Raw genomic sequence first — 72089 nt, forward strand, 5'->3', positions numbered from 1 at the left:
TACAACCCCCTTTTTCCTTCCTGAAAGTCAGAGGGTGGGGCTGAGAGTTCTGACCCTCTGATCACACATTGGCCTTTCTGGTAATCTGAAGGCATCTGCCCCCCCCACCCCCATCACCGGTCATCTCATTAGTATATAAAAGACACTTTTATCACTGGAGATTAAGGACTGATGAATAAATAAACAAATAAAATAAATATTTATTTTGTATTATACTACATAATTTAAAGAAGAAGGAGGACTCTGTCACAGCTAACCCCAAACACGGATTGTGTTGCCATCAGGCAATGGAGCAAGCGTGGGGGGCCACAGTTATCAATGAGAAGAGACTCCGGCTCAAGGGAGATGCCTTCCAATGTTGTGCATACTTTCTCTTTCCCTCAGAAAGTCAGTCCTCCAAAACAACTAAATAAACCAACAGTAAGAGCAAAAGTCTGAGTTTTACCCTGCTATCCTCTCCTGACTCTGAAAGACTCATGCAGGGAGTTCCACAGTCTCTGAGAAAATCCCCTATAAAACAGACAAGGGAGAAACAAAATTTTAGAAAATATCTAATTAATTTTCTTACTAGAAATCGTGAGGACATTTGATTTCTAGCAAGGCATGAGGTCAGGAATCTTGTCCTAGAGGTGAGGGAAGCAGTAATGGCTGATTTAAATGGCAGATATAAAAGCCAGTGAATTGCAAGACAACTCAGGAATTCCCCCATTACTGAAAGAAGATCAAAGAAATAAATATGAAGAGAGAAGAGGTAATAGACTTGGAAGGGAGATTTGAGTGGTTCAGGATATGCACGAGGACTTTCAAGAGTTGATGACAGAACCCACAGACCTCAGTCAATAAAGAATTGATTTCTGTAACAAAAGGGCTTAAAAAATACCAGGCACATTAATTAGCAAACTCCACATACAGTCCTAAACATAGAACTTCTGAATTTCAAAGACAAAGGAAATTCTTTAAGCGTGTAGTTAAAGCGTGTAGTATCTGATGTCAAGATGCAGAGGCAGAAATTGTATCTCCATGGGAAGGACCCTAATGCCGGAGGGGAGTAGGTGGTGGAGGAGAAACAGTCTGAGATGTATAAAGCTGAAGTGAGTCTGTGACTCTCACATGTGCCACCCCATATGAAAGAAACTAGACAGTGGTTTTCGCAGATATGACAAGGAGTGAAAAGAATTATGTCACATTACCAATAACAAGTTGTGAAATTAAAAGTAATTTTTGAAGCTATCAGTAGTAAGAAACAAATTTATTTTTTAATTGATTTATTATTTTAAAGGATTTATTTCTCTCTTACCCAAATTCCTTCGAGGGTTGAACTTTTCCTTTTTTAAAGATTTTAATTACTTATTTGCCAGAGAGAGAGAGATAGCGAGCGAGCGCACAAGCAGGGAAAGCAGCAGGCAGGGGGAGAAGCAGGCTCCCCACTAATAAGCACTAATAATGAGCCCGTTGCAGGACTCAACCCCAGGACTCTGAGATCATGACCTGAGCGCAGGCAGACGCTTAACCGACTGAGCTACCAGGCATCCCAAGAAACAAATTTAGATCGACTATGCTATAGGGATTCTCTTATGCTTCTCTGTATAGAAAATATTATTATAAAGTTGTCATGAAGAGAAGATGTAATAAAATGGAGAAAAATGGGTACATTTAGATGTATACCGGGCAATTAATTAATATAAACGCTGTGTTATTTTCTGGATTTTGTGACATTTGTAGTATTTGTTCATATTTTAAGATTTTGCAATTTGTTATTTCTCATCCTGAATAAAAATTTGTTTTTATGCCTAATTTTTATGATATCACATACCGTAAAATGTGTATTCTTTTTCACAATAATGTATTCTTTTTAAAAATATATTTTATTTATTTATTTGACAGAGAGAGAGAAAGCAAGAGCACAAGCAGGGGAGGGGCAGGCAGAAGGAGAGGAGGCTGCCTGCTGAGCAAGGAGCCTGAGCAGGGACTCAGTCTCAGGACCCTGGGATCATGACCTAAGCCGAAGGCAGATGCTTAATCACTGAACCATCCAGGTGTCCCCACAATTGTGTATTCTTTTTCTTGAATACAACTCCTAAAATTATATGTTTCATTCCCCCCCCACCCTGATCTTGATGCCTCCCTTGTATATTTCTCAGGTAACCTGCCTGTATTTCTCTATCCAGTCAAGGAATGAATCACTGTGAAGAAATAAAACAGTACTTTAAAAGAGGAGAAGATTAAGAATTAAAAACATTTCAGGTACTATCAAGACCAGAAAACATATTTATTATCTAAATAATTGTTAATATACTTATCAAACCTAGTATAAATGTTCAAAAAATGATGCTTGAAAGAAAAAATAATGTATAAAAAAGTTATCATAATCATAAATATCGGATCATTTCCACAAAATGTGGTACAGAGTGGGAGGAGAGATGAAAGGAGGGCAAGCTACATTTTTTAATCTTCCATAAGCTTTGTATTTATGTATTTATGTACATATGTATTTATGATGGCATGTGGTTTTGTTTGCTATGACATAGGCATAATATTCTAAGTATGAAGTAACTGGTGTATTATGAGAATTTACCAATCAGATTAGACACAAGTTTTAACAACTCATACGCTTACCTGGTGCATACGTAAGTAATAGTATCTTGGCTATAAATGGTCATCAGCCTTAGAACAGGTAGGAATTTGCCATTTCTAAATCATGAGATTTTTTACAAAAGTGAATTTCTTTGCCTTCAGTGAATATCCAGTCATTCTTCAGTGAGAACATTGGCTTTGGGGAAGTAGTCAGTAGTCAGTGGATTAAAAAGTTCCTATCTTTGATTTGCTATCTTTAGGCCAAGCAAACGTACAGATAGGGACTCATTATCAGCTCTGCTAGATTGTTAGATACTAGAGCTCAAAACAGAGTAAATACAAAGCTTCTGGTACCTTCAGCACTGGCTTCAAAGAGCGGGGTTGCTGTAAATTTCTGTGAACAGTTGAAGGGCTGATTTCACTGTATAGTCACTTTCTTTTCTTCTAGGAATGAAAGCAAAGCTTTTTTGAAAAAAAAATCATACATCTATCACAGGCTTGACTTTGTTCTTTTTATTACAAGTTCATTGGTTAAATAAAAAAGTTATTTGCTAAAATCGACAAAACCCAGTAAGCAAAATTCCCAAAACCTCAAACAACACTATTTCCTGGTTACTCTGAACTAATTTGTGCATTTTTTATAGAAAATGTTGGAATTGTAATTGGAAAAGTAGTGAACCTCAGACATGGAGCTTGGAAACAGTGATTCTTTCCTATGCAAGGTATAAATTTTAATATTTAGGACCTCGAAGTTCTGTATTATATTTCTTTGTTTGTTACTGGTTATAGAAAACAGAACGCTAGAAATACGTCCTGCCTTCCACTTGGAATCTCATTTCAGTGCTTTATCACTTGGACGTTGTTGGCATAGAACTGACATCCCAAGAATTCATTTTTTCTGAGCTTGACAACGGTATATTTTCCCCTTCTTTTTCACTTAATTATGAACTGGGTAGCTACTGGATACCAATTAGCTTGCTGGATATAAGGGTGTATATATGTGCTTGTGTACCTAATATCTGTCTCTGTGTACAAAATCTTCAAGTAACTTAAGAGTGTGATAACCAAGACAAATGTTTCCAGCTTCCAAAATAATTTTTTCATGGGCCTGTCATTTTTTTTTGGCTTTCACTTAGAATAGTTTAGTTCAGTTGCTTGGGTACAGTTGATTGAATACAGTTGCAACAACTAATAAAAATCTGTTATAAGTTAGGGGCATTTTATATTTGTACTCCATTGTCTCCAATATGATGCATTGTTTTCAACACAGAATTTAGTGTCTGTAAAAATCTTCTCTCTGCCTGAAGCCTTGACTAAAGATGGAGAAGATGAGGAAAGCATTAACTCAATTTGAACTGAAGAGTAATTTATTAAAAATATAATAGCTTATAAAAAGTTGACAAAAACAGATTCTTTCTCTTGCCATGTTGAAAAGAGGTTAGGCTCCTTTGCTCTAAAGGGAACTTTCATGGGACTTTCTGTTAATGGTGGGATCTGATCAATGGAGGGCCCAGCAGGAAGCTGGGTGTGAGGAGGAGTGTGAGGTCAGGGCATTTATGTCTCCTGTCTGCCACATTGCTGAGGAGTAGCTTTGTTCCTCTACCAAAGGCCACAGCTCCTGTGAGGAAACCTCTCCATCCAGTTCTGTGTCTGGGCTCTAATACCCTCCCCTCTCTTTGTGTTTTCAGATCTAGGACAGGTAGCCATTCTCTTCTTTTGCTGATCTCCAGGTACTATACCCATGTCTTCTAACTTCTCTGAAACCCTGCACACGTCTTTGTGAAAAGTGGTATTAATTAAACTATCTGCCATTTTTCCAGTGTAAGTGTACCGTTGGTTTTCGCCAGGTCCTTGGGTAAGGCAGTAATTAAAAAAAAAAAAAGAAAGAAAGAAAGAGTCCCTCTGACCAATATGAAGAATGAGCAAGAGGGAATAGAGAGAATAGAGGAGCCATGGAATACTAATTGAAGTTTCCACACAGCTTCTTCCTATCTCCCATCTCCATTTGCTCCTTTTGAGCTTCTCTCTTCACCCAGTTTCCGGTTCCTCATGACTGACTTCCATGACTGACTTTCCATTCTGTAGAAATTCTCTCTACACTGAATTAAGTCCAGTACTCTAAAGCTGGTACTTTCCTGTTTCCTGAGCTCCTCAACAATTTTCATTTCCTATGCCTTATTTTCTCAGCACACCAATGTCGATTGATTTTGATTAAATAAGGAAACAATTTGATACACTAATTTATGCTAAGATACAATGTCTAATGATGCCTTAGTCATGTATAGCACTCCATGGAGTTCTGACTCACAACAAAGTCTTCTAAAGATAAAAAGTCTTATCTCAGATTATATAACATAAACAAATGAGTGAGTCTCTAACAGTGAGTATATAACCCACAAAGGCAGAGTGTTCTTTTGGAGAACTATTAAGAGGCAACCAATGCAACTCTTGGGTCACATAAAAGGAGTTGTCAGCTCTACTTTCACGTAAGGTTTGCCCTGAGGAGCTGAGCAGTAGGTTTAATGAAAAGACTACGCCAAAATGAGACCATTTCTCTTCCTCATGAAATGGAAAAAAAGGAAAGTGAAATGGATATTAGCAACTGGTATAAAAAATGAGCAGATACTATAATAATTCTTTCTGTACATAAGAAATCTCCATTTAGATATGGTTTGGGCATGATTTAATGTATTAAAACTTAGGCAGAAATCGAAGGAGTATGGAATTTGATGTGCTTTGGATGAAGTCAAGTTCTTACTTCTGGGTGATTTGGACCATTTTCAGAGCCATATTTCTTTTTATTCCCCCGATATGAAAAGTTTGGGATGTCATTGATATCTGTAGCCCAATTTCTGCGGTTCACGCTATTATATATTTGATGTCATTATTCATCACCCAGAGGGCTTTGTATACCATTTCTTTTTTCCTTGAAGTATTGTTGACCCACGATGTTACAAATGTTTCAGGTATACAAGTCTGCATGTTATGCTCTGCTCCCCACAAGTGTAGCTCCCATCTGTCACCAGACAACACTATTACAATAACATTGACTATATTCCCTATGCTACACATTTCATCTCTGTGACTCACTCATTCCATGAGTCTGAACCTCCCATGCCCCTTCACCCATTTTTCCTTCTCCCCACTCCTCTCCCCTCTGGCAACCATCAATTTGGTCTCTGTATTTATGGGTCTGTTTCTGCTTTTTTTTGTTTTACATACCATTTGTTAAGAGCTTCTGCTGATCATGGCTTTCAATTCATACTCAGAGATTAATGGATAGATCTTACTTGGTTTTACTTTAATCCGGTTAGATTAAGGCATGGGTGCAAACTGTATTTCAGAAAGATTTTGTTGAGATAGTGCACATCAATTCCCTTGCATGGTGGAGGTTCGGGAAGACCATTCCAGTGTCAATATCTGATCTCCTGTACCCCAAGTCCTAAATCTCTCAGCTGGCCTAGGAACAGGGTGTAGAGAATAAATATCCAGGTCTTAACATGGGAGTGTGAAATCTGGTGGATAGATCTGAGTGTAAGTTGGAGCTTGCCAGGAGAGAAGCTTAAAGAAAGCCCCATCCTTTGACAACCTTCCCTAAGGGCTTCAAAGACTTGCCATTGATCTTTCAGTACAATATTTTGCAGTGTTTCTTTTAACATTTCCTATTCATTTATTCAGCAGATGTATGTATTTTTTGAATTTCCCACCAAGTACCAGGAATTATTCTCTGTGCTAAGGATGCAGTAGTGAGGGAAAACAGAGACAATAGTTCTGACTCCTGGAGGGCAGAACATGGAGAGAAACCACAAACAATATACAAAATCATTAAGTAAGCTATACAGTAAGCTAGATGACAATGAATGTTAACTGAAAATGAAGAGAACTGGGGAAGGAGGCTGGGAATTTGGGGAGTTAATAATTTACACTGAGGAATTGTTGGGTAAGTGACATTTGAACCAAGACTTGGAGAAGGTGAGGGAAGGGGCCAAGAGGTCATCCCTTTAACACAGACCTAACAACTATAATGTCCACATGCTAAAGCAGCTCTGTCCATTTGAAACATAATGCAAACCACATAGGAGATTTTAGATTTTGTACTATTCACATTTTATATTTTATTTTTTAAAAAGATTTTATTTATTTATTTGTCAGAGAGATAGAGAGTACAGGCAGGCAGAGTGGCAGACAGAGGCAGAGGAGCCTGCGGAGCAAGGAGCCTGATGTGGGACTCAATCCCAGGACGCTGGGATTGTGACGCGAGCCAAAGGCAGCCGCTTAACCAACTGAGCCACCCAGGCATCCCTGCTATTCATATTTTAAAAAGTAAAAGGAAATAGATGAAATTAATAAAAACAAAGCAGTTTGTCTAACTAAATATATCCCAAATATCATTAAAGCATGTAGCTGAGGGCTAGAAACAACATTAGTTATTTTGCATTTCTTTCTTTTCTTTCTTTTTTTTTTATAGTAAGTGTTTAACATGGGGTGTGTATTTTATAATTAGAGCACATCTTGATTCGGACTGCACACATTCAAGTGCTCCGTAGCCATGCTTGGTTAGCAGTCATTGTATCAGACAGTGGAGCCTTAAAGAGTACGAAAAATTGCCACTCTCAAAGAAAACACTTGAGTGAGTGGTCTCTGCTTTCCTGTCTCTTCAGGTCAGGCCCATGGGCAATGGGGAAGATGCAAGGTTAATTTGGGGCAGGGGAGAAATTTATTGCAAACAAAAAACTGGGCAGTTTTATTACTATTTTAGAACAATAAGGATAACCCATTCCGTCCCCTTTGGGTTGGCAACTTAACATAAAAGGTCCCATTTATCCTGCAAATGTATACAGTTGTATATATCTTCTGCCAAAAACCTTTCTTTTTAGAAACTGTCTCCCCGAGAGACTGGTTTTGCTGGATTATCTATTCAAGGTCAAGCCTTTGTGGTCTTTTGTGTTTGTTGGTTAGGTGGATGATCACCTTACACTAGACGTTAAGGGTATAAATAGGAATTTTAAGAATGCCAGTGTATTCTGAATGCCTGAGTTCTACATATAAGGCATCCAGTTCAGCAAGAGCAAGGAAGAAATAACCCATATATTAATGCCATTTTTGTAGTTACTAGTAAGATGAAGAACAGCTGTGACTAGTTTCCGCCTCTGCCATCAGATTGTAGGTCCCAAGGGATTAGGAGCCGGTCTTCACGATTTTCTCTTTTCTTTTGTGTTCTCTGTAGAGGGTGGTGCTGAGCACATAGATGATATTTCATAAATATTTATAGTTACTCCAGGGGTTAGCGAACTTTTGCTCTAAGGGCCAGATCATAAATATTTTAGTCTTTGAGGGCCATCCAGTCTCTCTACAGCTACTCTACTCTGTTGTAGCAAAAAGCACCCCTAAATAATGTGTAACAAGGGGACATAGGTGTGTTTCAGTAAAATTTTGTTTATGGACACAGTTTTTATATAAGTGATACATTTTATTTATGGACATACAACTTTATATGTCACAGAATATCATTCTTCTTTTTATTTTTTCTAACCAGTTAAAAGTGTAAAAACCCTTCTTTACTGGGGTTGTGCACCAACAGACAAAGGGCTGGATATAGTCGATGAACCATACTGGGCCAGCACCCGGCTTACAGAGTCCTCATTTTTGGCTTCTGCCTTTTTCCTTGCTTTTATTTCCTTTCTTCCTTATTTCCTAATTCATTCTCTTTTCTCTTGCTTTGCCTTTCCTTCATCTCACTGTTGGTTCTCCTATATCCACCCTTCTTCCTGATCTTTCTTTTCTCCCTTTCTTCAAACATCACAGCCACTTTCATCTCTTAGTTTACCTAAGCACTGTCATCTGAGGGAGAAGGATTTCCTGAAACACTAATTCAGTAATGGGGGGGAAAAAGATGGATGAGATTGAAATAATATTTAAAACATAGAGCTCTGAAATTATATTATGACCTCCCCTTCTCCTTCTCCTCATTTTTATGCTTCTCCATACACTGAGTACAAGTGTGAAGAAGGAATAAAAGTGACTTATATGTAGGTATTGACAGAAGTGTCATTACTAATATGTGCAGGTATGTGGGTGGGTAATGGTTATTCCAGTTGTGCTATTTACTTTGCATTAACCTGTAATAATTGGGCCTCTCAGCTATTTATTCTTTCACCCCTTCCTGCAAATTCAGACACCTATTTGAGAAAATTATCTTGACTCACTAACAATTTTGCCATTGCCGAGAGGAAGGGATTTTTTTTTCTTTTTTATTTCCAACCACTCCAATTCATAGCTTCTAATTTTAAAGATGCTCTTATTCAAGTTTTTTTTTTAATTTTTTTACAACACTTACATAAACAATTTGTCTCAAATCTACCAGGTTTGAGCAATAGCCTTAAAATTCAGTTACCAGGGCAATTTTAGAAAGTACAGACACTACAAAGACAAAAACAAACAAAATAACCTCCACAAAAAACCTTCCTTTGCTTCTTGTCCACAAATGTTCAGAGCATTTGTAAACAACACTGTTGAAAACAACACCATTTCAGCACTTTTCTCCTAAAACAAAAGCAGCAGATTTTCCTTTCTTGCCTTTTCTCTCTCTCTCTCTCTCTCTCTCTTTTTTTTAAACAAAATTACCAACTTAACAGATATGATCGAATTTTACTCTTCTCAGCTGTTAGGCAGAATTTTGCCCATAAATCTAAGATGCTTTTGCCTTTCTTCACTTTTTCCAGCTGCCCCAATTAGGTGTTAAAATCAACAACCCTCCTTCTTTGATAGAATTCTTTTCTTCCACTAAGGAATATCCTCTGAATCAAGGATAGGGCAATCAGTGTCTTCAGCTGTATTTACCATTGTGTTAGTCACAGAAATCAAACTTTTTAAGATATTCCATGATTTTTCTCCCTTAATTCAGAATATTTAATAGAATGTGATATACCACTATTAGCAAAATCTAGACCAGAGCAAAATATTTATAGGTGGTATGAAAGTTTCATCAGCATCTGATCCTTAAATGTACACACAGAATGTTTGAAATATTATTATAGCTCTTATCCTCTTTGGAAGATATTGTCAATTCACTAAATCTCACCAAACCATCTCATCACGTGGATTGCCAATAAATGTTGGCTATGATCAAATCTGATTGATTGAAATTCAAATTCAAAGATAGAATGATTAGCCTTTGGTTGCATAGCTTTATTATTATTACTTTTTGGCATTACAAACAAATCATACTCATTAACTTGATAATATTTATAATATCCCAAAGGTATGAGGAAAATACTAACATCAGTATTTTCAAATAAGAAAGCATAGGCATCCAGTAATAGCGTTATGTAATATAATTTACACAGTAACTAAAAAGCTAGTCATAATTGTTAACATTTGGTCCATATACTTTTTATATTTCTCCCTTAGTTCATTATAAAAATATTCCTAAAAACTATGTATATACAAAAAGATACTGTTTCTAATACACATAACTTTGCCAGTCATGGGTCCTGCAATTTTCCACATACTTTGTATGGTATGGCCAATGTTAGAGCAAAGAGAAAAAGACTTAATCTTCCCTTTGAATCCAGAAAGGAGAAAGACAAGTACTTTGATGGGCATCCTCCAAAAAACAAAGGCCAGAAGGCAAGCTCTGTCTGGGCAAATTAAAAACAATTTTCAAAGAAACTAGTAGACCTTTGTGGCAGATTGTGTGGGAGATTGTGTTTTCTAAAGATTGCTGCACCAGGATGTATGCCATTTCACAAGTTCTTCCCGCAAAGTCACACTGACCTTGCCTCCATTCAGAGGGGAGTTCTTGGATATGTCTTGAACTTGGATATGTCTTTCTAAATGTTTCAACCAATAGAATGTGATAGGTATGACACTGCACGATTTCCAAGTCTGGACATAGAAGGAAATCCAACTTCTGCCTGGTTCTCTCTTCCTTTCTCAGGGGACCTGCCTTTCGGAATCAGCCATCATGTCTTAAGGAAGTCCAGGTCATATGAAGAGGCCACATGCAGGCATTCTGGCTTAAAGTCCTAGCTAATAACTTGGCTGACAGTCAGCCTCATCCACAATTTATATAAATAAATGAGTGTTCAGATAATTCCAGCCCCCAGCCTTTGAGCTACGTTGACTGATAGTGAGTGGAATAGAGATGAACTATCCTTCAAGCTATCCTAAATTTCAGATTTATGACCAAAATATGTGTTGTCTTTTTTTTTTTCAAAGATTTTATTTATTTATTTATTTGACAGAGAGAGACCACGAGTAGGCAGAGAGGCAGGCAGAGAGAGAGAGGAGGAAGCAGGCTCCCTGCTGAGCAGAGAGCCTGATGCGGGACTCGATCCCAGGACCCTGAGATCCTGACCTGAGCAGAAGGCAGCGGCCTAACCCACTGAGCCACCCAGGTGTGCCGGTGTTGTCATTGTTTTAAGCCTCAAAATTTTGGAGTAATTTGAAGATTTTATTTCTTTATTTTAGAGAAATAGAAAGCAGGGTGGGGTGACAGAAAGAGAGAGGGAGAATCTCTGGCAGACTCCCCACTAAGAGTGGAGTCAATGTGGGGCTCAATCCTATGACCCTAAGAGCATGATCTGAGCTGAAACCAAGAGTCAAACACCTAAACGAGCCACCCAGGCTCCCTGGACTAATTTAATATGTAGCTATAGAAAACTGTAATACCTTCAACAAGGTAGTTCTCTGATGTAAAAATTATATCGCTTGTGTAATTTGAATTCCATTCCATCGCAGAACTAATGCTGAACCACACCAACCCCTGGAATACTTCCTATATCTCCCCTTTGAAGGGATATAGAATTCCCTTTTGGTGATTTCTTTGGAAACAGAAACAAGTGAGACCACTTCAGAACAGGAAGTGGCCAGAGAATTATTGCTTCTGGTTTTTGTGAGTCTTCAGAACAACCAAAAACATTTAACTGGTTTTCAGTAAAATGCTTCCATTAGTTCAGCTCTTGGAGGAAAACCTTCACAGCTAGCAACGTTGCGACACCATCCTCATGTACCTATCAGTAAGCAAGAGCAATTCAATTATACTTGATCTATCTCTGTAAATCTCACAAAAATAATTTTGGGGGTGCAGATAAGTAAGCAATGTGAAGAGAGAACAGTAACTGTTATATTCTTATATATTGTGCAAGTCCTCAGGTAGGCTGGAAGCATATGGCAGTAGCAAGTTTAAAGTCATTTCCCCATTTGTAACTCAGTGGGGTGGCTCCTGTGGTTAACCTTAGAGTCACAGAATGAGCTAGAGAAATCTGTCAAGATATGTTGGCCAGCTCCTCAGATAAACACTTCAGTAAACTTAGAGGTCAACATCACCATTTCAGTCCGACTCTCCAATTTTGGCAGCTTGGATACGAGTCTTGTCCACATCTTTTAAACTTGATTGAGGTAGATTGTTTACAGCACTCTACAACAACTAGATGGTATGGCTGAAGAGTTATTTCTAGGTGTTCTAATGATTCTGTGGTTAATAACATAGTTCTTCCTATGACAGGGTCCTGAAAATTCTGTGAACTACAGAGCAGACTTACTATTCATAGAATAAAATGTGATCTACCATTGTAACATCTAATTCAATTTCAGTTCACTAGGCAAAGCTTCAAGCCGAAGCTTTCACCCAAGGTACTCTCTGGAAGTGCCACAGAATGAAAGATGGCCAAGACGATGTGATAACCATCTAGAAGGAAAAGGCAGGGAACAGAGTATTTAATACTATGGACACTGGAGCCCATCTGTCTGGGTTCACGATCTGTCTCTGACCCTGATTTTGTGATTCTAGGGCAAGTTCTTATTTTCTAGCATTAGAAAATTACTTTCTTTGCCTCTGTTCCTTCATTTCCAAAATGAAAATAACATTGTAATGTTTAAAGGATTAGTCGATGTGCAATGCATAAAACAATGCTCGGTATACAGTAAATCCTAAGTAAATGCTAACTATTTACTATTATGTCATGAGTGAACAACTGAATGTCTTGAATTATTCAGGAGTCACTCTTTCAACATTATAAAGGATTTTAGGGTTCTGGGCAGTTAATCATATAATTTGTTCAGATGGAAGATATGTTTCAAGCACATTTTTAAAAAATCAACACTTTTTCTGGAAGTGTCACAATCTCTTCAGGAATTTCTGTGACAGTCAGCTCTGGACGTCAAGATTATGTACAATTCTCTCCATTACACTCTAGGCAAGCAGAAAACACACGGTTGACCACCGAGTTTGTGGCTTTGTGCTGTGTAGATCGTGATCATGATAATTAAGGTAAAAGCCTGCAGTTAGAGTTTCCAATAATGTTTGTATTATGTTGGTGAAAATTGAGGAGTCGGAGATTTTTGACTTCCAAAAGAACTCATAATGTAGATAAACATTCTTTGAAGCCCTTCTTGGAGGCAGCCACCGTTAGTGTTTGGACTAAGTGGAAGAATCATTGGTGGGGAATTCTGGCTTATTCTCCACATAAGAAACTGATTCTGACTGGGAAATGAATGATGATATAACATCCCAGAAGGTAACATTTTGCTGAGGTTGGCTCCACGGAGTGATATTTCCAATAAGTAGTGAAGTGGCCCGGCAATGGCAGACTTGAGAAGCAAACATAATAGAAAGTGCAGAGCCCTAGGAAACTTCAGTCTTGCTTAGCTTAAAATTACATCTGATACTGTGTGTAGTTGTCTCAGTTGGCTAAATGCTGAGAGCAGGGATAGAGTAATCCAAGAAGGTGTCTGTGGAAGTTCTTGTTCCAAAATTTCCCTCATTATGTGGATGCCCACTATGTCCTCCTTTTATGAGATTATCTGCACTTTTTCCATCCTTGAAAAACATTCATATTTTACCATTATCAGTACTTATGGGAAACTTTTTGTGAAGCCAAGATTATTCTTCTCAATATATTTCTAGGTTTTTCTGTGGAATTCATCTTCTTATTGTGCTCATGATTAACATATTATTTATTTATTTTTTATTTTTATTAACCTGTAATTATTATTTGCCCCAGGGGTACAGGTCTGTGAATCTTTAGGCTTACACATTTAACATATTATTTAAGTATTAGCACCTTTGTTAACCATGTGTCCATTTTGCTCTTAGATACAGTCCTTGTATGTTGAGGGAGCACCATTTCCCAGGTTCCCTTGCACTCTGGCATTTGGGTAGGTTTGGCCAATAGGAGACACAGGTGAGAAACTGGGGATCAGGAGGAAGGGAGAAAATAAGATATTTCTCCTCTCTCTTTCCTCTGAGCAGTATCTCTAACAAGGTGTGTCTCCTCTGTGGCTCCAACTCCCATTGAGTTGTCTTCCATGATTCGACTTGGCATTTGGCCTTTGCTTCAGAACTTTAGTAACATTGACTTCTCCCTTCCTCCTACTTCTACTTTTGCTGATCTCAGGTTTTCTCACCATCTTCTGCTTGATTTCTCAGATATTTCATTGTTGGTGTAACAAACTTCCTGTATTAAATTCCTCTTTTGGAAACATCTAGAGTAATTTCTGTTTTCTGATTGGACCCTTACTTATACACACACATAGAACTTTGTAAGAAGTCTGAACGACACTCTAGAATGCTAGAAAATTCAAGGATTGGAAGAGTAACAGAAAGTCTAAATGATATAACTGAAACTATTTCTGAATCATTGATTGCTTAGGCATCTATAGTCATGCCATTAATGATCAGCTATTGATAGCCATAGACAACACTGTAATATAGGTTTGCAAAGTAATGTAGGCCAATGTATACCTTATATTTAGGGTCTTCTTAAGGTCTTTCTTCAAAGTCTTTGTAGAATCTCTATAGAGTTTAACATAAAGCATTAATAACAATATAATTAGATTAGTCCATAGTATACACAATGTATTCAATGGTACATTAGCTGACTAGAACCTCAAATATCTCCTCTATACTTTTCCTTAGAACAGAAAGATCATTTCTGACTTGGAGTAAATTATTACAGAGGCTGAATGTAGATAGAATGGCATACTTTCTAGCACAATTTTTCAGAGATGTCATGAGAAATCTGTTACCATCTTGTTGAAGCTGGGGTGTTGGGTTCTTTGGAAATTAATTTATAGTATTATGAGAGAGTTTCTTCCCTCCAGTATATTTTATTGACAAATGGAAAGATGTCTATAACTATAACACAGTTTCTGGCAATATCCATTGTTGGATTTTTATAACCTTGAAGAATTATGATGAGTAGCCATAACAGTGATGTGGAAGAGCTTAGAGAAAATATTACAAAATGGTTTAACCATACCTTTAAACCATTCTCATAACATCATCTCTCATTTACTCTGCAAGCCACCACAATCTAGCTCCAACCCCTTAACCCCCACCTTATTTTCCACCTCTCTAGTGGAAGTGTCTTCAGAAAACCATCAATGACCTGCTGCGTTAAATCTAGTCCCCTTGTCTTAAAAATGTCTTTCCTTTAGTGTAGACTTTTTGAACCCCATTTTATTCTAGAGATAACTAAGGATATCATTTTCTCTTCTCTGAATAATACAATGGCCTTCTAATGTGTCTCCTTCCTTTTCTTTCCAATTTATCCCCCACATTGTCGCAGCACAGAAGGCAACATAACGCAATGAGGAGATCACAGGCTTGAAGCCAGAAAGACCTATGTTCAAATCTCAGCTCTTCTATTGTAAATGGCTTGATGCTGACCTCAATTTTGACATATCCTGTAAATATGATACTGAGCTTACCTTGTGGATTTGTTTTCATAAGCCCCCCCCCAAAAGAATAATAATGTCTATCAAGTGGCTTGGACATAATATGAAATCAGTTATTCACATATCTCTCTTCTCCTAGTCATAGAACAAATCTCAGTCTGACGTGCATAGCCTTTCATGGGCTACAGCCTCTTTTCAGTCCCAGCTTCTGTGCCATCATCCCACATGCTGAAAATACAGATGGGCTTGCTCTTTTCTGCACTCGGCCTCTCATTTATGGCTCCACATATTTGCATATTTAGTTCTCCATCTGTAATGTCCTTTGCCCTCCTGTCTGAATGGCAGGCTCCTAATTTATCCCTCAGAGCTCTATTCAAATATTATCTCTCAGTCCTTTGCCCTCATTCTAATAGATTTTGAACACTTTATGCTGTTAAAGGGGTCTCCTATTTTGAAGATTCTGTGCTTCCAATGTTGGAATTTGCAAACGCAGTGAGTCAGTGGCTTTGTTAACTTAAGAAGTGGATAATCCATAAAACCCAGCAGGTATTGTGAAACTTACTTTCCACATAGTCTGTTAACCCTGTTGTCAAGGCTATGCTATTTCCATACATTATAATAATTCTTGGTGCTGGTGAAGTTATGATGGCTATTTGCATAGCACCTATGATTGGGATTGCAAATTTTAGGGAAAACATTTTGTCAATATATATCTAAACTGATACTTAAAATATTCAACCAGTGATTTTATTTCTAAAAATCTACTTAAGGAAAATAAAAAGATGTGTATGTAAATTTATGCACAAATGTCTTCTTCATATAGTTATAGTGAAAAACTAGATAGATCTCAATCACCCAAAAATAGTTTTTAGTTTTATAAATTATAATACACATATACAATAAAATACTATGTAGTCATTGAAAGTTAGACTTAAGAAGTATTTATTTAAAAATTTTTTTAAAAAAGATTTTATTTATTTATTTATTTATTTTCAAATATTTAATTTATTTATTTAACAGAGATCACAAGTAGGCAGAGAGGCAGGCAGAGAGAGAGAGAGAGGAGGAAATAGGCTTCCCACTGAGCAGAGAGCCCTACGCGGGGCCTGATCCCAGGATCCTGGGATCATGACCTGAGCCAAAGGCAGAAGCTTTAACCCACTGAGCCACCCAGGTGCCCCAAGAAGTATTTATAATAAAACAAAAAATCCAATGACATAATGTTAAATTTTTAAAAAGTCAGAATACAAAAGCATACTTTCATATGATTGACATTGTATTGAATATATACATATAAAAGGGACTTGAGAAAAATGCTGTTAGTAATTACGTGTATTAATCATAGTGGGCTAACTGCTATAATAAACAATCCCCCCAAGTCTCTGTGGGTTAATAATAAAAATTTATTTCTTTTTACATCATATTACAACGTATGGTACAATGCAGACCAACTCTTCTCCATGCAATTATATAAAGGTCCAAGCTCTACCTATCTTCTAGAGAAAATGCATTCATTATGCAGGTCAAGGAAAGCGGTATTAGAGGCTGAAATTGAAGCCCATTTCTTTGTCCACACATTATTGGTCAAACTCAGTCATGTGACCCCATATATATACCTAAAGTTTTGGGAACTGTATTCCAAAGAGTAAGAAAAAGAAATTTTATCTAATATTGCCTTCCTCATCTTTGAGAGTAAATCTAACAAATAATTTCTGTTTCTTTACATTTTCCTATATTTTCCAATTTTTCTCTAGCAACTGTGTTACAAGAGAAAAATACATAATTAGAAGGTCTCAGAGTTTTAAAAGAAGTTACTCTTTTAATTTCTATGACATGAATTAATACTATCTAAAGTACTTTCTTTGACACTCAAAGGGTTGAATTTGATTCACACAAGAGTTGCCATTGCAAAATTTCAGTAGGTACATCATGATAAGAAATTCATGCAATATGAATAGTTCTTTGAACTGATGAAATTTAAATATCTAAATAGCATTGAGAACTACATTGACTATATCACAAATTCATCAAATATTGTTTAAGAAAAAAATGTAGTGTTAAAAAATATAACTTTATTTTATTTTTTAATTTTATCTTTTGTACAGAGGGAGTGGTGTGGGGCAGAGAGAAAGAGAGAATCTTTAGTGAGTTCCATGCCCAGTGCAGAGCCCAATGCAGGGCTCAGTCTCACAACCCTGAGATCATGGTCTGAGCTGAAATCAAGAGTCAGATGTTTAACTTACTGAGCCACCAAGGTGCCCCAAGAAACCTAAATTTAAATCAAGTTTTTGGTAGAAGGAGGTGGAGAGGTAGAAATATCTGAGACCCGGGTGGTTGGGTTATGGACATTGGGGAGGGTGTGTGCTATGGTGAATGCTGTGAAGTGTGTACGCCTGACGATTCACAGACCTGTACCCCTGGGGCAAATAATACACTATATGTTAATAAAAAAATTTTAAAAAAAAGGCAATAAGGACCAGGACACCTTGTATTTTTAACTCTGTCTTCATACAAATCCTACTCAACTGGAAAATGGGGCTGCTTGTGACTCTTCTTCAAGATCTTGGCAGCTCCATGCAGGTAGAAGGGGGACCTCCCCAGTTCATAATCCCTGCACCAGCTCTTGCCCTGATAGGTGGTAGGCACTCAACACATAATGTTGAATGAATGGGAAAGTTTACCTAGTGCCCCACATCCTATTTCCTGTTTTCAGAATCCAATTTAACTTCTTTGCTGCGTTATTAAACCATTGTCAAACATCTGGAGAAAAAAGAGAAATATCTGAGACCCAAATCCTTGAACCTCAAGCCCTCTGTTGCCTGTGCTCTTCCAATAGTTCTATTGTTTCTAAATTGTCCTAACCCATCCACATCAGTCCTCTTCTTGTTTGGGAGCAGAAAAGAAGTAGAGAGGATGTTGGATAAGTGCAAGTGCCCCTTCCTTTAACTTCATCCATTGATGTCCAGAGGCCAGCATATATTCTGGTTAGTACTGAAAATGTTGACTCCCTAACTGTTGAGGTGATGGCAATTTTTGTTTCTTTCTTTCCTTCTTTTCTTCTCTCTCTCTCTCTCCCTCCCTCCCTTTCTCTCATCTATCCATCCATCCATCCATCCATCCATTCAAGAAACATTGATTGAGACTCTACAAGTAACTAGGAACTACACAGTGTAACTCCATTTTTGGTCTTTTGTTTTTATTTGTTACATGATGAATGAAAGTCTTTCTCAATGTACATATAGGAAAGCAGGTATACTGACATAAATTCTTTCTATTTCCTCTATAACAGCCATTTTAGCCACAAGATCTGCTCAGCCCCCTTAGTGGAGATAACATTTGCTTTCTATTTCATAGCATTGAGGATAGATTTACATTGCCTGATGGCCACCTTTATGTTTCTTTTCTGTTTTATTTGCATGCACTGGCTTCAAACCTCTGTTGAAAACAATAAAAAAAAATCACACAGATCCAAAATGGTGTCACTTAGCCTGAGTTTCCAAACTGGTGCTTAATAATCTAACTGCAGTTTTAAATTCCCCTAGAAATGTAGTCTTAACTGGTCAGTCTGGAATTTCTGTCAGCACCACTGAGTCTGCTACATGACTCCTCTCCATTGGCCAAAGAAAGATGAGGTCATCTGCATGGTAAGACCCCTGGCTTTTCCCCATAGAAAGCCCTCGGACAGTATTTTTATTTTGCTAATAACTCTCTTGCCCCCATTGTCTGTCTGTCTTTCTTTCTTTCTTTCTTTCTTTCTTTCTTTCTTTCGAGAGACAGCATATGTGGGTGGGTGAATGGGGGTACTGGGGAAGAGGAAGAAAGAGAATCTTAAGCAGGCTCTACCCCAGCGCAGAGCCCAATACAGGGCTCGATCTCTTGACCCTAAGATCATGACCTGAGCCAAAACCAAGACTTGAACCAACTGAGCCACCCAGGTGCTCCACCCCCACTGTCCTTCTATAAGAACTGTCCATTTCCTACAACTCCTTGGAATGCCTCTCTAATTGCTAGATAGGGTTCTGCCCGATTCCTGGATCGTTTAATAGCACTAATTCGATCCTCAAATTTACTTGGTTGAATTTTGTTAAAAATAACAAAATGAAACCCCCATCTTCAAGTTCTGAAAACTGTGGCATAGCAATTAAACAGACAAAGAAACAAACAGCAAAACCCAGCAGGTCCACTGTAAGGCAATGACTACTCAAAACAAAACACAGCTTGCAACTGGGAAGTTTCAGAAGGACTCCAGCCCATTAGTATCTGTGTTCATGTAGTTCACGGATAGCATTTGTTTCCATGTTATTTAAGGAAAACATGTCTAGAATAGAAGTCCTAAAGTGGAAATGGGATTTACACTCATTTTATTCCGTAATACTCTGCTTAAAACTAGAAAAGTCACATCCGTTGCCCTTCTCAGTTTATCAGATTAAACGACACAGATTTTTATTATGTATGACCTCTTGGGTCATTAGCATTTCACAATCATTAACTTTTCATTATGCTTCTTTTTCAGAGCAGAAAATGTCACTAGAAGCATATGTGACATGTTTGGGAATCTCATATCAAATGTACAAAAGAACACAAAAAAACATTAGTTTTCACATTTTGAAGGAAAAATCTCTTAAAATGTCTTGTTAGTTTCTGATTAAAATTTAAAACTCTTGATTAAATGCTTAAGTCAGTCATGCCTGACTGAATGACCACAGCCATCTCACCATCCCTGTTCAATCTTCTTTTCCTCCTATTTAAATCATTGTATTTATATGGTTGGTTATGTCTGCAGAGCCAGGGGAATCGGGACATAGGATTTTATTATATGTGTTTGGGGTTATTTGATCAACCACTCCACATTATATTAAAGCAGAGAACATTGGATTTTCTAAATTGCCTGGTAAAATGGGTCAAATTCTCTAGGTGTTTCTTACCTCACTCTCCTATTTTCAGGAGTCTAACTCAGGGTTTATTCACTCTATAGGTGTGCTGATGACTTTATTGAGTATACACGGTAAGTTATGCACTGTACAAAAAATTCACTTCAGATTCAGTCTGACCAGCAGGTTCATAACCTTTATTTATCACTGGCACTTAACAGGGAAACAGAAATAACTACATTTTTACTGAAATTCCGTTGTTCTTGTATACTGGAAAAGAAATGAAGATTGTTTTTTTCTTTCAGTTAACATTTTCTGGTGGTGATAAATTTTTTTTCCCCTTAGATTGATTGATTGATTGTAGAGAGAGAGCACGTGCACACGCACACATGCACACACGTGAGTGTGGGGGTGGGGCAGAGGGAGAGAGACTCTCAAGTAGACTCCCCAGTGGCCATGGAGCTGGCTGCAAGGCTCAGTCCCACGACCCTGAGATCACGACCTGAGCTGAAATTGAAAGTCAGATGCTTAACAGACTGAGCTACCCAGGTACTCCCTGGTGGTGATAATTCCAAGCACACAGAACTAAAAACTTCCTTATTTCACAAAAACATTTTTAATAATACAGATATGTTCATTTTAAGCGAGTATGCTTTGAGACTAGAATTAGTCCAGTGATATTTGAGGCGAGTATCAATGCCCACGATTTGAGGTCAGGGTTTTCCAGTGAGGGTCAGTTATGTGACACACCAACATCTCATTTATTCCCAAAGAAACACTCTGATTTGCCTCACAAGATTATTTTCTAATAACGACGAGTGAACTGTATTTATAAACTGTTCAGGAAACTTAACATAAGTCTCTGTTGAAGCTGAGAGACTGGAATTTAAATAATTGGTGTTTTCTGGCATGTGGTGTTTTCTGGATTATGCAAGGCAGTGTTAATTCTCTTTCTAAATTGGATGCATTCTCTGATTATCCCCTTGTTCCCCTGGGATGGCCAGAGAGGTCTCCTCCCCAGAAGACATCCATTCATCTTCCTCTTTTACCTTTGACTGGTTTAAAAACAACAACAAAAGTATTCGCAGTTCTCAGAATCGAGCTGGCTTACTTTGGCTTATGGTTTTATTTGCTCTGTTCTCTTCAGCTTTGCCTTCTTTGTGCCTGTTTTTCCCTTTCCGCCTCTTCTGAGTCATCTGTTGACATAACTCGGTGCGAAGCCTGGGGTTCGAAGAGACTTGGACGCCGTGTCCAGGTATACAGAGATTTTTGTCTGATAATGCCACAAACACACCGCCTGTAGACTTCCTTCACTCGAGACATGATATTTTCAGACAGCAATTTGCCAAGCAGGTTGGCTGTGAAGATACCAGACCGCCAGCGGGCTGTCAGAGGCACGATGCCTCTCTCTAGTTCTCAGACTTTCGGGCTTAGCTCTCACTTCAGCCACACTAATAAACAGCTTCTTTTTGAAGTTCAGAGTCTGGGAGATTTTTCTCCCCCAGGCTGCGGAGAGAATAATAAAAATGGACTGCTTTATTCCAAACTCTATTTTTGATGCAATACACCTTGCCACTGATCTTAGAAATAAAATCTCAAATTTTGAACTGTTGACTTCTGAGGTGTCGTGACATCTTCTTGATCACTCGATAACTTTATTTCCTGCCTTTTCAATGGCTTCACGTTTTGGAAGTTATGTGTACCTAATACCATCGTTCCTATTTGATATTCTCAAATGTGACGGTGGTGATTCTCCTGTCTTTGATGAAATCACCCCCCATTTTTACTAATTTTTTTTCCTGCTCCATTCAAAAGATGTATGTAGATATAAGATACAATGAGTGAAGGAAGGAAGCAGAACAGGGAAAATAAAGAAATACAAAGGGAAGAACAAATTAAATGAGTAGAAAAGACTAAAGGGAAATGGGATAAGATTTCTCCTTCCAATATGGGAAATTTCACTAGGTGTCATTAGGCAATTTGGCTTCTTTCATGAAACAAAACAAATAAAACTGCTATGTTTCCATAGAGAAATTATCTGTATTTTAAGACTGGCAAAAAGATATGTGGTAAGAAAAAACTGAGTCTCTCTCTCTCTCTCTTTCTCTCACACACACACACACACACACACACATTCATACTCTCCTATTCGGTGACCAACACTTAACCATGTAAGAACAAGTGGTTTCGACAGTGATGATTCTGAGTCAGCAGAATTCTTCTGTCTTTGATTTAGGCCAAATGTCTGCTATTGAACTTCAGCCCGTCTTAAGGTCACCTTTAGATCCCTTCTTGCTGAAGCCAAGAGCATAAGGCAAAAACAAAGCATGCTTTTGATATGCATGCTACTTTAGCTCCCAAATACACCCAACATCTCTGATCGATGGTGGTAGTCCCTCCCTGATCACTTAAATGGAAATAGATGGGTAAATAGATGGTTCTTTCTTTTACTCAGCACGGGTCAGAGTTTTACAAGAAAGTGCTCTTCAGTTTGGCCTCCACATCTTAAGGGAACGCTGAAATTTGGCGAGGATGCAGAAGAGACTATGAATGTTGATGAGAGGGTTGTAAAATGAAACTTGTAAGAAAGGGTTAAAGATGTTGGAATTGCTTATCTTGGAGGAGGCAAGTAAGGTACCTGATAACAGTCTTGTAGTGTTTGCCGGTATATAATATACATAATGGTTACCAGCTGTTTCCTTCTCCAGCAAAGAGCACCAGAGGCCAAGTTCTCATACTGCATAGATCAAATGTAGGGAAATGCTTCTTAGTGATGGTGGTGGTGTTAAAAAGATAAATGAGTCACTATTGAATTTGTAAAAAACAAAAACAAAAACAAACCCAAAACAACAACAACAACAACTTTCCTGGAATTATTTAAATACTGAATGGATTTTAGGTCTTCTATTTTCTGGGTATTGGAAAATAAAACTTATGTCATTGTTCCTAATGTTGCCTTCTAATTTGTAAGTCTGTAAGAGGGGAAACTTATTTTAAGGGACTACATATAGATAATAACAAGAATCTTAGAATCTATGAATTACTTTCCACAGAATATATGACTTCAAGACAAGGAGACGTGGTTTGCATAAGGATGTTAGATGTCAACTGTTTGTAGTGATGTCCTGCCCTCTCAGAAAAATACTGCTTCTAATTGACCTAAGAAAAGGAAAAATCAAGAGACAGCAGAGATGGAAAAAGTATACAATAGATATTAAAATCATGTCAGCACTAAGAACCTCAATTACAATTATACTGGCGCAAAAAAAATGATTCTAGACTTTTTCCCTTTCTTTTTTCTTTTTTATTACAATAGACTAAGCTAATTCTTCAAGTTGATCCACAAGTACGTCTGCTTCTATGCAAAAATCTCTCTATGAAACAATATGATTGATTGATTGTTTTTTGAAAACGGGACAGCCACATGCAAAAAAATGAAACTGGACCACTTATACCATACACAAAAATACATTTCCAAATGGATCAAATGGATTTGAAACCATCAAAATCCTAAAGAAGAACATGGGCAGCAACCTCTTTGACATCAGCCATAGCAACTTCTTACTAGATATGTCTCCTGAGGCAAGGGAAACCAAAGAAAAAAATCTATTGGGATTTCATCAAAATAAAAAGCTCTGCATAGCTAAGGACACAATTGACAAAACTGAAAGGCAATGTATGGCCTGGGAGAAGATATTTGAAAAAAGACATATCCAATAAAGGGTTAGTATCCAATATATATAAAGAACTTATACAACTCAACACCCACAAACCAAATGACCCAGTTAAAAAAGGGACAGAAGACATTTATTCTGGATTCACCAGTTTACATTGTGAAATGAGGACCACAATAGATTCAGCTCATATTCACTGCCTTGTATAGATAAAATAAAAAGAGAAGAAAAAAGAAAAAAAATTGTGATAATTCATAGTATTCACTTAACAACTTCCCTGTATATCATACAGCAATGTTAACTACAGTCATCATGTCATACATTATGCCCTTAGTGCTTATTTACCTTATAACTGGAAGTCTGTACCTTTTGATCCCTCCCTCCAATTCCTCCTCTCCCCACGCTTTCCCACAGATTCCAAGTCTAATCTCTTTTTCTATGAGTTTTTTTTTTAAAGATTCCACATACAAGTGAGATCATACAGTATTTGACTTATTTCACTTAGCATAATGTCCTCAAGTTCCATCCATGTTGCTGCAAATGGTAGGTTTCCCTTTTTTATGACAATATAATATTCTTTATATTATTACGACTTTATCCATTCATCCATCGCTGAACAATTTATCCATTCATCCACCACTGAACAATTAGGTTGTTTCCATGTCTTGGCTATTGTAATAATGCTACAACATGAGGATGCAGGTATCTTTTTGAGTTAGTGTTTTCATTCTGTTTAGATATATTTCCAGAAATGGAATTGCTGGATCATATGATAGATCTATTCTTAACTTTTTGAGGATCTTTCATACTGTTTTCCATAGTGGCTGCACCAATTTGTCATCCCACCAATAGCACACAAATGTTTCCTTTCCTTCACATCCATGCCAGGATTTGTTATCTCCTGCCTTTTTTATGATGGCCATTCTGACAAGCATGAGGTGGTGTCTCATTGTGGTTTTAATTTGCAGTGCCCTACTGACTAGTGATGTTGAGCATCTTTTTGTGTACTTGTTGGCCTTTTGCATGTGTTCTTTGGAAAAATGGTCAGATCCTTTATCCATTTTTTATTAGGTTATTTTTTTCTTTGCTGTAGAGTTGTATGAATTCTTTATATATTTTGGGTAATAATCCCTTATATATATGATTTGCTAATATTCCTTCCCATACCACAAATTGTTTTTTCACTTTATTATGGTTTTGTTTACTGTGCAGAGGCTTTTTAGTCTGATGTCAACCAACTTATTTATTTTTGTTATTTGTGCTTTGAGTGTCCTATCCAAAAATCCTTACCAAGAACATGACAAGGAGGCTTATTTCTATGTTTTCTTTAGGAGTTTGATGGTTTCTAGTCTTAATTTAAGTGTTTAATCCATCTCAAATTAATTTTAGTGAGTGGTGTAAGATAGGGGTACAGTTTCATTCTTTTACATGTGAATACCCAGTTTTCCCAGTACTATTAATTGAAGAGATTATCTTTTCTCCACTGAGTGTTCTTGACTTCTTTGTCACAAATTGGTTGACTATATATGCTTGGGTTTATTGGTTTATTAAATATGGGTTTATTTCTGGGCTCTCCCTTGTGTTCCATTGGTCTATTTGCCTATTATTATGCTAGTACCATACTATTTTCATTACTATAACTTTCTAGTCTAGCTTGAAATCAGGGAATGTGATGCCTCCTGATTTGTTCTTCTTTCTCAGGACATTTTTTGGCTCTTTGGGGGCCTTTTGTTGGTCTATACAAATTTTAGGAGTGTTTATTACTTCTGTAAAAATGCCATTGCAATCTTGATAGGGATTGCACTGAAACTACAGATGTTGGGGCACCTGGGTGGCTTAGTGGTTTAAGCCTCTGCCTTCGGCTCAGGTCATGATCTCAGGGTCCTAGGATTGAGCCCTGCATTGGGCTCTCTGCTCAGCAGGGAGCCTGCTTCCCCCCCCCCCCCGTGCCTGCCTCTCTGCCTACTTGTGATCTCTCTCTGTCAAATAAATAAATAAAATCTTAAAAATAAAAAAGAAACTACAGATGTTGTTAGTAATAATCACATTTTAACAATGCTAATTCTTCCAGTCTGTGGACATAAGATGTCTTTCCATGTATTCCTGTCTTTTTAAAAATTTCTTTCTTCAATGTCTTATAATTTTCAGAAAGGGATCTTTCACTTCCTTGATTAAATTTATTCCTGAGTATTTTATTGTTTTTGATGCCATTGTAAATTGCATTGATTTCTTTATTTCTTTTTCAGAAAATTCACTTAGTAGGGAGCATATCTTTATGTTGAGTAGAACCAAAAATGTTCACATAATTCTCTGTGAGTAGGCACAGAGAGCTTTGTATTTCAGACTTAGGCAGAAAGCAAATCATCTGCTATGAAAACATGTTATGTATTAATAATCTCCAGTGGAAATACACCAGTTCCAAAAGCTTCAGATTAAATCATAAGAGGAAAGGTTTATATTTTTGTCTTTAGATTTCACTTGAAGAGAAAAAATGCAGAGAATTTGTTTAAATAGTAGTGGCTTTGGTTAAAGTGCCCCTTCTGAAAAAGAATTAATTAAGGAGCTTGAAATGTTTTTAAACTTTGTTATGGACATTTTCCAACATTCAGAAAAGCAGATAGGATGGTATAATGAATCCCATGTACCCATCACCAGACATTCAACAATTTTCTTCTTCTTTTTCTAAAAAAGATTTTATTTATTTTTTTGACAAGAGAGAGAGAGACAGTGAGAGCAGGAACACAAGAGTGGGAGAGGGAAAGCAGGCTTCCCACAGAGCAGGGAGCCCAATGAGGGGCTCGATGTGAAGCTCGATGTGGGGCTCAATCTCAAGACCCTGGGATCGTGACCTGAGCTGAAGGCAGGTGCTTAACCACCGAGCCACCCCAGGTGCCCCACATCCAACAATTTTCAGTGGTCTATATTCTTGTTTCTTCTACCCCCGGTTACTCCCCTCCATTTTTGTTTTTTTTGCCTTAGTCTTTGGTAGCTGATTTAAATGCACTTAAACTTCCTTTGGGAGTCTGTGATATTTTTGTCAGTATCTGAAATATAAGTATCTTTATTAGTCAATATGCCTAGACTTTCATGCTGATTAACATTTTGTTTCAGAATACTAGCTGTATTGGTTTCCTATTGCTGTAACAAATGACCACAAACTGAGTGGCTTAAAAACAGCACGAATGGGTTATCTTACAGCTCTGGAGGAGGGATGTCTGAAATGGGTCTTCCTGGGCTAAAAACAAGATGTCAGCAGAGCTGTATTACCTTCTGGACATTCTAGGGAAAATCCATTTGTGTTTTTGTTTTTGTCCCCCAAACCTTCCAGCTTTTAGTGGCTGCCTACGTTCCTGGGCTCAGATCTCCCCTCCATCCCCAAAACCAGCAATTGTCAATCAAGTCCTTCTGATACTGAATCACTCTGATATTCTCTTCTGTCTTCCTTTTTCCTATGTAAGGACCCTTGTGATTACTTTGGGCCCATCTGGATGATCTCCCCAATTCAAGGTCAACTAATTAGCAACCCTTATTCTATCTGTAACTTTAATTCCCCTTTGCCACATAACCTAACATATTCACTGGTTCTGAGGGCATTAGGACATGGACGTTTTCTGCCTTCCATAATGGACATATTTTATATTGACTCACAAATACACATTTAAGTCGTTCATGTTAAATATATAATGCAGATTTAACTGTTATAGAAAAATAGCCAAAAGGCAATTTGCCAAATCCAATGTGTTGAGTCTATCTCTAATTCTGCAGACTGATTATTTAATTCACTGTTAAATCCTAATAAACACAGTAGTAATTATTTCACAGTTTTGAGAGTAAAGTAAAAAACAAACAAACAAACAAACAAAAACAAAAACAAACCTAGCAGCAGCAACAACAAAAATAACCATTTGGTAGGCGACAGATCAATTACAGATAGAACAGTTTGGATTAGGGCTCCTTAGAATCTTAACATCACTAACATTATCATCTACAAAGCTATTTATCTCAGAGTATTCCTACAACTCTGTTGCCTAGGATACCTCAACCATCTGAAATGTTAGTACTTTATATCTGGATTCTCAATTTTTTCATCTGCAGACTGCCCTAGGCCTCCAAGCCATGTATCAACACTTCTTTTCCTTCCATTTTTTCCTCTTATATGCTCATGTAAGAATTAGAGAGGTGTCTTAGAGCAGGCAGAGATGGTGTGATTTCACTGCTATCACCAGCAGAAAGACTACAGATGTGGAACAGATGTGTATAATAATCATTTAAAAATTCTGTGTGAAGATCTTATAAGAAAGTGACAGATAAATATTTGTATGTTTGGTGTTCATATTATTTAAACAAAGCCATCAACTTATTGTGTCTATCTAGATTCCACTAAAAGCAATTTATTGTATATATATGTATATGTATATATATATATATTTTTTTCTTTCTTTCTTTCTTTCCTTTTGAGCTTGGGAGAATGAGAGCTTTGTCTTCCCTCCAGATTCAGGATGAACTGGTTTAACTCTTTCCTTTTCTGTTCTAGAATGTTCTGAAAGGGAAGGGGAAACACCTCCTTGAAGAGCATGTGTTCCATTGAGAAAGCATGAGCATTAGAATCAGATGAAAACTCAGCTCAGCCACTTGAGTTACTTCATTCCTGAGTCTTTGTTTCTCAAATGCAGAACGGGGCTAACAATATAATTCATTAGATTGCCATGAGGAAATCTGGGATGATGTAGAGAAAGCAGCTAATGCAGTAACTGGTCCACCAAAGATCTTCTCTTTCTACCCCATCCTGTGGAGGAAGAGGCTGTGCCATGAGAAAAACACTTTTAGGACCACACAAATTGGTTTTCAAAGAAAATTATTTTTTCTATTCATGAAGATGATGTGAAAATGCCTTGAGAGACTTTCACAAAATTTGTAAGGTATGGTTTAGAAAGGTCTGATTTAAAACTTAGGTTATGTGGTATATCATAACAATCACTTTAGAGGGTCCTGAGGTACCTCAAAAAATAGGCAATCATCACCAGGAGCTGAAAGTAGGGTTCAGTGAGGGGTCTGAATAAATGTCATTTAAGAGAAACCCTATCATACTTAGTAATATGCCATAGATGAAATATAATAAGATGTTGGTTTCAAATAGTTCCCCCAAATGGCAAATCACAGGGGAGGTGGTCTGCAAGGCAAGTGTGATTTGTGGCCCAGACTACCTTTCATAGGGGAAGCTCTTTGGTGGATTTCTCTGGACAGAAGTATAGCATAAACTGAAAAATCAATGATAGTTAATGAGTCTTTCAAACACCCAAAGATAGCCAACATGAGATGATGCTCAACATGATCTCTCTCTAATTTCTTCACTTTCTGTAAGCCACAAATTCTGTGATTCTTCTGCACGGAACCAAGGCCCTTCCTCCACTTGCGGAAAGAAATGTTGTCTTCTGGGGGAAGAGGAGACCCAGAAACAGAAACTATCCAAGAAAAAAAATCTCCTGAGTAAACCAGAAGTCAGGGCAGAAAGCATTTTCTGTGAAGGTAAGGGAGGATTAGCAACATGGTAACAATAGCAGAAGCACCTAAACAGTTGTTTCCAAGGAAAAGACAGGCATTCTATGTGTTGGAGGAAATGGGAGTTTCAGATTTATCAACACAGATTTGTGTGTTTAGGGTTATTTGTGTTTGTGGTAAAGAGCTCAGACTGGAAGTCTTTGTTTACTGCCTGAAGATTTAAGAAGTCAATTTGTTTCCTGTTTTCTAGGTCATCCACAGGCAATATCTTCCTTAATAGGATGCTTGATTGCATGCAGGAAGTTAAGCAAATATGGAGTAGGAAAGTCACCTCATTGAAATAGATCTTGGGATGTCTTTAATATAAAAGAAATTCTCAGAATAGCCTCACCAACTGAGGAGATATATGTTTAAGGCAATATTTCATGCCAAGCAAACCTCTGTGGCTGAAATAAATGTTTTCTACTCAGAGCAAGTTCAGTAGAAGACCACCTCCCAGCTTGGATCTGTACTGAGTGATAGAAAGAGAAAATGGGTTGAACGAACCAAATAAATAGGGCTTCTTACAAAGATATTCTCATGTATAATCAAAATTTAGAAAGAGGGTGGTTCTGAATTTGACTTGATTTTACATAAAATACAAAACAGGGCAGAGTGGGAGGACTGTTTTAGGAAGTTAGATTAGCCACAATTTCACAGATAAGATAATTTCAGAAACAAATGTTTTGAAAGCATACATGAAAAGAAATTGCAGTTGTCAAAGAGGAAGCAACGAAAGCATTTCACAAGAACTTCAGAAGAACGGGGTCAAGATACTGTCACAATCTGACAGCCTTCAGGAGGAGGAGGAAAGCAGTGTGAAGAGACATGTTCAAGTGCAAGGTTCCTCTAGGACTTCTGCTGAATCTGCAAACCTTAGGGTTGGGGGGCGGGGGGTGCGGGTTAGAAGAATCCAGGATTCTTTGGACAGAATCCTCAATTGAGGAAGCGCTCCTGCTAGGGAAGCTGAAGTGGGTGCCTATGTGTGAAAAGGGCTTTGATATCTGATACCTAAACCTGGGTTTTTATGTACTTCAGGTCTGAGAGAATTCAGATAGAAAACAAAAAGTGGCAGTGACTAGCTGGCCCTAGTTTAATCCCGTTTTGAAAATAAAATCTTGTATTTGTTAGTATTTTACACTTATCAAAACTTCTTATGACCTTTCTATCCATAATCCCTATGTGTCAGTGATACCCTCAAATGGGTTGTAAATGTAACAGGAAGCGAGAGGAGAGAATGTGGCTCTTTGTGGAGCTTGGAGGCTGTCCTTACTATGGAGCAGGGCCACCAGAGGCTGAGTCTGGTGGGCAGCATCAAAAGGGAAGTTGGACTGGGACAATTTTTTCTGCAAAGTTGTGACCATTTGTTGCCTGCTCATAGACTACCTGCCCATTAACTCTTTAATGCCGGCATGCAGTAGTGTAACTCCTTTTATAGGTGAGGAGACTAAAGCTTGCAGACATGAAGCAACTTGCCAGACCACAGCTGTGGGTGAAGCTAGATTTCATCTTAGTTCTGTCTGATCCAAAACCTATGTTCTCCAACTGTGTAGCCTCCCCACACTGCATTTTCGCACTTTTTGAAGTGGTGTGCATTATCGAATGTTTATTTCACCCAAATGAAATGTGGAATTGAAAATATATTTCAGTGTTATTTTTAATTTATCTACAATTTTGCATTGCTTATCATATTGCTTCCCTCTATGTGCAAAAAATAGAATATAATTATATATAACTTATATATATAATTAGATAGAATTATAGAATTTATTTACTATATAACATAATAATAAGTACATAATAGTAATTACATAATAATAAAACAATTATGTATAAATCATAGCTTAATATATTTTGCTATCTTGGAGCAGTTCTGCAATTCTGTTAGTGTTTTTGTATAGTGCCCTTTCACAGACTTTGAAAGAGGTGAGTTGTAGTAAGGGAAATCCTAAATTACAAGGAATCCCTGCCTCTTACTAACCTGTCAAAAATCATTTGCCCATATTTTGTGGTAAATGGCGAAGTACTCCCTTTCTGCAGATTCCCGATGTAATATTTTGTTGGAAAATTACACGATGGAGCAAACTTCGAAAAATCAGAATATTTTAAAAATCAAAGAATGAAACCTGTAGAGGCAGCAATGAACCTGTTCACTGGATGTGGTTCAGCCTCATGTTTCTGGCTGGCACAGACTTTGAGCCCTTTGAATGGAGACTGCTTTCTACTTTCTTGACATTAATCACTTTGCTGTCAGGGTCCAGGTGATTTAAACTCTGTGGTCATCTCACAGCTTTTCATATAATAAGTCACTTCCTCGAGTTCATTGGGTGAATGGTACCAAGTTCTGGTTTTAGGCAATTGCACACCTTACTAAAAGACCATGGGGACTAATAGAATAGGGAAAATCTCCGTTAAGTATTTTTTTATCCTGTTTGATTAACTTTCCATTCGGTACTTAAAACACATTTTGATATGTCATTTGAAATTCAGACAAAAAGAGGGGAGAGGCCTCGGGTAATATTTTTACTCTACTGAAATATGCATGACCAGCACTAGGATGAACAGAAAGCTTTGTCCTCTGCACTGTCTTTGGACTTCTCATCCATCTTTCCCTCACATCTTTCTCTCACCTCCTTGCTGTTCAGAGCCTCCTGAAAAATACATTACTGTGGCAATTTAAACAGCATGTTCTAATTATAAGAAAATAATTTTTCTTTTGTATTAAAATTCATGAGAGGTAAATCTTTTAAAAATTTCTGAATTTGAAACAGTCTCCAATTTACAGAAAAATTCCAAGTACAGTACAAAGAATTCTCTCTCTCTCTCTCTCTTTTTTTTTTTTCCTGCCCTGTACCATTTGGGAATACACTGGTGGTAGGATACTCTATCACACCCAAAAACCTTATTGTATATTTCCTACAAACAAGAACATTTCCTTACATAACTACAGTGGTGATGACCAAAATTAGGAAACTAACATTGCTTTATTATGATGCTCTAACTCTCAGACTCCATTTAAGTGTTGCTAAGTGTTCTAACAACATTCTTTAGAGAAAACCAAATCAGAATCCCCTATTGCATTTAGTGTCATCTCCAGAGACTATGTCAAATCAGACCAGTTTTTTTGGTCTTTCCTTGACTTTTGTGACCTAGACACTTTTGTCCCCCAGAGCTATTGAAATATGAATAACATATAACATTGTGTAAGTTTAAAGTGTTCGGGGGTACCTGGGTGGCTCAGTGGATTAAAGCCTTTGCCTTCAGCTCAGGTCATGATTCCAGGGTCCTGGGATTGAGCCCGGCATCAGGCTCTCTGCTCCACAGGGAGCCTGCTTCCTCCTCTCTCTCTCTCTGCCTGCCTCTCTGCCTACTTGTGATCGCTGTCTGTCAAATAAATAAATAAAATCTTTAAAAATAAATAAAGTGTTCAATGTGATGATTTTATACATATATATTATGAAATGATTACCACAAGCAAGGACACTAGAAAAAAAGAAAACTATAAACCAATATTTTTGATGAATATAGATGCAAAAAATCTCAACAAAATGCCAGCAAACAATTCAATTACCACACCCCTCCGCCAACACACACTTGCCATGTGATGCCCTCCTCCTCACCTCTTTGGATTTTTATACCTGTTAAGGGCTACCTCTGTGTGGACACACAAACTCAGACTTTGATGAGGTAAACCAGGCTAATGCCGCAGAACCCCTCCCCCTTCCTCGACTGTGGACACAACTTGTCCAGGCTCCAAAACTGTGTGTCAGTTATTCCCACCCTCCAAATTGTGTAGACACTCTCCTCACTCTATACTGGGCTAAAACCCTTGTGGATGTCTTTCTGACTCAGCTCAGGGTTCAGTACCCCACTCTGGGCTGCCATTCCCCCGAGAATCATCTGTTCACACTGCTCAGGCTCTCAGCCCCCATGGAGGGCTCTGCATTTTCACAGGGGTCCTTCTCCCAACTCAGGCTCCATCATCCCATTGTGGGTGACTGTGCACATGCATGTCCTCCTTGCCTTCTTGGGCTTCAGCTCTCGGCTCAGGGCCTTTATTGGCTGCCACCTGTGTTTAAAACATAGGACTGACTTTTTCAGCCTCACCAAACAGCATACAGATAGAACTGTCCGAGAATGAAAGAGGAGAAAGGAGGAGGGGAAGAGGAAGAGAGAGTTTTGAAAAAATAAAATTATTCTGAAGCTGAGTAACATTCCACAGAGAAAGGCAATTTTAAAAAGTCGCATCGTATAACAACCAGACTAAGTTTACAATACTTTCAAAATGGTCGCAGCTGAAGGAGACCAGGACTTCCATGAGAAAAACCTCTATAATTAAAGCAAAATTTGGAGAAAGCATACTTAATGCTTTCAATTAAACTTTAAAGAGATTTTTGTATGTTTTTAAAGCATAATTTACAAACTTTTTCAAAACTGAATATTAAGCACTGAGCATCTTTATTTTACAAATAATGTGGCACGATTTTTTTTTTTAAGATTTATTTATTTATTTATTTATTTGACAGAGAGAGATTACAAGTAGGCAGAGAGGCAGGCAGAGAGAGAGAGAGGGAAGCAGGCTCCCTGCTGAGCAGAGAGCCCAATACGGGCCTCGATTCCAGGACCCTGAGATCATGACCTGAGCCGAAGGCAGCAGCTTAACCCACTGAGCCACCCAGGCACCCAGTGTGGCACGATTTTAAGAAAAAGTAGGAACACTTTTGGAATACTTGCCTTTTTTCCGGAAGAAAACTTAGAGGAAAATAAATGTCATTCTGATATTAAAACTAAGTAGTTTGGGTAACTGTTATGGAAAAACACCAACACCTATTACTTTTATTACCAATAAAATGAAATTTCATTTTTAGAATTAGAATTTTTCTCCCTGTCATTGTAAATACCACTGTTTTCTCTGCTGTGTGCTTTCTGTTTGTTCGAAGCCATTTGTAAAGGCAGAAAGTATTACTACCAATTGTTTTCAACAGTTCAAGGGACAAGTGTAACAAGGCATATTTAAGAAAATAATTTCTCTCTGTATTCCAGAGTTTTCTCTCACTCAGTGAAATAGTTAAGATTTGGGAAACAACTAAAGTGGGAAAGTGAGGAAGAGAAAGAATATCACACTTTGGAAGTTATTTGCAAGTTGGTATAAAAAAGAGTTATGCTAAGAGTTGTTGCTTGGAAAATTTTTGTGTGGTAATTAAACTCATATTTTTCAGGTCTGTCAGACTGAAATTTAAAAAAAAAAAGCCTAGGGAAGCCTTGGTGGCTTAGTTGGTTAAACATCCGACTCTTGATTTTTGGCTCAGGTCATGCTCTCAGGGCTGTGACATGGAGCCTTGCATCTGGCTCTATGCTGGGTGTGGAGCCTACCTAAGATTCTTTGTTCTTCTTCCTCTGGCCCTCCCCCCTTAAAAAAAAAAAAAGCTTAATATAAAGTGTTACTGCCAATTTCAAAAGGTTATGATTCAGATCTACATAAGCTATATATAAAGGAGAGAACCTAAAAATGATTTAAATAATTTAGTTTGAAAACACAGCTACCACATCCTTTGGTATTTTCTTAGAATACCTTCAGGGTTCTGGATAATTAGCTTAACCGTCTTTGTCTTGCTTGCGACAGGAGAAACTGTTCCTATAGTTTATAGGCCTCCAGGGCCTTCAGCAGATGCAGATGCTTCAGGGTTCATAGGCAAAATGTTCAGTGACATAAAGTGGGCCACTCTTTCTTCTTGATACCCCCAAGATCATACTCAGCAAACTGGTATAATCCCCTTAAGCTGTTAGCAGAAAGATGGGAAGTTTTAATATAGTATTAGGGAGCGGGACAATAATGTAGGGTGGAAGGTTGTCTTAGAATAACCTAGAAAAAAAGCCCGAGATGAGGCCCCTCATGCAGGAAAGTCTATAGAAGAACCAGACCCTCCTTCCTGAGGGTCCTGAGCCTCTGAGTACCATGCCTGTGTTAGGCCAAGGTCACGGTGGCTGGGTACAGTAAGACAAAGCAAGAGTATCAAGAGATGGCCCAGTGAATCCCCTAAGTGCTATACATATTCCTTTTCCTCCTTAAGTAGAAATAGTTCTACCTCCTTGCAGCAATCAGGGTCAAAGTCCCTTATCAGTGTAGCAATGCCTTTCCTCACCTATTGATCTGGCACAAAAAGTGCCCAGATAGCCACCAGTGCTTTAGGTTTGGTGTGACTTTTATTGTGTCTTCCTGGTGGAAGCATTTCCCCTCCACGAACCAGAGATTACAATTCCTCAAGTTGAACATGGGTGGAGGAGGCGATGGCGAATGGGGTCATTTCTACCTCCATTCCTTGGGTTACATGATATACAAGACCACTACAGTCACCATCAGTTAAAATTCTATGCTGCATGCTAAAGAGTAGCACCTCAGCTGTGTATCTTTAAGAGGTCATTCCGCTGCTTTGTCATATCAGCAGCTTCTGGATGATGTGACACATGACATGGCCTCTAGATGCCATGGTCCTGTGGTCACCATTGCATTTCTTTTGTTATAAAGCAGGTCCCTTGTTCCAAAGTAATGCTATGCAGGCTATTAAGCTAATGAACCAGAGCTGTGAGTAATAAAGGCCAACCTATCTCTGGAAGATGTATCAGTCCTAATTAGCATAAATGATTGCTGCTTCTAAGATAGAGGTATCCAGCTTAGAATGCATTGCTAGTCTTGTCTTGGGAAAGCGGCAAATTCCCAGGCACTCCCAAGCAAAGCAATTTTGATCACCCAAGGACAATGTCCCAGGAAGTTTGCAAGTGTGAGCTGTGACCAGCAACACCTACAGCAGCCAGTAATAGAGATTTCCAAGCATCGGACTTTTCAGCCCTTCCCATCATCTCATGAGGAATAGGAATCATGTTCTCAGATGGCCACAGAAGCCAGCCTGGTAAAGTAATCGAGTGGAGTATGCCAAGTGGGAGCTGTGGCCAGCCCGAGAGCTAACGCCCAGTCTAAAAGGGAGTTGCCAGGTCATCATTGCCAGCATTGTTGCCAAATCTTCTAACTTCTCATGACTACCTGACAATCCAGATTTATTTTTATGCAGAATATCTCAATTTTTAAAATGTTGACAATCATATCATCAGTTTTTCTAACAGAAAGCAGATGAAATATCCCAATTAGGGTAAATGGAGGAGGGAGAATGGTGGGGAGTGGATGTGTAGGAACAAATGGAAAATAGCGCAATGACCAATTCAGTTTTTAAAAACTCGCTTGTATTGATAGCATGTAAACACTATAGTAGTCTGCTTGGGCTGCCATAACCAACTACTATAGACCAGGTTGTTTAAACAACAGGTATTTATTTTCTCATAGTTCTGGAGGCTGGGAGTGTGAGAGCAGGATGCCAGCATGGTTGGTTTCTGATGAGATTATTCTTCCTGGTTTGCAGGAACACCTTCTCACTGTGTCCCTACAGGGCCTTTCCCTGGTGTGTGCAATGAGAAGAGACACACCCATTGTGCACCCCCTTACCCTCCCCCCTAGAGAGAGAGAGAGAGAGAGCTAGAGAGCGGAAAGATCTTTATTGTGCTTTATTGTGTCTCTTTTTATAAGGACGTGAATCCTATAAAATCAGGGCTCTATCCTTATAACCTCATTTAACTTTATTTCCTTGGATGCCCCATCTCCAATACAGCCACACTGGACATCAGGGCTTGGAACATAAAAATTTGGTTGGGTGGGGTACAAACACTCAATCTATAATTGGCATCAAATACAATGCTCAGGTAATAGAGAGCAAAACAAATGAAACATGTCCTCCAGCTAACACTGGTTTGACCCCTTATTGAAACACAACCAAATGCCTGCACAGAGAAGACTGGCCCTAAGTCCACAGTATTTGTGTGTCCCAAGCCATGATGAGTTAGACAGTATTTGGATCATAATATTTGATTTACTGTTTAATTGATTACCCCAAGTTCTCACCTGTAAAAAGAAATAATGAGAAATCTGGGAAAACTATAGAACTGGAAAATATGTTGCATGCTTTTCACTTGAGATGAATTATTTGGTTCAACAAGTATTGACCTAGTCATTTTCTTGTTCTTTTTGACTTCAAATTGAGCTCGGCATTCAAAAGCAGTATGCAGAAGAACAGAGAACTAAAAACAATGTAGAACTGAGAATAGAAATCAGGTGTGTCGTCACTATCAGAATCAGAGTAAGTTAAAATGTTTTAGTTGGTGTATTTTCACAGCACTTTCAATTGGAAACCTTAAAGGGGCCCGAAGAGCTGAAGACTTCGCACACCAACACCCAAAATTAATTGCTCTAGATCTGCACTGACATCAAAATTGTCCTACGATAGACCCACTGAATCAGAAACTCTGGGGATGGTGCTCAGTAATCTGTTTTACCAAGTCCTCTGGATACATACAGCAGCTTGGGAGCCATTGCTGTATATTAACAGACTAATGGAAATTTGATTCTGGTGCACACAACAGTTTGAAAACCATTTCTCTTTATTAACAAGTTGATGGAAAGAGGTAGAGCTAGAAATTGACATTTCATGAAGCTTCTACAGTGTCCCAGGCATCTTAGTGGGAGGCCCAATGGTGGCATCAGATATGAGCCAAGTATACCCAATTCCAAAGACCGTGTGTTCATCCCCTTTTCATCAAACTCCCTCCTTAAATATATTGAATGTCTTTATTGGTCCAAATCTTCCATCTATGTAATGTTATTTAATCTTTACAAGAGCTTTTGAGAGGTAGGCTCTGTTATTCCCATTTTACAGATCAAGAATATTGGACTTACAGAAGTTAAGTCATTTCCTCACTGTGGCACAGATGGGATTTACACTGAAATCAGATTGTCAGAAAGCCAATGTTCTCACCTTGTCTCCCCACACTGAGTTGCTTCCTTAGTTTGTTAAATCTTCTACCTCTGGTTGCCATTCCCTACCACTGATCATCTGTTTTCTGTGTTAGAGGATTCTTTCTCAACTGGCATGTCTCAGCTGAACCACAGAACACAGGAAATTATTTGTGTGGCTATTTTCTCAGTTTTCCCAAGGATGGTCCTTAGTGCCAGGCTACCTGGGTGGGTGGGGCTGGGGGGGGGAACCAAATCATTACCCACAATGGAACCTTAGGCATTAGGATTCAATTCTTTCGCAGAACCCCCTGAAGAAAGCCTGGAAGACATATGGAAAACCATTCTCATTAATCCATCTGGCAATCCAATTTACTCTTCAAGTTCCTCTTTGAATATCTCCCTTTAGTCAGAAAATGTGCCAAGAGAAATCACGGAATAATTGAGAAAACACGAGCTGGGGGTCAGGAATTTTAAACTCCATCACCATCGAGGGCCATTCCATCTAGCTCTATCTAGCATTCTTCTCTTTATGAAAAGAAATCAAGCACTACTGTGAAATCATTCAATCATTTCAATGAAGAAAAAAGAAACTAAAGAAGGGAATATACACATCTTGTTATTGTGGGGCATGCAAGTGTCTCCTGCTCTGAGGGTTTTCTGCAGTTCCAAAAGGCACGGTTTCCACTTAGGTGGCATGGGGACTCAGGGGTGTGTTTCAGGGTTCCCCCAGGTGAGGGCTCGAGGGACAGGATCCTGGGAAAGGAAGACTGAAAAACCAGGTGAGGGTTCGGGCCTGGGCCTAGGGCCATGGCAGACCCCAGTTTTGCTAGAAGCTGGGCAGGGCCCAAACTCCATGATCCAGTCCTCCCTCGGCGTAGCAGAAGAAACACAGGTTTTGGCTGCAGCTCATATATAATTCACCAACAGGGACTTTTTGGCAAGTTGCTAGAACCCCCTGAGTCTCTGTTTGCTCATCTCTTAAATGGGCATTATAATCACTGTGACCTCACATGATTTCAATAGCCTAATACCCACCAATAAGGTGGGTAATCAGGATCCCCACCTTCACATTTCAGTGGGGAAGACAACCAGTAAGCACAAAGGGACCCTTTGGGTATTATTGTGTATTGTTTTCTTTTTAATAATAATGGGTTTCAGGGCACATCACCCCCCAGATATGGTGCCCTTGGCATATTGAATATTTTAAGTTGAAGAAGTTTGAGAAAAATGACAGAAGCTAGATCACTCTGAACACCCCCATTCCCACTCTGACTGTTCTCCCTGGAAAAGGTAATAAAACTCTCATGTGAGAGGTAACCTCCCTCTACTCAGGAAAAAGGAGTATCTTTATCTCAAAGACAAAGGAAGATTCTAAGAAACAGGTCTTGCTAAGTTTTACCACATACTCCTTAACCTATCTTACTCTATCACTCTGTTCACGCTTCATCAACCCAGCATAAGAAGACCTGGTTTAACTGTTGTTTTGGGTTTCTTCGGTTTCTTCACCATGTAACGCATTTTTTGTTAATGATATCTTTGTCAGCTTAATTTTCAGACCAATCAGCAACCCTAAGAGGGTTAAGAAGAACTTTTCTCTCTCTTGTAATACACACAGTTATTTTCTTGGGTATGTTTTGCAAAAATCTTTGTTCATAATGCATTTTCATTTAGTTTTCAAGTTAGGATTAAGGGTGAGGGCTTTGGTAACCCTGACAGTTCTTAAGAAGAAGTCTTTATGGTGTCCTGAATCTGACGTATTTATGGCACTTCATTTGCTTCATTTCAATTCAATCAACTTTATTTTGCATTTTCCCATGTGCATCCCCTGTAAACATTACATTAACTCATGGAAACCTGGCTAGAAATTCTCTTCCAGTGGAAAAGTTAATGCCATGAGTGAGTAGGCCAGCTAATTAATAATTTTAGAGGTTAGGATGAAATGTTCCTTAGTAGAAATTTCCATTTTGGAAGAACTGAATTCATTTTTATTCTTGTCCTGAGCAATAAGCATGATATAAAGCTTTTCATATCTCTAAAAGCTTAAAACAGATGCGATTGTTGGGGGTTTTTTTGAGCTTCTCCTAAAATAATAGAGAAAGTATTTCCTTTTATAATCATTCACCAGCTAACAGTCCATACATTCATCAAATAAAAAAAATTCTTCATAAAGAAAACCCAAAATATACTAATCAAGCAAACGTAGGCAAGTTTGCTTATTTCTGCAGAAAATTAGATTAGCCAAAGTAAGACTTGTTCCAAATCTCTATCAGCTGCATTTTTTGTAGGTTCATCAGAAGAGGATTTAACCCACCAAAAGGAGGGGGCAAGGAAATAAAAGTTTTCTAATGCTTAACTGCTTGCAGCTGCTATCTTTGTGTCTAGCCAATAAAGATTTATAAACAGTACATTCTTTGTTTCATGCTGAGGTCCCTCTGTATACAAAAAAGGGGATGAAATTCAGCATGGTTACTTTCAGTCTATAACAATTGGAACCAAACTGGTAATTGATAGAGGACAAAAAATGAGAAAGTGGCACTCTGAGGAGAATTGGTATCAAGAATGAAAAGGAACGACCTCTTATACCCAGTCCCATAACAACCAACTGTAATACGTACAAGCTTATAAATACTTTTGCTATAGCATTTGATCTGTACAGATATTAGGTCAACAAAAGCATTTTTTGTTTTGTTAAAGTTGTAAATGTACACATTTGCCAAAATTATCTAAAGCTCTCCCAAATAAAATCAGTATTTCTTCTCTAAGAACTGGAAGCCAACAACCTTTAGGCATGAGTAACTAACTGTGACAAACTAGACAGACATGAATACCAATCATATGCATGTGTTAGGTATATTGAGTGTTCTACTGGGATCACGTAGAATAAAGAGCAAGGTTTTCTAGCATGTTGAAAATTAAGCTTAATCATAGTTGAGTTAAATGAGAGGTAGACATAAATAATTGCCTTTTAATTTTAATTACTGTTTTTAGGTTTGCTATTGTCCTATAATCTATTGTATAACTTTGGCACCCATTCCTTTATTCATTCAGTCAATGGTGTTTACTGAATACTTGCCATGTGCCATGCACCATGCTGGGCAATGTGGACACAAGTAATAGGGTAATCAGGATCCCCACCTTCACATTTCAGTGGGGGAGACAAACAGTAATCACCAACTGAGTAAAATTAATGACTTCTAACCAAAGACTCAAAGGGTGAAAAAAAGTCACCATGTGATGAATTAAGGGAAAAATCCCTTTCGGGCAACCAGAAAAGACAGAGGCTGGTGTGATGGGAGTTAGGTAAGGAGTGAGGTACTCTAAAATAGAGAAGAAAGACGGTGCCGTGGGGAATTTTGTAAGATATGGGGGGAAGCTTGGATTTTACTCTGATACATTAAGAGGCCATTGAAAGGTTTTTAATCAAGAGAAGAACATGAGAAAAATCTCTATTTAGCACTGGTCATCTAACAGCTGTGTGGAGAACAGATTTGAGAGGTGCTTCAATCGAAGAAATAAGGGTATAGATTAGGTAAATATTTCAATAATTCAGGTCAGAAATGTTGAACAAAATGTATTTTGTAGGTAGGATCATCAGTGTTTGCTTAGGATGACCCCCAGACTTCTGATGTTAGTAACTGGATAGAAAATGATTGGTCCATTTCCTAAGGTAGGCACTATGGGGGGAGGGTCAGGTAGATAATGTGGGAGTGGGGAGTAGGGAAAGCATTGAGGATTCCACTTCAGAGGAATTCTCTAACTGCAGATAAAACACCCCTCAATTGGCTGGTCGAGTTTGAGGCTCGGAATCAAAGTCTGGACTAGAGCTATAAATTTGGGGATTTCCAGTATCTGGAAGGTATTAAATTCATGTGAATCGTGTTTATTTTCACTCAGTTAGAATGAGAATAAAAAAGAGAAAAGAGGGACCAGAGGGGAATCTTAATCATGCCAGTATTATTTGGTTCAAAGAAAGGGACAAACCAGTAAATTAGACTAAGCAGGAGAGGATGAAGAAAACTAGCACAGTAGGAATTACGAAGAATTGGATTTTAGGAAGGAAAGTTCTCAATTAATATTAAACATGCTAGAAATTCTAGTGTAGCAGGTACACTTTGAAACAACTAAGACAAATCAAAATTTTATGTTTTTCTTCCCACTTATCCATTATTTATAATCAATATTCATGTTAACAGCTTTTCTCATTCATACAGACCAATAAATGACCTGTATCTTCATCATACTCACCCACATTCATACCTAGTCACACATATTCTGGACCTTATAAGAATCTGAATTCCAAAATTCAAGTTCTCTGCTCTGTTCAAGTGTTCTACCAGCCAGTTTGTTCCTTGTTTGATTCATGTCCCCGTTCCAGAATTCTGAGCCCTACGGCAGTGGGTTCCTTGGGGAGGAAGATGGCGTGGCCAATTTTGCAGGCTGAAGAGGCCCAAGATGATGGGGAGAAGGCCATGATTTGGGGCACAAGAGGTGGGCCATGGACACATGATTCCAATAGGCTTCATATTGCTGACATCTTAACACGGAAGGGTGAGACAGGAAAGACAGGAATGAAGGAGAGGAGTTGGCAGAATTCTCTCCAGCTATTTAAAGTAAGTTTTATTTTTGTGGATTAGCTACATCTAAATCTTAGTAAGAGAGCATACATAATACACTGTGAGTAAGAATCAATGAAACAGCATCTCCTTAGAGAAATAACAAACACAAAGGTTGCCAGAGAACAGCAGGAGAGACCATTTTAGGGAATATTTCAGCCTGGAAGTTGTCTTCTCCCCACCATGGATTCAAGGAGCCCTATAAAACTCCACCCCGCACAGCAGAAAAGATAAAGAAGGCATTCTCCCAGATTAGAGTGATGTAAAACCTTCGGCTCTGGCAGGAATGTAGGAAGTACAAATTGGGTGGAGAGGGGGTTGGGCACTTACAGAAATAGGGCTGATGAAAACTCTGTATGTTTATATCTAAGTTTTGAACAATTGGTTACAGACTGAGAATCCACGTCTGTAATGTGTCCACTGTTTGGCAGGAAAGTGATTGTTTTTCCATGCATTCACCGGGGATAGGAAAGACGCCTCTAGATGACCCAGAACAGGAGTGACCTTGGAGGAAGGTGAGCTTCCAGCAGGGTGGCATGCCCTTGACCACACCCTGCTGAGGGTTCTGTCAGTTCCTCAGTGAGGAGGGACAGGCACTGAACTCCAAAAACAGTGGGAAATAGTTCTAAAACGGCAAATCACTCACTGTTATAAAAATAAGTTAGGAAAGCGTAAGGGAACCTACAGAATGTCAGAGAAGGAAAGAAAAGCAGAAAGGGGACCCTAAAGATGCAAATGACAAACTTTAGAACCAGCTTCACAATTTATTATTTTTTTAAAAATTGTATGCAAATGCTTGTTTTGTGCATGCAAAACATAGTTTTCTTCGAATCCCCAAAAGATACAGAGGTATTTCTAAATTTTGGGTAATTCTCTCCACTTTTTTTTCTCTCTCATATATTCTATTTCTTAAATCTTCCAAGGTCAAGGATACCTAAAGAAATTATATGATTGAATATTTGACTCAAGGAAAAATTAAACTTAGTGCTGCAGTTAGACATTCAAGGGTGTTTATAACTCAGGCAGCCATTCTAATTACATAACTTGTTGAAACTGACCAACTGGCTGAAGCCTCTTCCCTCCAAGTTTTTGTAGCTGACTTTATGATTGGCCGTGGACAGAGAACCCACGACCCCACTGGTTAGGGTAGCTTGTTTGAGGGCTTTATGATTGGGCTTTCACTCCAGCTCATCAGCTGTTTAGAATGCTGGACATATTCTTTATTGTTAGAACACCTCCAGAACTCTTTTTCAGTCTTGTTTCCTGAAACAGGAATCAAAAACACACATACAGGAGAATGAGAGACCCTTGGATCCAAGGCTAAAATGCAATAACCTGAGTGAATGACCCAAAGCATAAATCCTTCTTATTCTGTTCCTAGCTCTGTAGAAAGTAAGTGGCTGCAAGCCTATATTGGAAACTAAATCATTGTAGGGCTAAAAACAATGTTTTGTTGGCATAATATCATGTACTTAACAGAATAAAGCTTTTTTTGTTTTTTTCCCCTGAGTAGAAAGTAGAGAGTGACATCAGCTATTTGGACCATCTAGCTACATTGCTTCAAGTTGAGTTTTTCCTCTAGAAATCTTGTCCAAATCCTTTCGAATTAAATTGTATGATATTAACAAATATTCTAATGACAAGCCAGTTTAGTGAAACAAATTCACCATCAGGACAAACATAAGCAGACAGAAACACGCTGACCTTTTGCTTAGCTCCATAATTTTGTGGACATTCATCTTGGTTTTACAAGTCTGTTTAGTAATTGATATCTTAAATGAAATCTACACTAAACAAGGGGAAAAAGAATAGAAAAATGTCTTATGAAATTAAGTAGTGTCGATGGCCTAGATTTCAAAGCAGTTTCCTTAGTTAACTGTGTGTCTGTACAATCAATTCATTGATCATTGACTCATTTTACACATTGTCTTGTGATATGTATATATGGGAGCTTGTACATGTGCATGTGCATAGCTCTGTATCTCTCTTTCTCTTCTTCTCTCTCTTGAGTTGAATTTCTGTGTTCTTTCTATATTTGCCAGAAGTGTAAAGAAGAGAAATGTCCTAATATATATATATATATATATATATATGATATGTATATTTTTCTAATGGCTCAAAAAGTGTGTAGATGGAGGATTTGGCTTTATCTTGAATGAATCATATCTTTAGAATGAACTGGTTCATGGTGAAAATGATTGTGGGGGATTATTCTCATTTTTTGCATATCGAATTTACTGTTCTAGAAGTTCTGGGCTGATTCCCAACTTAGTTGCTGACTCATTCATCTGTAGTTTCCCCCACAGGATGTGAGGAGGTGGTATGTCTGGAGGATGTATGAACATCCCTAAAGCATCACCCCACCTAACCCCAGGGCATAGATTGAGTTTTCTGCAACATGGGGCAAGGATTGGCCCTGTATTTCTGCTATTCCCTCTGGAAGCTGAAACAATGAACCATGGTAAGAATGGGTGTAATCGCTTCCCTTTCAACACAGTGAGCTCGCCTGCTGCTAAGTATTCTATCCTCCTGCCTGTAGTTTAGCCCATCTAGTCACTCTTTTCTACAATGAGTGTATTTATAAACTTTTATATGTGGTGAAAAATATGTTGGAATTATGTACACATATAGCTTAAGCAGCTTACAGCCCCTGGAACAGGTAGAAACCTGAACTGAAAACAGTCTGTAAAAGATCTGTATGATGACCTACAAGGTGACTGTTACGGGATGAATCGTGCAAACTCCCCCACATCGCCACCACCAATTCATATGTTCAAGTCCTAACTCCATTACCACAGAGTGTGACTGCATTTGGAGACCGGGCCTTTAAAGAGGTAATTAAGATCATGGGTGGGCACTAATCTAATCGGACTGGTATCCTTAAAAGAAGAGGAAACCTGAATACGGAGATGCAGATATCTTTGGGGGTTAAGTGTTTTTATTTCCTCCATATATATTCCCCAAAGTAGAATTGCTGGATAACAGGATAGTTCTACTTCTGATTTTTTTGAGGATTCTCCATACTGTTTTTCATAGTGACCGTGCCAATTTATAATCCCACCAACAATGCACTATACCCCTATGTTTATAGCAGCATTATGTATAATAGCCAAGTCATGGAAAAACCCAAGTGTCCATTGATGGATGAATGGATAAAGAAGTGCCCTCTCCTCCCCCAGCACAGTAGGACATTATTAAGCCATTAAGAAAATGAGGGCATCCTACTATTTGCAGCAACACGGATGGGCCTTAAAAGCATCAATGAGAAATGAAATAAATCAGAGGAAGAAAGACAAATACTGTATCATCTCACCTTGTGTGCCATCAAAACCAAGCGAAACTCAGAAAAAGAGATCAGACTTGTGGCTATCAGAAGTGGGAGAAGAAAAATGGGGAATTGATGGAAGTTGGTCAAAAGTTACAAACTTCAGGGCACCTGGGTGGCTCAGTTGGTTAAGCAACTGCCTTCAGCTCAGGTCATGGTCCCAGGGTCCTGCGATCGAGGCTCATTTCAGGTTCCCTGCTCAGAGAGGAGTCTACTTCTCCCTCTGCTCTCCCTCCCACTCTGGCTCTTCCTCTCTCTCTTGAATAAATAATTAAAATCTTTAAAAAAAGAGTTACAAACTTCACTGGTTAGAAGAAATACTAGAGGTGTCATTTGCAACATGATTAGAAAACACTGCTCTGTGATAGATAGACATGTGCTTAAGGGAGAAACTCCCATGAGTTCTCATCACAAGGATAATTTTTTTTCTTTTTTTTTTATTGTGTACACATATATCTATATGAGAAGATGGATGTTAGCCAAACCTATTATAATCATTCCACAATATTTTAAAATCAAACCATCATGCTATACACATTAAAATTATACAAGGATGCATGTCAATTATTTCTCAATAAACTGGAAAAAATTATGTATTAGATTGCAAGTTTTTTAGAACAAGGAACCATGTGGTGTTCATTATTGAATTCCCACTCCCCTCCTATCACTGATGCTTAGCTAGCACTGAACGTGGTACCCAAAAAAAGTCAACAAATATGTATTGCACTGGAAAGACAAAGGAAGAGGAAATTTAGACACTCAGAGAGACACTAGGGATGAGCTCACAGGGAAGACGATGAGGATACCTCAAGAAAACAGCCATCTATGAGCCAATGAGACCAGTCTCAGGAGAAATCAAACCTGCCAACACCTTGATCTTCGTTTTCCAGCATTTCTGTTGTTCAAGCCACATAGTCTATGGTATTTTATTTTAACAACCCTAGAAAATACATTGGTTTAATAAGATCAGCAATGAAGTATTAAAATCTGAGTAGAGCTTTAATGTGCTCAACATTATTTTAAGACTGGGTAGTATTCCATTGTCAAATGTACCAGAATTTTAAAGCTGCCTGAACACCAGTTTCCTCATTTGTAAATTGAAGATAATAACAACTATCAATGCTATTTTTTTTTCTAAGATTTTTTATTTATTTGTCAGAGAGAGAGAGAGAGAGCACACAAGCAGGCAGAGTGGCAGGCAGAGGTGGAGAGAGAAGCAGGCTCCCTGAGGAGCAAGGAGCCTGATGCAGGCAGGACTCAATCCCAGGACCCTGGGATCATGACCTGAGCAGAAGGCAGCGGCTTCTGAGCCACCCAGGTGTCCCTATCAAGGTTATCTTGAGGGTCAGATGAATGTATGTAAAGTGTCTGGCATGAAGTAGGCATGCAAGAAATATTTTGGGTAGCCTACTACTTATTGGAGGAAAGGTATGGGGTTCTTCAGTCAATCAGACTTGCGTTTGAATCCAAACTCTGCCACTTAGCTAAGTGACCTTGAGCACATTCCTTAAAATATCTAATCTATAGAACCTGCATATAAAACACATGAACTCTATTACAATATACACATTAGTATACATATTAGTGAGTTAGTAAACATGTCAAAGCATGTTAGTTGTCTTCGGAGATTCTTACAGTTCCAATTCTTTCTGGTTATCAGTTATATCAACAATGTGTTTGCTGGGGAGAGATGAGAAGTGAGGAGTCCAGTTGGAAGGATGAGGCAGTAATTACAATATTTATGTTGACCCTTTATCCTTACTCACCCTATGATGACTATATGCCTATGGAATGTCTTTTCCGAAGGGAGGCAATCAAATGAGGGAGTAAAAGAGAAAACCTTACCACCAGGTTGATACAATGGCTATTAATATTCTGTCACAGGAGTTGCCAAATGAAATCTTGTTACCAATCTCATAACTTCTTCAAGGAAAAATGATTAAAAGGAGAGCTGAAATAAGTAAAAATAAAAAATTACATTTCCACGACCAAGAAAAATTGGTACAATTTTTCAGATATCTGTAACTCTGCATGTGCATATATTCTATTTATAACTACATAAGTACTTTTCATGCATAGTATTTAGTAACTGCTTTTTCCATCTAACACTATATTATAAACTGATTTTCATGTCATTGATTAATGTGCTAAACACTATTTTAAAGGACTGGGTGGTATTCCATTGTTGAATATACCAGAATTTTAAAACAAATTCTTTTGTAGTAATTTAGATCCCACAAAATTTGTCTTTAACAATCAAGGTGTTGATTGCCCTGTCTGATCGATGACTTAGAGGTGTGTAGTGTGCCCTGAAATAGCCCGAGGATCAAATGTGACCTTGTGGGTGTGGGGGAAGACATGATGTCTACTCTGGCTTTGGGTACTGGGGAAAAAAGCAAGGAAAGTGAAACATTATTGAGAAAGTCATTTCCACCTTAAATTAATTGGGACAAATCATTTCTCAGGACCTAATGAAGCATCACTTACTTCTGTAAGGATCTGCATCTCACTTGGGATTAATATATTTTCAGCATCAACCAAAGGCAATAATCTTGGACTGTGGTTCGATGGAAATGAAGCAGAATTTCAAGAGAATTCTTTTCAGCCTTAGCAATTGGAAAGAGAGAAATGACTTGTGTATTGATGACCTTTCATAGATGATTATACGAAAAATGATTAGAATTCTCAGTAAGTATTTTGTTACTAAAACCAGAGATCTATTTTTTTTAAAGAGTTATTTATTTGAGAGAGAGAGAGAGTTCGAGCAGGGAGAGGGTCAGAAGGAGAGAAAGAGAGAGAATCTCAAGTAAGGAGTAAGATCTTGGGGAGTCAGTCACTGGGCTCCAAATCCCAGGATCCCCAATTCATGCGTGACTTGAGTCCAAATCAAGAGCCAACTACTTAACTAACTGAGCCACCCAAGGGACCCATAGAGATCTTTTTAAAAGATAATCTTTAGTTGTAGATATAGTAATTACCTGTTTTTAGGGATAAGATACCCATTTCATCTCCTTCTCTCCCTCCTTCCCTCTTTCTCTTGCTCTCGTTATGCTCATAAAACAAAAGTATCTTTCATGGAATAAAATGCCCAGCTAGGAAAATGTATCATGCTTACTAGTTCAGCTCCAAAATATGTAAAAGGTGAAGTTTGTTTAGCTTCCCAGAACTTTTTCCTTTTCCTAACTCCCAGATCTGTGAGTCACCATCTTGTGTAAAAAGTATTTAGAGTGAAATTATTCCTTGGCAAGTCATGTTGTTAAACTAACTTCCCCAACACTCAAAGAGATGACCCTTATCTCTTTCTTTGCTGGAAGAATGTCTGGTAGAAATACTTAATCTAGTCCAGAATAGTTCTTTATGCTTCTCAGGGATTGACTATACTGGGCATACAGATGGTGTAAACACTACTATTCATTTTAAAGGAAAGGGCTGCTGTTTATTTTCTTGGTTAGTTGATATTGGTAAATCCTATCAGTTCATTTGTATAAAGAGAGACACTGACAAGCATTTTATTAAGAGAACTGATTTAATATAATGATTCATGAAGCAAAATGCCTAGATTAAAGTATAAAAAGTAATGAAGTGAGTAGGTAATAGGCCTTTTCACCAGAGTGTAGGTACAGAATACCCTAACATCTTTTGAATCCAATGAGAACATTAAAATCATCAGTCCGAGAACTTAATAGACTTCCCAATGATATGAAATATGTTTTAAAAATATATGCTTACTATAAATATTCTCTGTGTCTTCTTACCCTTTCCCAACTACGTCTTCTGCTTCCCACTCCTCCAAAAAGCAATCACATTTTAAAGCCTTTAAATGTTTGAGTTGACAATCTATTTGACTTTAAGGTAAGAAAAGAGATTTTTAGTATCTGCTGAACTGGTGAAGTCACTCTCCCGCTGGTGCCAAGATTTAATGTTTTTATTGTCATCATTAACTAGTATAAAGTTGAGGGAATTTTATTCCCTTTTCAAGGACCGTTTTTTATTCCATTTCTCTCCAGCTCGTCTAAATGTTGGTGATAGTTTTTATTTTCATTTTGTCTGCCTTATTCAGGAGATGTGTTTCATAGTTGCTTTGTATTATGGAGCATTTCGGCAACAAATCTCTAAAGGAACGATTTCATTTTCATGATGCTCCAGGTGACAGGAGGATCATAAAATTATCATAGGTGTCCATAACATCTGTTAACAATGCATCTAATTGACATGTTTGGGCAAACCTGGATGCCTCTAACGAGCTATGGTGACTAGTTGACAAGTAATGAGCAAATGAGAAAGGGTACGTAGTTTTAGGTCCACCTGCTCGCATGAGGAAGTGGCTGAAGGGTGGAGTGTGTATTTTGGTCAAGAGAATGTTTTAGCGATGTTTTCTTTTCCGTGTTGATTATAATTCAGCCACCCCCAGAAATCTAAATATATTCAAGTTCGCGAGTATTGTTGGCTTAGAAAAGACTGTTTTCCCTCAGATCTCTAATAAGCAGTACATGGGTCTTCTATTCTGTGAAAGAAAATCAAGCTTTATAACAAAAAGAGCCCTATTTGGAATGATTTATGTGTACTCAATACTAGGAATAAAGGATTCATTTGTTTTAGGTAGCAAAATAATGTTGTATTGGGGGAAATTGTTTGTCAAAAAGCATACTTTTCTAAACATGTTGTCAGAAAGTTCCAGAGATGGATTCCTGAGATATCACTAATTATCATTATAGGTCCCACTTCTGATAAGTGGAAACAAAGTTAATATATAAAAACCTACCATAGTACTTCAGAATTTAAAGGCAATTGCTTTAGTTCCTCAAGATGCTTTGAATTTAGGTATTTGCACTAGGAATACCTCCATCTCTTCACTGAAAATGGGCATATGAGTCCCATAGAATATCTCTATATAAGCTGACCCATGCCTCGTGGCTGATGATCGTTCCCTCCATGTCTGCACTGATTTTCAGACAGCCGTGAGATGTGCAGACCTCTCCACGTATCATAGACCAATTTGCAGAACTGTCAGATGTGCAGCTGAAGGAAAAAAAATCGTGCATTTTCGATGACACACATGAAAACATAGCCAAGCCTGAGATCATAGACTTTGGACACACTAACAGACTGCTTTGTTCAAATATATTAGAAAGATACCAGACGTCCATAAATTCAAGCACATTTGAAATTACATTGAAAGTCAAAAGTGCAAGTCCCCATTTCTTCTTGATTAACCCCATCTCCTAAAGGTAATCACATTCAGAGTTTGGTACATATACTTTTCTAGCCATTTTGTTTGGCCTATGAAAAGGAGTGTCTATATGTTTCTTTGTTTTTTCCAGAATGGGATAAAAATGCACACATTTCTGTAACTTATTTTTTACCGCGTTTAATGATATAGTATTGAAGTTTTGTATCATTGCCCAGAGACCTGCCTCCTTCTTTTTCGCGTCTTCATAGTCTTTCATTTTAACACATGTTCCAAAATACATAATTCATTCCATCTTGACAGATATTTAAATAACAAACTGGTTAGTTTCTGTTTGCCTTTCTCACAGACCACACTCTGTTCTTACCTTCCATTTTAGCCAAGGAGACTGACCCTCAGCCACAGATGGGACTTAGCCAATGGGACTTGGGTGTGTGGAAAGAAGTCATGGTCTTTTTTTCCACCCCCTTCCACTCCTTTCCCCTCTCCCTTCCTCCAGAACTGAATGTTCTGGAAATGACTGAACTCTTCCATAAAGCCTGTTCCTGATGGAAGACTCTTTTGCCATGCCTCTGCTCCAGTTCCGCTAACACATTGCTGTCCTCCGTCCAGAGGGGATCACGGCTTCATGCTGTTGCTCATGTCCTGCCTCACCATCTCTTTCTGTTCCCCCAAACCAGTGGTGGGCTTGGAAATGTTTGATGTTTATCAGTTTCTGGGGGAATAAATACTTCCACAATGAATGATTTCAAGATTCCAACATGAAATCACTGAATGCGATATTGGGAAGAACTGCGCACAATCAGCTCTTGGGAGCTGGTGTGAGCCAACTACAGAACCCCACCACCCTATCTGTCCTGGCACTTTGCAAGTTAGTCCCTTTATGAACTTGAATGACCTGGGTTGATTCAGTTTTCTTCCATATTTTTGGCATAGATAATTTCCCTTTTTTGTTGTATTACAAATAGTTGGGGAGCAGCAAATATCTATCTATTATCTAAAAACATATATTTGAGCATATGTGTAAGTAATGCTGGGCATTAAATTCTGAGAGGTTTGTCAAATTCAAAAGTATGTCAAATCAACATTTTCATTGGTTTTGTCTAATTGTTTAGGGACCAAAACGTTCTATCAACTTATAGCTCCTCTGACATTTCTAAAAATGCCTCTTTCGTGGTGCCTGGGTGGTTCAATGTTGAAGCATCTGAATTCAACTCAGGTTATGATCTCAGGGTCCTGAAATTGAGCCCTGCATGGGCTCCATGATCAGCGGGGAAACTGCTTGTCCTTCTGCCCCTCCCCTCAGCTTGTGCGTTCTCTCTCTCTCTCTCAAACAAAATCTTAAAAAAGAAGAATGCCTCTTTCTACATAACTTCATCCACACTAGATATTTTTAATTCTTTAAAATCTTTGCTATTAGTATGAGTGATACCATTTGCATTCATTTACATGTTATCAATTATTTGTGAGGCTGAAAATCATTTTATAAGTTTGCATTTACTGAATTTATTTTGTGAATTGGAAGACACAATAAACAGGTGTCTGAATCCCTTCGGAAACTTAGGGGAAGTTTGGTGACTGGACTACTGGCAGGAGTAAAGGAGAGATAGCTACGAGTGTGTCTGGGAAATGGCTGTGTGAGTGTTTCCCATTGCCGTGGACAGAACTGTGTCCCCACTCCCAGATTCATATTGAATTTGAAGGGAGTTGAAGCCCCAACCCCCAATGTGACTGTATCTGGAGATAATGTCTTTAGGAGGTCAAGTTAAATGAGGTCATAATGGTGGGTTATTAATCTGATAAGGACTGTGGTCTTATAAGCAAAAAGCAGAAGCTGAGCTACAGCTCTCACTCTCTCTGCCAAATGAGGACACAGCAAGAATGTGGTCATCTGTAACTCAGGAAGAGAGATCTCACCAGAACCCCACCATACTGGAACCCTGACCTCAGACTTCCAGCCTCCAGAATTATGAGGAAATAAAATTCTATTGTTTAAACCACCCGGTCTATGGTGTTTTGTGGCCTGATCTAAGATATACACGGACCACAGGTGGGCAACTCACAACAAAGAACAGCATGGACATGTTTTAGATACTGACCAAAAGGACTACATGGAGGTGGTCGGCTAGGTTCCTGTAGAGGAAGAAACTGACAACCTGGGGATGGGGAGAAAGTTCCCACTAATGAGAGCTCTTGAAGGAATCCACAGACATGGCCGGGGAAGAGTCATGGTCAAATATCTTTTAAGCCTAGAGAAGCACAAAGACATCTTAAGATGGTAGTAGTGATCCATGTCTTCATCTGCTAATGGGGATGAACTACCCTTATTGGAAGTATTTTATAGGGACAGTGAAGTTGGTGATAAATTAGCTTTCTAATCATACCCCATGAGTCCCCATTGCTCAAAGGAGTGACTCCCAAATGTGACTTTCCAGTCCAGAACTTGTTGTGAATTTCAAGTCCATAATTTTCTTTTTTTTTTTTTCTAAAGATTTATTTATTTATTTGACAGAGAGAGAGAGAGAGAGTAGGCAAAGAGGCAGGCAGAGAGAGAGAGAGGAGGAAGCAGTCTCCCTGCTGAGCAGAGAGCCCGATACGGGACTCGATCCCAGGACCCTGAGATCATGACCTGAGCCGAAGGCAGTGGCTTAACCCACTGAGCCATCCAGGCGCCCCTCAAGTCCATAATTTTGAATCCCAGGCTCACTACCTGATGTATTTGCTCACTGTTTAAGGTGTGTTTGAAAATGCAAATGTACAACGTCTAAATTAACTCTTGTCATTCTTGCCATTATAGTTCTGGTCAAAGTTCAATACAGAGACGTGCTCTTCATGCTGTTGCTTATTTCATAAACTTGGGAGTCACAGTCATCTTTGCTACTTTCTTCTCATTTACCTACTCTCCGTTCCCAACAATTCATTCTCTTGAATTGAAACTCCTAAATACATTTCACAGCCAACCATTTCTCTTTATCATCCCTTAGTCCTAGGCACCTTTATCTTCTGCCTACTGATATTATATGAACATAGTCACTGTATCCTTTTGGCTCTTCCTAGTTCATTCTCATACACAGCAGCCAGGTCTTAAAATAATGATTTGGGCGGATCTCCTCCTTAAAACTCTTCATTGTTTCCACATGGCCTTGGAATAAAGATCTTACATTCTGAACATGATCTGTGCAGTCCTGAGTAACCAGCATCTGCCTCCATCACCAACATCAGTTTTTCCCATGCTCACCATCACCCATTACTCTTCACCCCTTATGGTCTTTTTGCAGTTTCCAGAAAACCTGAGCTCATTTCTGACCAGACCTTGGCATGTGCTCTGCCTGATGCAATCTTCTCTTTCCTCTTTGGTTATCACCAAACTCCAGCTTACATCCAATTTCTGTCCTGATTTCTCAAACCATATTATATCCCCCATCATGCAATCTAATAGTACTTTATTTATGATGTTTATTATAACCTAAATGGATATTTATGTAATTATTTGCTTAATGTTATTTTCTGATACTAGATTATAAGTTCCATGTGGCTAGAGATGATATCTATTTTGTTTCCCACTATACTACCAGCACTGAGTTCAGGGCATGACACACAGAATGGACTTAATAAATATTTGCTGAATAAGTTGCTGAGAAAATTCTTATAATGGAATCATACCAGAGAAGTTCCAAGGGAGTGTATCTCTAAGTCAAAGATATATGATGATGCTCAGGTTTTGTTCTTCTGTCTCCTAACAAAATTAACTTTACTTTGAGCCTGTACCTCTGCTCAGAGAATTGGGGCTCAGATATTAAAAGATACCCAACATAGACCTAGAAGTGTTTCCAGCACTAAATTAATATAAGCAAGGGTTGCCCATCTTCATCTAAGGTCCAGTGCAGAATATGGACCTTTACCAAGAACATCAGTTACAGGTGAAAGTGAGAGGAAGAAACATCTAGATCATTTTCAGAAAGTCTCCTAATTATAACATTTTATTTCATTAAAATAAACATGTTTATTTAATGTATACCATCCATAACATGGTGATTTAGCATAGAGAAAAAATTTTGCTTCCACTTCACTTTTTTAGTACAGAAGCTTATAATAGAATCACTACAGTCCTTGCCCAAATATGGTGACATAGCACTTTAGGTTGAGGAAATTGGCTTGAATTTACAGTTTGAAATCCAGACTGGATGTAACAAGACCCCAGTGAGTCAACATGTGTGATTGTTCCAAAAGTTTGGATGAAGGCCAGCTGTTCATAACTTGCCATTTCCAATGAGATTTCAAAACATGAATAATTTAGACTCATCATTAAATAACAACAGTAAAAAAAATCCAAACAACAGTAACAAATTTCAGCGGAAGATGTTAAATATACAAATTGTTTAAAATAATCATAATTTCATCTAGGTTCACCTAAATTATTTTTAATGGCAAAGTCCCCATATCATAAAATCTTACAAGGCAGAAATTAAAGACAAAGTGTTAACTGTTCGAAATAGGATATAGAGTCACAGGAACTTGTCAACATGCTCAAAATTAGAATTTATGTAGTTACCATCTATTTTTGGACTTTTTCTCGAATGCCAGGTCAATATTTATAGAACCTGGGCTGAGCTTAGTGGCAGCCAGTACCGTGTGGCATGTGGCTATCTTTGATGGTGTTTCCAGGACGATCTGCACTCTGACTCTTCCAGTCCAAAGTCCCTTTCATACCTGCAAAGGATTTGGAAATTTACCCTTAGATATGGACATCTTTAAATTCCTTAGGGTTAGAGTACACTGCCTTCTGTGAAAATCCAGACATTGCTAGCAACGGCAGTAACACATCCATTCATCATGAATCACTGACAAGTTATCTGGAAATAAAGGAAAGAAAAGACTGCAGGTCCATTATCAATAATTTATTCTCACTTCCTCAAATTAAATTTTTCTGTTATTTACTTTATAAAATTTTTAAAGATTTATTTATCTATTTGAGAGAGAGAGAGAGAGAGAGAGAAAGCCCATCAGTGAGAGAGCACAAGCTGGGGGAGCGTCAGAGGGAGCAACAGAGGCAGAGGGAGAAGCAGACTCCCTGCTGAGCAAGGAGCCCCATGTGGGACTCAATCCTAGAACTCTGGAATTATGACCTGAGCCAAAGACAGATGCTTAACTGACTGAACCATCTAGCCACAACTAAATTTTCTATTATTTTAAAATAAATAGCATCTGTTTCACTCTACTTAACACTCTACTGAACGCTGTGGGTAATGCAAAAAGCCTGGTAATGTGCTCTACAGTTATAAAGCATTTTGACGCACTCTGTCTCCAGAGCCAGAGTACGGGAGTTTTCTCAATGAGAGGAGGGAGGCACGCCTGGAATCAGTGGGCAGACAGAATGAGGACCTTGCGTGGCAGGTGGGTGGGGCAGGAAAGTTACGAAGAGAAAAAGGGAATGTACAGGAACCTAGAAATGGTCTTTGTCCACATTCCATCTTTTTTCTTTCCCCAAGAATGCTTCTGATGTTGAGTTTGCAGATGCTTACCATTTTGAGAAAATAGAATCAAAGTGATTCTGAAGAACCAGGGCAATAATCTACATTTAGGTCTGTCCATCTGTATGATGTCACTGCAACTACAGAAAAGTGAAGAAGGTGAGAAACCAGTTAAAAGGTCTATACTCTCTGGATAAAATAAAGCCCTTTTCCTATTTCTCATGCTTGTATTGACAAAAGTTGCAGCTTGTTCTCACATCCAGTATATCCACCCTTAATCAGAAAGCCTTAGTGGGGTACCTGGGTGGTTCAGTGGGTTCTTAGAACTTCGGCTCAGGTCATGATCTCAGGGTCCTGGGATCGAGTCCGGAATTGGGCTCTCTGCTTGGCAGGGAGCCTGCTTCCTTCTCTCTCTCTCTCTGCCTGCCTCTCTGCCTACTTGTGATCTCTCTCTGTCAAATAAATAAATAAAATCTTTAAAAAAAAAAAAAAGAAAGAAAGACTTAGTACCTACCTAGTTTTCAGAAGTTTGTATTGTTTAACAGAATATATGGAAATTTCATCAAGGCACATCTTAGAGACTGGCCAGTTACTTGCTCCGCTGAGCAGCAGCTTGTGATGTTTTCACTTTGAATTATTCTTGTAGAAAATAAAGAGTAATATATTTATATTTTGATTGAGCACTAATTTCCTAAATCGAAACCAACCACATAATCCTCTCACATTCCTGCGTGTAAACTTTTATGTGTGATATATCGAAAGAAGCCTTGCGCAGTGATGTCATGGTATGCATCTGCTCGAATAAGGCTGGTTGGATGTGTTACTAGGTTTTGATATGCCACACCGCGTCTGGACTTCTTGTTACAGTACTAGATTTAAAGACATTCACATCATGAAGCACGCCAAACCAGGCCTTTTTAGAAAGTTCTAGAAACATCTAATCGTGGTAAAATAACAGAATGAGTAATGCGATGAACAAAAGTGTATGCTGCGTAACTGAAACATATCAAGATCGAAATAGTTAAGATTTCCATTGTTATGTAACCTCAAGCTTGTGAAACTTTTCAACGTAACTATTGGCAAATGCAATCGTTGATTTTACCCACCTTAATGGCACATATTATTTCCAGCCATGTATTATACTTCTTCTATTTAAAATGATTTCTTTTACATGCAGAGAGTTGAGTTCATCATGATGGCGTACTGTTGTCACTATACTGGCAAACTTCTCATTCATTGATGTTATTTTTTTTTCCCCCAGTCTCCACTCAGAAGGCTCCCACCTGGGTGCCTGAGTGGCTTAGCTGGTCAGCTCAGGTCATGATCTCAGGGTCCTGGGATTGAGCTCCTGTTCAGCGGAGTGCTTGCTTTGGCCTCCCCCTCAGCCTGCCGCTCTGCCTACTTGTGCTCTCTCTCTCTGTCAAATAAATAAATAAAATCTTTTAAAAAATTATGAAAGTTTTAAATTGGACAGATGGCATGAAGTCACAGCAACATGTTCTACCTTTGTCACCTCTAATGTGTTTTGAGGCCTGGGTTTGGAGACTTGACCATGTTGCTGGATGTAGTTGTACTTTATGACTTTTGATGCTGCACAGAAAGTTATTCATAGTATTTACCTGCCACATTCTACCTCTCCATGGCCACATGGATTTTCTCTAATTCTCAGGTGGGCAGCGTGGATAACTGGGTAGACAGGAGTACCATTCTTCACACAGAACGTCCAAATAAGGATTAGGTTTTCTAGGGGAGGACGCTCATTTCAGTGTTGAGGTTGAGTCGCCAGTGGAATATCTAAATGATAAAGAGAGGAGGCGCTGGGCTCTAGGAGCAAGCCTTCAGGCTATAAGAACCTAGATCTCATGAGACTGGTTTGTGCTAGTGTTCATGATTTTAGAGTCGCCAGCATAAAACATGAAATGAATGAGATTACCTTGGACAAATGCACAGTGTGAGAAGACTCAAGGGCTCGTGAAAGATCCCAAGGCCACACCAACGTGTCAGTGTGGGCAGAGGCAGGGACTCTCAAGGCAAAAGAGTTGTGGTGGTCATACACAGACACGACGCACTAGACCAGGGGTCAGAATATCACTCCCTCCAGGTCACATCTGGCTGACTTCCTGTTTTTGAAAACACGTTTTATTGGACCACAGCCATACTTGTCTGTTTTCATATTGTCTGCGACTGCTTTTGTGATAAAATGGCCGAGTTGTGTCATATCGGCAGAGACTATGATCTGCAAAACAGAAAATATTTGCTGTCTGGCTCTTTACTGAAAACACCCCCTGCACCCTGAACTAGATAGTGAGATGAAGGTCTCAGGCAAGTGACTGAGATTCTATTAGTCTTTTATACCCAAAGCAGGTTGTATAATTATGAGAGTATCCTGTGCGCTCAGTAAGCATAAATTTCTTTAAAATCATAATAATATATAATATATAATTATAATATATATGAATATATATATGAATACATATATACATATATATGAAGGAACACAAAGCATTTTATAGAAGTTTATTTTAAGGAAATTTATTATATGATTATAATATATAATATTATATGATTATAATATATAATTATAATATATAATCATATAATAAATTTCCTTAAAATAAACTTCTATAAAATGCTTTGTTTCCTTCATTTCTTTTGAACATATTGGTTTCTTTTTTTTTTTTTTAAATACTATATTCACTTTATTTCTAATTTTTCTACTGGTTTTGATAACATTTAGAGAAAGAATAAATGAAAACAAGGCACTACTGTATCACATCAAGAAATAATTTTATCCAACGAGAATTCAAATGGAAGATATATTTAACATTAACTCATATATTAGTAACTTATATACTTATTATTAAGTATGACATCATTAAAGCACAAAATAGTCTCTTGCAATCCCAACCAAACTTCTGGCCTCCCTTATGTGTCACTCCCATGACTAATATAAATCCACTGGAGTCAGACTTGTTCTTCTGCAGAGAACATGACTCTGCTGCTGTTTGCTTATTCTTCACCTCATGGTATGATTAAGTTTGAAGTTTCCGCATTTTATATATTTGAGTTCCTCTGGGCATGATTACCCATGATTTTATGGAGTGTAAATGCATTGGTAAGAATGAAAGCTCTTTTCTATTGTATTTTTTAAGAATACATCATAAAAGTGACTGAAGCCTTCTAGAAGTGTCGGGAAGTAGATATCTGTCAACTCTCAGATAAGCAGTTGCTGTTTTTGACGTTGACTTTGAGTCTATTCTCACATTGTTTATTGCTCTGTATTTTCCTTTAGATTATTTGAGATGCACTCAGTTTTCTGAGTGATAATCTTTGAAGCTAATCTGCATCAGAAACAAGTTGTAAATAAACGAGAACCCAAAATTTTGTTTCTATGCATGTTTTTATTTTTCCTCTCTATTACTGAATTTTACTTAAAAAAAATCATACTTTCAGGAGGCTACCGTCATTGAGACAAGGCATTGTCAACTTTTGTGGATATTGAATTCACAATTCAATTCAATATCACAGTTCAAAAAATGTTTAGTTATTTTTTTTGGCTGAACAAGTATATGGATTTTTTAAAGTGTTTAATGGATTAAAGAGTACTGATACACAGGTGTTTGTGTAACCAGATCCTGAATTGAATTTCTGAGAATAATAAAGATGACAAAATAGGATACATAAAGATGCTATAATACAGTGGTTCTGAACTCTAGCTACACACCAAAATCAACCAGGATCTCTAAATTAAAAAAACAAACAAACAAAAAAAACACAAAAAAACCAACAACAAAAAACAAACAAACAAAAAAACTGATGCCAAAATCCTACTCCCAGATATTTTGATTTAATTAATCTGAAATACATCCCAGACATTGGGATTTTTCTTTAAAGCTCCCCTATATGATTCTAATATGATGCCAAAATCAAGAACTATTGTTATAAATACGTGTGTAATAAAATGAATGGCTGGGTCATGGGAGGATGGGAGGAAAATTCTGAGATCATAACAGAAATGTCATTCTAAGAACTTGTTACTTGGGAACTATTGGAAAGAGACAAAATCCTACTGAATTGGATGAGTGGAAATTATCATTGCTACTTATAAAATATAGAAGGTGTGGAATCTGTGAATTTGGAAAAGCCTCTATATGGCATCAAAATTATGTGGAGAAATTAATAAAATAAGGAGGGAGATGGAGGAGAATGTATACATTTTGCAACCCGTAAGATCCCAAAGTGGGTGGATTGTGAGCCTATATCTTAGCCACCTAAATGGTGGACTAGCTCTCTACTTACACGGTGAGAAATTCCTAAATGTAAATGAAGAAAATTTTAATTAAGGTCAGAACAACACATGGACTGGCATTGTAGTTCTTAAATTTTAGCGAATATCAGAATCACCTGATGGATTTTTTTCTTTGTTTGAGAGAGATCCCACACAGTAGATGGGTCAGGGAGAGAAGGAGGGAGAGAACCTCAAGCAGACTCCATGCTCAGCGTGGAGCCTGACATGTGGCTTGATCTCAAGACCCTGAGATCATGATCTGAGCCAAAACCAAGAGTTGGATGCTTAACCAGACTGACCCACCCAGGTGCCCCATCCAGTGGGCTCCTTTAAACACCAGTTGCCAAGCCTTACCGCAGAGTTGTGGGTTCTGCAGGGCCTGGGGAGGGACTTGAAATTTTATATTTCTTGTAAGTTCCCAGGAGCTACTGCTGATATAGGGCTCATATTTGGAGAGCCTCCTATGTAGGAAGTTGCCACTAGGGATGAAGACCCTGGCAGGAAACTGGGAAAGGCTTTTTTGGAGGTAAGGAGATAGTCTATGCTTGTATTGGCTGAGATGACAAAGTGTTTGTTCACTTTGTGTTTGTGTGTGGCTATGACATTTGGGTCTGTTATCATCTTCATATTTTAAAGTTGTGTCTTTACCTTTCAGCCTAAAGTCACGAGAAAAATGTTCTAAATTATCCAGATAATTAGGTGGATTTTTCTTATTTCACATCAGTGGCACAAATTCCTTGTTCATTAGAAAAGAGATGGACACTTGCCTCAGTCATTTTATTCCTTCTAAACTGGATTAACTAACCACCTACAGACATCTCCTTAGTTTTCAACAGTGACTGCATCTAGGTTTTGGTAAGTTAGCTGTGACAGCTGGTTTCCTTTAGCTTAGTCATACTGGAGAATGTGTTCATTCTAGTAAAGTTTCCTTGCCAGGTTTGACACCTGATTGGGAGGCAGAGATGTTGTAATATAACTAAGGCTCTGTTCACACTTTTGGGAACATTTTATCTATGGCTGGCACCCATTCTATGCACAATGCTTCCAGAAAAAGGAGATTTTTCATTTCCAGTATTCCTAGGGCTGGAAAACTAGGCCAGTCAGTCCACGGAGCATGTGTCTCTTCTTTCTAGAGTCTTTAGGATGGTTAACTTAAGGGAGACTTTCAGAAAATTCAAATAGGTTTGACAGACAATGAACTATAAATTTCACAAAAGGTTACACTTTTTTTTTTAATGCCAAGATAAATGGCAATGTTTAAGCCTACCTTAAGTACAGCAGACATTTGGATGGATTTGACTTTGAGATTCATTTTTCCCACCATTTATGAAGCATAAAACCCAACATGTTACTCTAAGATAAAGAATTCATTAAAGTCTAAATAAAGTTCTCCATGCCATAGTAATCATTTGCTTCGTCTTTGTTTAAGATCTGAGAAGAGAAAACAAAAATTATTTTGGTCTTTGCTCAGTATGCCCAAGTAAGGGAGAACATGATGGATGAAAACAACCTTTTCAAAAAATGAGACATACTCTTGAAATATAGCCCAACAGGTAAAGGAGAATAGAAGAGTGCATTAGATTTACTCTGTGAAGCCATCCTGCTGGAAATTCACAGCTAGCCAGTGGGAACAAGGTGTTATTTGACTTGGTCTGGCTATTAACCAGCATTTTCAGGAGTACAAATTATAAGCAATATGGTTATTTTTCTGTTTTGAAACACCCTACCTTTCATAATTCAGATTCAATAAGGGAAACACTTTCCCCCTCTCTCGATGTCTAACAAAATGAGTCAACATTTTGCCCATTACAGCTACCTGATTGTGAAGTGTCTAGTTCACAATCTGACAAAAATAAACAAATGAACCAAATTAGGAAAAGAAGCTCAGGGACAATATTAGTAGGCCATTTATATGAGTCCTATGTGCCTGGAAAACAGGTGGGAATGGGCCTTCAGTCCTGCTTGCAGCAATTCCGGGGACAGCATGCCAGCTGAGAATAAGATGATTAATTAGTGGTGTGTTTTTCACATCAGATATACATGCTTGGCTCAGAACGATTTGTCCCTGGTGCTTCTTGAATGATGGGAAGAATTGTATGCCTGTCCCCAAAGACTGAGAATTCCAGAATCTCAGGCACAGCTTTTTGTTAGAACTTGTGCTATCTTAGACAGAAATAACACGGGGTGTTGAATGAAGCCTTGCCTATCTCTGGTGACATTTGTCTTCAATTTATAGGCACAAATAAGGTTGGAGCTCTAAATCACAGATTTAAGATAAAATTCTTCCCTTTAACGTACACTATGCCATCAAATAAAAGAACTAGGTAACAGTGAGTTTCCAAATTTTAGCACACCTGAGATTCGGCCCGGAGTGTGTATTAAAAGGGTAAACCGCCCGGCCATAGTCCCTAGAGATTCTGATTGAGAGCCAAGGACCCTGCTTTCTATTCAGTATTTTTGATGATCCTGATTCTGTTGATTTAGAACTAAGTTTGAAGCAAAGTTAAGAACTATTGCATTCATGCTTCTTTTAGGAAACAGACCCCGTCTGTTTACAAGTGTACAGGTTTTCATTTGATCCACTCAGCAATATTTATTGGGTACTTAAGCCCTGTACTAGGCTATGGGGATACAATGGTGAAGAAAACAACCAACCAATAATGACAGCTTAGAGTCAGGAAGCTGATAGTCTTGGGCAGGGAGGTAGACATTCATCTCAGCATCGTACAGATAATTGTGAAATTACACCTTTGGCAAATTCTATTAGAAGTGGTACATGGTGTTATGAGAGTAGACAAATCAACATGATAGGATGCATCTCATTAACTCCTCAAGGGTAAGCAAAACTAGCTCTTAAGTTTAAACTCTGAAAGGTTTTATTTCATGTCTTGCTCCTAGGGAAGCTTATCTGTCAGCAAGCTACCCATGCCCCGCTGTGTTACATCACACTGGAAATGGCACTTATGTTCTACATGTCCACGCTGAGATAACATCTAGGGCTCTAAGCCATGGGCTGAAATCCGAAATATTTTCTTTGAAATGAGTCATGCAATCAAAAGAAAGAGCCCCGTGTTAGAATCTGTGAGGCATCCTGCAAAAACTCACACATTTTGATCTGGAAATGTAACGTTCATGCAAAAGAATGGGGCACTTGGAAACAGCTGGATCGTGAAGACTTCGGAATCTATTGTTAAATTCTTCTTGCTCAGCATGCCCAAAGCTGCTGGACATGCCGACGAGGGACCTTGGGTGTAATACTGAGCCATGTGTCTTCACTAGGTCTGTCATAAGATGTAAATTCTGGAGATAGGTAGATGACAGTGGAAAATGTTGTCCATCTAAGCATAGCTGTAACGTTATTAAAAACCTGAAAAGCCACCCTTCTGGCCCTTCCAATCAAAAGTTAATACCTTAATAATGGACTACAAAAAAAGTGGTTAAGAATCGAAAGACCTTGTGGGCTAGATACTATTGATTCAAGAGCTTATTCATTAAGCATCTTCTTGGCACCTCTTGGATGCCAGCTCCTGGGCTAAGTGCTGAGACTGCAGTGGAAAGCAGAGCCGCAGGACAACCCTGCCCAGTCTAGCACCGCCATGAATTACGGGCACCTGCAATCAGTGACAAATGCTTGATGGAGCATCTGCCATGGGGCAGACACTCTTAGCCTTCAGGGAGTGGAAGATGAATTAAGTTCTCAGTGTGAGGGACGTTCTCTCTCAGTGGGTAGGAAATAATCAGCAGAGAGATCATAGGCTGGAGAGAAGTTGATTCAAATTCTAACTCTGTTGCTTGACAATGGGGGTGAATATGAGGGTGAGGTGTGGTCTTTCCCAGCCTCCGATTTTCCGTCTCTGATATCAAGTCAGTGCTTAGCTTCAGAGGTGTTATAGTGTAGTCCGTGTGCTCCAGCCCTCGGGCTCACCATCTGTTCGCACCCAGGGTGTCTACTCAACACTTCTTCACAGCCGCAGTGAAGGCTCTACTCAGACCAAACCATTTCAGTAGAGTGATTTTACTCAAAATTTGTATGGGAAACGAGAGAAGCGATTTACACTATACTGTCCACTACATTTTATTCTCCTATTAAAAAAAAAAATCTTTCTCTTCTCTTATTCCTTGCCAGCTATGGGTTTTAAATCTTCCCAGCCCTTTACCATAGCTCTCAGTCTCTCTATTTTTAATGAAGATTTATTTAATTTGCTGTGATCTCCTCCAGGCTTGCCTACTCACATCCCCCTAGTCCAATATTCCAGCATCCTTCCAGGAAAAAAAAGAGAGCTATAAATATATAGGTGTGTATGTATGTATAAATTACAAACTTTTCTGTCCCAGAATGTTTGGAAATAATTCACACAAGATACCAGAGCACACAGATGTTGGCTGTGTGGTCCAGAAACACTACGAGGGCTTTGATTGTCCCTCCTTGTTCTGATATTGTATAATAATAATCATATAGTTAGGAAACATTGTTTCATTTGAACGGTTCAAAGCAATTTGTAACCTTTATTATTTATTATATAGAATAGATTACAGAAATAATTGTTTTATGGATGAAAAGGTTGTAGCACAGAAATACTCAAATGCTCAAAGTCTAGTGATTAGCTAGCTCCAAGAAGAAGAATAAAGCATTGATTTGGCATCTGAAGGGGGTCACGCATAGGGAAATATATACTTCTAGATGAAAAGTAAAGTTTATATTAATTTTTCAGATGTTTACATGATTTATAACATGATGTTATATAGGCAGATATTTGGTTTCTGAATTCACAGGCCGGATCTTTAAACAGTTATTAAAATGATTTAGGATTTTGAAAAGGCCAATTACTTTCTTACTACCTGAAAAATAGGTTTTTAAATTGATTACTATACAGCATCTACTTAACATTCTGTTTGCAAAAATTTCAGCAAAAATACTTTATATATCCTTAGTATATTCAGCACCAAATCCACTTTGAAAAACTGATTTTGAACTGTGCTTTCTGTAAAAGCCATCTAAGATGAGGGAGAACAAATTTCTTCAATATCTTTTTTGATGTGATCTGTTTGAGTGGTTCAAAAATTCATGCACTTGGTAAAGCAGATAAAAAAAAGAGAGAGAGAGAGAGAGAGAAGTTCAAGTTGAACCTCAGTCTTGTGACTGTTTTTAAAGGCCCCGGTCAGCAACAAATTCTAGAATCTTATTTAATAAAAATAAGTCCTCTTTGATTTGATTCCCCTCCGGGACAGACTTTAAAATAATAAATATGCAGAGTGTGGTTTCTTTAATTTTATGAATTGGGGTCTTTCCGAAACATATTTCCCAAAAGGCTGGTGTTATTCAATAGCCTGAGCCCCAAACAGCCTTTCCATGGAAGTCCTTTTACAGTGCTAGTTTCATGAAATCTGGCTTTGAGAAACCAGCTGTCCCCTAGAACGTGTGACAGTGTGGTCAGAGTTTACGTACTAAGGGCATACTGTGGAAACAGACCCCTGAGTTTGTTGGCAGTTACTGACAAACACTGACCTCAATTGCCTTTATTCCTCTTGACTCACTCTTTCTCTCTCCCACTTTCCAAGGTCTGGAACCCCTACAGTACACCTTATATAATTTTTGCAACATATTTTAAATGTTTTCTCTTATTGGGAAGGCCAGATGTAGAATATTTGATCATTATATACTATTTTAATTTGTTAAATTACTTTTTAGTACATTTGCAGATAATTTGTAGTCTGGTGAATAATTTCACAGTCATGCAATAAGAGCATAATAAGAGAGTAAGATTCTTCATTAGAGCTCCAATGCAAGACTCTCCATTATATTCCTAAATTGGCCTTTTGGCTAAGATCAAGTGTATATGTAATGCTTTTCAAGTGCCAGAAATGATTCTAAGCACAGCCATGTATTAACTCATTAATCCTCACACCAATGAAAAACAGGGTGTTAGGATTATCTCCATTTTACAGATGAAAAAATGGGAGACACAGAGAAGTGAAATCAGCAAATAAGTGGCAAGACTTGTTCCCAGGTGGTCTTTATACAGGAGACCACACACTCGCCTCTGTCGTTATTTGGTAATTAGTAGGAAAATATAACTGGGATTGCATGCTTAAAAAAATATCTCAAAAGAATGAGCATTAACAGGTTAGTCAGGCTCATTTTGCTTTTCATTTCATAGTAGTAAGTATCTCCCATTGTATTAAACTTTTTCAATGTAGACTAAGTTCTTAGATTTAACTTCCAGCCAGGGGAGTATAATCCACAACATTTTACATGGGAGCAAAACCCGTCAAAGCCACGTTGCCTAGATGAAGTATCTCCCAGCCACTGGGGCTTATTCTATGCTCTGCTCTGCTCTCAGCTTGACCCTGGATATTGCCATGTCTCATGATTTGGTGGAAAAGTATGAAAGCATTTCAAGAGAGTTTGGGGTGAGATGTGTTATTAATAGTTGCTTGAATTTCTTCTTCTCAGAATGTCTTTACTGTGCCTAAAACCCAGTTCTTGAAGAATGACCAAAACAAACGTCTGTATGGTTTTTATGAGAAATTTAGATAGGCGACCACTTCAGGCTGATTGAAGTAAGCCCACATTCATGCTCATGTTTAGATCTTCTGGAGGTCAGTGTCGTGATTCTGATGTTTCAGTATAGCATAGCTTGCTCTGAAACCAAGTTAGGCTTTCAGCATGACTAAATGGAAATCACATGTATGTAAAAAGCAAGACTAGCTGAGTTTTCCAACATCTAAACCATGAATTCATTAAGGTATTTATAGTTGGCAAGGACCGGGTGCTACAGCTATCTGATGATTTTATGATCACAATTCTTGGTTATTGGTTGAAACCAAAGGGTAGAGGACCCAGAGGATAATTGGGTGGGTTGGGTCCATTGGGTTAGGAGAAACTGGGATAGTGTTTCAGATGAAAAAGGAAGAAATAAAATTAGCAAATAAGGAAAAATACAGCTAAGGTATATTATTCATTTTGTGCTTGGGAAAGTGGTACTGAGTATTAAAGATCATGAGGAAGAAGTGTCTTCAGCCAGTTCCTTGACTTCCTCTAATGTGCTAAGGAGATTTATTATAAATTGCCTCAAATAAGACTCCTGTATCACAGCAAGATGCTAGAATAGTGCATACTGGAAGAGAGCCACAGGGAAAGTGCAGGTCAGAAGCCCAGGGGAATATAGAAATATAGGAGAGCATGCCTGAGTTTAGGGGAAACTGGGGTTGGGGTTATTCAGTACAAGTAATCATTAGGAATCAGGTCATCTGTAGAATCTGGAGAAACAAGGAGAACAAAGAAGAGATGCCGGGCATTATGGACAAGAAAAGGCCTTGATAAGGGAGCCAGGCATGGTTTTCTTAGGGTTACAGAGAGAAAATTGTATGATCATCCGGCAAAAGAGATTGGTGGGTTTGGGCAGTGGGAAGTTAATAAGGAGCCAGAGAGGGCACTGGGCGGAGAGGCAGCCCCTGACACAGACAGAGCCTGACAAAATAGCGATACCATGTGTCGAATGTAATAGATATACACAATATACTACAATTATATTATTGTGTTATGGGATATATATCATTATATATTAATCTGTCTATATATTAAATATGAGGGCAGTATAGATCATATATTATATGTAAATGTTGTACTATATTAAAATATGCATGCATATATACAATGCAATGGGGGCAGGATGCTAATAGTGTAACAATAAAACACCCCCAGAAACAAAGTCATGAGGACAGAGCATTTCAGAACAAGAGGCAATAAGATATGGTAGGAAGGGCACTGGCCTGGAGCTGTGAATGCAGAGTGCAGCCTTGACTTTGTTCCGTGTTTTTGACTTTGGGAAGCTTCTTCTCTAAAAGTCTCAGCTTCCTCACCCATAGGATTAAACAGTGGGACTGGATGGGCTCTCAGGTCAGTTCTGGGTTCTAGGAGGGATGTGTCTCAGGGCAGGTGGATAGATATAAGAAGAAAAGAGACCCTGTCCTGGCCTGTCATGCCATTTTTCTATCATGTGACAGGAAAGTCTACATTCTAATCCAGTGTTTCCAGATTCTCTCAAATTGTTGAATGACAAAAGTGTACATGGAGAAGCTTCACAATTTTCCTTTGGTCACTATTCTCTATTCTATAGAATGCAACTGCCACTGGTGAGTATTATCAAAGCAAACCTTGTTCTTCTTCCAGAGTCACCCATTTCTTCTTTATAGAAACCCTTCAGTTGCCCCTTTTGGCTAAGGCAGGAATACAGGGTCGTGGGGGTAGAGGGGAAGAACCACAATCTGATTTTGGTTCTGCCCATATCACTCAAATGCCCAGTACGTAGTCATCACCACACTGGCACTCTGTGTGGTCAGTCTGAATGACTGTTACAAGGGATGGAGATGGCCCAGAATGTCAGATCGGCAATGTCTTCACTGAAGACGTGAGTCCAAAGATCTGTCCTGAATGCTTGTTATGGACTAAATTGTGTCCCCACAAAATCCATATGTTAATCATAACCCCAAGTACTTGGGATTGTATCTATATTTGGAGATAGGGCCTTTAAAGATGTAATTAAGATTAAACAAGTTCAAATGGGCTGGTCCTAATCTCATATGACCAGTGTCTGTATTGTGAAGAGGGTGTTAGCGCACACGCACAGAGCAAGAGGTGACCCCACGAAGACACAGGGAGAAAGCAGCTACAAGTCAAGAAGAGAGCCATCAGAAGAAACCCATCCTGCTGACAGTTTGATCTGGGACTCCTGGCCTACCAAACAGTGAGATAATAAATTTTTGTTCTTTAAGCCACCAGCCTGTGGTATTTTCTTACGGAAGCCCTAGCACACTACTAATACAGTATCCAAAGTCATTCTCACCAATTCAAGTACAGTAATCCTTTTAGGTGTCTCTATATCACCTACAGCACCTAGTTAATACCTTTAAGGGGTGTTTCTTATAAAAATATTTTATTTCTGGTCTAATGCCTTTAGGGAGGAAATGTAAAATATTGACATTTAACAGATTCTATTCTAATTGTATTGTGCTTTTAGGGATCACGTTTCCTTTGAATCTTTGAAACATAGTTGAAAAAATATGGAAAAAATTGATATTCTCATCATTTGTGTTGGTGGAATATCACCTTACTGATGTGTCATTGTTTAACATCTGGATAGATTAATTTATTTTCTTTTATGAAGAGTGTGTGGATTTAAAACAGACCCTTCATCTTAACAGCAGAGTGTGGAGGGTTGGGCATCCAAGTTTTGTCCCACCAGCAGGGAGCACAGATCCAAGCGAGGAGACACAGTTTAACAAGAGATTATCCCCACAGCTTGGACAGTTTTCCAAGAACAATGAAATTAAGGGGACCAAGCAATCTTATCATTAGCAGTTATGTGGAGAAGAGGTGTGAGAGGCAAGCGACTGTTCTCCATTTAGTGTTCACTTCAAAATCATGTGAAGTGTTGGGTTCAAATTCTATTTTTAATCGCGGTATCATGGAGGCTTGAAAGCAAGGACTGGGTCCAGTTTATTCATTTGTTTCCTTTCTGCTCAGAAGCACAAGACAAACTTGCCTACAGCCGATGCCCATATGTCTGTGGAATCGAATTTAATATGAAAGTGGAAAATATCCCATTGCAATGGGTACATTTCATCAGTAAGCAGATGCAAGTGTGTGTGAAAACGTACAACAGGGGTATTCTAGGTATAATATTTGGAACTTTCCATAAGTAATTTCTTAAGCATAAATTTTCTCCGGAGTGAAACAAGTATTACCATTATTATTTTGATCAAGAGGAAAGGAAAGAAGTGAGTCTTCCAGAACTCAGTCATGTGGTAAAGTGAACTCAGAATTTGAGAATGGTCGCTCTGAGGCCCTTATTCCAAGAGCTCACCAGGGACCCCTCCCCTTCCCTTTCAGAGAGGCTAAATGATGATGCATTTCCAACTAACTGCATTCAAGCGTCTGGAGAATTAGGGCTAAATCATTGCCCTAGAATACAAATGAATGTTCTTTCACCAAAGGACACCATCAACAGATGTTCCTCCTCCCTCCTTCTTTAACTATAAAACACTTTTGTTGTTTTTAAAAAGAATCCGTAGTCATATTTCAAAGGAACTTTCATTCCCTTAGGGACAAAGGGATTAATATTTATTAGGTTGTATTATTTGCCATGAACCTGGCATATGTTATGCCATTTAATTCTCAAAGTAACCCTTTGAGGTAGGAATTAGTAGCTCTATTTTAAAGATGAGGAAACCAAGACTCAGGAGGGTTCTAATCTTCCCGAAGGCCACTGCAGGAATAAGTACGCAGCCGAATTTCAACCTGGATTGATAATCTTGCATGGGGCTCGCTCCTTCTACTTCTCAAACTCCCTAAGGCTTGTTGTTAGATTCTAAGCATAGTCCAAAACATTAAGTTACTTTTGTGTTTGCGTAACCCATCATAAAAAACTGGCTAAAGAGGTTCTCATCAAATTTGGAGGTCTGACTTTAAAAAGTAGACCACATGGCACTTATGAATTTGACTATGGAGGATACTGAGGAACACAGAGGTAATGTCTTAGGGCAAGGGGAGGAACACTTCTTTCAAGGACAAATAAGAGTACCATCCACAGAATGGCATTTGATGATTGTCTAGAGAAGGACTGCTTAGTCAAGGGTGATTGAGAAGGACGCCATGCTAATCTGCTCGAGTGGCCATGACAAATACCACATACTGCATGGCTTTAATAACAGATATTCATTTTCTCACAGTTCTGGAACCTGGAAGTCCAAGATCAAGGTCTTGGCAGGTTGGGTTTCTTCTGAGATCTCCTTCTCTCCTTGGCATCTGTGGTTCAGACACCAATTAAAAATATATCTTTAGGATTTACATCACTGATTTCAAGGTGATCACAGCAGAGCAACATAGATCCCCCCAGATAAGGACAGTTTCCTTCAACTACTTTTTTACTCTCAAATCCCTAAAATTTCGTACAAGTGTCTGTTTCACCAGGAGTACATCACAAAGCCAATGTTCCAAGTTGCAGGTATTCTGATATGTTTCAGAA

Source organism: Neovison vison, chromosome 3 (assembly GCF_020171115.1).
Source record: "Neovison vison isolate M4711 chromosome 3, ASM_NN_V1, whole genome shotgun sequence".
Lineage (NCBI taxonomy): Eukaryota > Metazoa > Chordata > Mammalia > Carnivora > Mustelidae > Neogale > Neogale vison.